This window comes from Poecilia mexicana, unplaced genomic scaffold (genome assembly GCF_051168715.1).
Source record: "Poecilia mexicana isolate PSO_F unplaced genomic scaffold, ASM5116871v1 scaffold_2, whole genome shotgun sequence".
In the NCBI taxonomy this organism is placed as follows: Eukaryota; Metazoa; Chordata; class Actinopteri; order Cyprinodontiformes; family Poeciliidae; genus Poecilia; species Poecilia mexicana.
The window spans coordinates 3875415-3947238 of record NW_028263371.1 but is presented as its reverse complement, the minus strand read 5'-3'; the positions used below and the strand labels follow the sequence as shown (position 1 = coordinate 3947238).

General features: G+C 37.2%; 4 protein-coding genes across 5 annotated transcripts; 3 read left to right on the top strand and 1 right to left on the bottom strand.

The window, feature by feature from the left end:
* The first annotated feature begins 21462 nt into the window (after positions 1-21462).
* Positions 21463-39183, top strand: LOC106922657 (arf-GAP with dual PH domain-containing protein 1). Its single transcript, XM_014995259.2, has 11 exons — positions 21463-21958; positions 26093-26223; positions 28819-28910; positions 29327-29409; positions 29494-29606; positions 31449-31595; positions 33354-33437; positions 33614-33676; positions 35743-35814; positions 37347-37578; positions 37673-39183. Exons 1-11 carry the CDS (start codon positions 21871-21873, stop codon positions 37699-37701), a joined length of 1134 nt encoding a protein of 377 aa, XP_014850745.1. The 5' UTR covers positions 21463-21870; the 3' UTR covers positions 37702-39183.
* Positions 39184-40822: 1639 nt separating this feature from the next.
* Positions 40823-41959, top strand: uts2r4 (urotensin-2 receptor 4). Its single transcript, XM_014995261.2, has one exon. It carries the CDS (start codon positions 40823-40825, stop codon positions 41888-41890), a length of 1068 nt encoding a protein of 355 aa, XP_014850747.1. The 3' UTR covers positions 41891-41959.
* A 1326-nt stretch (positions 41960-43285) lies between these two features.
* lgals2b (galectin 2b) lies at positions 43286-47272 on the bottom strand. Its single transcript, XM_014995262.2, has 4 exons — positions 47177-47272; positions 45377-45450; positions 45032-45203; positions 43286-43832 (listed from the first exon to the last, which is right to left on the bottom strand). Exons 1-4 carry the CDS (start codon positions 47234-47236, stop codon positions 43686-43688), a joined length of 453 nt encoding a protein of 150 aa, XP_014850748.2. The 5' UTR covers positions 47237-47272; the 3' UTR covers positions 43286-43685.
* A 1910-nt stretch (positions 47273-49182) lies between these two features.
* gtpbp1l (GTP binding protein 1, like) lies at positions 49183-63684 on the top strand. Of its 2 annotated transcripts, XM_088009121.1 has the most exons (15): positions 49183-49267; positions 49554-49726; positions 50005-50116; positions 51916-52096; positions 54457-54640; positions 54836-55000; positions 55125-55248; positions 56300-56414; positions 56831-56975; positions 58202-58384; positions 58571-58706; positions 58796-58974; positions 59095-59235; positions 59956-60006; positions 62033-63684. In XM_088009121.1, exons 2-15 carry the CDS (start codon positions 49556-49558, stop codon positions 62168-62170), a joined length of 2025 nt encoding a protein of 674 aa, XP_087865247.1. In that variant the 5' UTR covers positions 49183-49267; positions 49554-49555; the 3' UTR covers positions 62171-63684. The 2 variants fall into 2 exon arrangements, with proteins under 2 accessions (XP_087865247.1, XP_014850744.1); XM_014995258.2 differs by lacking the exon at positions 59956-60006 and having other exon boundaries at positions 62057-63684.
* The last annotated feature ends 8140 nt before the right edge of the window (positions 63685-71824 follow it).

The window sequence follows — 71824 nt, the reverse complement described above, 5'->3', positions numbered from 1 at the left end:
AGTTTTGCGCACATTTGTAATGGAAACGCAGGCAGCTGCAGCCAGACCACTTACTAATCGATCAAACTATATGAAATTTAAAGAGAACAGAAGAATCCCTTTGACATGGGAAGGACTTTGAACCCTGCAGCCTAACATGGCTGTGCAGGGTGAGCAGCAGCAGTGGCAGTGCTGAGTTGGCATTCTGAGCATGCAGCCTTGTCCTCATTAACTGGACAAATGTTATCAGTAAGAACATGAGGTGTTTGTTAGAACTGAGTCCCTGTCTCTCAATTTGTCTTTTAAAACTTTGGAAAAAACAGTTCAGCTTCGCATTTTATTTGTGGATTAAGGAAAACAAATTTTAGCACTTTCTCAAGCTGTCATATGTCAACGTAGCGGGAATAGCTTTGTGACTTTTGTTAAGGCACTAATTGGATGTAATAATTTGCCAAAACCTCGCCGTTTCTGGCAGCAAACTAAAAGGTGAATTTCCTTTGCTCTAACCCCTGAAGTCCAACACCTCAGAGATGATCTACTTCCACAAACCCGGAGACGGCAGAGAGTTTTGTGACATCCAAATTTCAACCTGTACATATGCTGTGTCAGCTTGTTAATTAACAGAGAGCATCTGCTGGTGCAGCAGAGAGAAGGCTGTGGAGCTGCTGAGCCAAAGAATGAGGAAACTGACCCAGACCTCTGCCCCTCCATTCTCTGACCACCCCCCACTACCAGCAGACAGATGGGTAGACCAAAAGTTTCTCACTGTGCACTGCTGCAACCAAATCTGGTGTAGAATCTCAACCCCGATGCTTTGCCACCCGCTTTGTGGAATCCAACATGTCCAAGCATCACATGTTTTTTTCTATAGTAACTTTGTCTAAGGAACGCTACCTGAAGACGGGTCCAAACAACAAAATACTCCCTTTTCTTTCATAACAGTAGCTGTGTGTCCATTACAAATGTGTGCAAATTTTAGTCTATATTCTACCAACGTCAGAAAAACACATTTTCGCAATTGCGGTGTTTCCATTAAATAAGGAACGCAATTATAATCACATGTGAATAAGTCATTAAAAATTATGGATGTAAACAGTTACATGAGATATATTTTAATTCAGCCATGGTGCTACACTAATCATCCATCAGCCAATCAGAGGAAATGTTGGCGTCTTATTCAGGCGCTGGAGCAACAAGCCCCGCCTACCTGGGAGGTTTTGGGGAAATTGTAGTGTGTGGTTTTACAGAACAGCTGTGGATTCAACACTTTTGAATGATAAACTCAAACGATGGTAGAAGCAGCTGCATCTCCCAAGGATGCTGACGACTGCAAATAAACGCATTGCTGCTGTATACTAACTTTTATCGAAAAACATCAGCTTTTTTGAAAATTGGCCTGTTTTTGTTAAGCAAATGCATTTTTTGTAATTCCAATTTGCGTCAATGGAGACGAAGCTAGATGAAAGAAAACTGTAGAACGTATAGTTTAGACTATGAAGGTTGTAATTCAGCTGAAAATGTGACCACGTTGAACACAAAGCACTGTGTTCATGAAGCAAAAGAACTTTTATTTCAAGTTTTCCCTGCATGAAATGGAATCTCACATTTCCAGCTTTGAATTATCAATAAATTATATCAAAATAAAGCAACCATGCTAATGTTAGCCTCCCACCTTGCCCTTCATTTTATTAAAGTCTGTGTCTGTTAGCACTGAGACAGATAATGTTCGAAACATAAGGATGAAGCAGAAACTCGAGTCGTCTGAGGATGTCATCTTCCACCTTCTTGAAATCTACCATGTTGTTTCTGTAGTCGACAGATTATCAAAATAACCTTAGGGGGTGGGGAAAAGTTTTTAAAACTAAGAGAAAAGCCTGGATATTTGTGCATGTTTTTCTTACATTGACCTTTTTACTTACTTGGAACTATTTTTTCTCTCTCTCCTATTTTTTTTATCTTGTTTTGCAGCCGTTATAAAAATGGTTTTCTTGTCTCTCAGTGTCACAATGAAAAAAACCCATCAGTTTCTACCAAGTCATACGAGTGGTGGTGACATCAATAGTGTTTCAGATGATGCTCTGATGCTGAATGAGCTTATCAGCCTGTCACTCTGACAGAGGCTGAACTTGTTTCTGTCACTGGCTGCCAACAGCCAATCAGATCTTGTCAGTTTTCTCCTTTCACAACTCTTGTCATTTCATAGACAAACTTGGCAAATAGGAAAAATATGAAATGTGGTTCACGGGGACTCTAAAAAAAGTTCCTCCTATTGAATGCAGAAACAATGTTGAATATGTTTTTCCCCATTTAATTCTGTCTGTGCATATTTAGAATACCACACCAATACCAACTTTATTCATAAAACAATACAAAAACATAATGGAAGACTGACAAAATATGAAACCAGTTAAAACAAATAAGGTCTGACTGACATTAAAGACAGAATAAAAGTGGCTTGGCTCAGTTTGGTTTCTTCATTTGGTTTGTTTTAAGGGACCTGTTATAAGTGTTTGAATCTGTTATTTTGAGGAAAATAGCCCATTTTCTTTAGAAAAACTACCATTGTGCTCTCATGCTTAACTGGATCAGTCCCTCATTATTACATACACTCTTTACATTGTGTCTCAAACCCAAACTGTTAATTTTGTTGTTAAACTGTTCCATAATTTCACACTAAACATAGCTACAAAACTGACAAGTATCTTTAGATTTAGTGTTTTCTGACTGCAATTCTTCCTTAAATCAAACACAATTAGTCTGTCTTAGAGTTCACCAAGACTGAAAAGAACTGCTGTTTTTTTTCTTACTTTTGTAAATCTTTGAATTATTTTGTTGATTCATCCAGAATCGATTCCCACCATCCCTGCTTAGTCTGTTTTAATCAAACTCAAGTTTGTTTGTCTAGAAAGTTTGGTTCATTTTGTGGAGGTGTGAATATGAAAGCTAACTCTGATGCGGACCAAAAAGGTGAACTCCGGTCCGCCAACAAACCTCTGTCTCGGTTTGGTTTGAAGTGAACTCTGGTGCAGTTTGAATGGAGATGCAAGCGGACTACAACGCAGGGCATTCTGGGTAAATACAACCAAAATAAACATTCAAGTCTAATGCTAGCAGGAGAAATTACTTGTGGGTTTTTTATTTTGTTTGTTTTTTTACCAAAGTCAAAAGAGAAATCCTAAAACCTCTAAAATCTGATGCTACTTCATTTTTGTTTACATTTTACGAAGAAGGAAGTTTTGCTCACAGTCTTCTTCTGAGGTTTTTGTGTTATTTCCTTCAGTGCTTGTTGTTGCAGCGCCACCACAGGTGAGGAGGGGGACAGGTTGGATCTCTTGACAAACCGCACCAGCTGAAAATGTAACAAATGTTGCAACTTTGGTTCCCAATCAAACTGCTGGACTATCAGGTGTGAAAACACCCTAAATCCATTGCCGTTCTAGCATTGATTTTGTATTTTTATTTTAAGTTTGCATATTTTACTTTTCTTAGCTGTGTCGTATTTCTTGTTGCGAATCTGAGGTGAAAACAGCTTGAAGAAAATATGTGAAAATACATCTAATGAATGTTAATGGATGCTTGCTGTCTTTGGCGCTGCTCCAATTAAAACGCCTGTCACCTTCGTCAACGGAGAGAGAAAAACCCTGATTAAAAACCCGATGGAGACGGAGTGGAAGACACGGCGGCATTAGCAGAGCACTCAAAGGGTGCACTCGGAGCAAGTCGCCTGCCCTCTCGGAGCTCAAACAAAGGTGATTTACATAAACGCGGCTCCCTTTTCTTTCTCTCTGCACCTTTTAATAAAATTTGAGCTGGTAATTTTTGTACAATTGTCACAATCAGTGCAGACAATTAGGAAATAACAGGCTTGGAACTACGCTTTTACACAAAACACTGGGAGGAAACGAAACAGTCTGCTTCACCTTCACCTACAGTCCAATGATTTCTGTTTCTGTTTTACTCCATAAGGTCTTTATTACTTTTTGTTTGGTTTGATGAAGAAACATATTGAAGATGTCCAAATATTATTTGTTCTTAAAATGTTTAGATTTTTTTTCAGGGGGGAACTTTAGTTCTTTAATGATTTCACAGTGAAAACCAAAAAAACACACTTTTTAAAACATGTGTCCAATCATCTGTGCATGTTATCTACTGATGCAAAATAATTAAACAGAGAGATTATATAAGAACTGTTTGTTTATGTTTCAGTCCTGCAGTGAGAGCATTAGCTGCACTGCTTAATAATAATAAAAATATAAATTCTTGCTTTAGCATTCATTTATGTCATTTACATGGACATAATTCTGTCTTTGAACTCCAGAACTATATATAAATAAAAAAGCTTTTCAGTTTGTTGAGTTGCCTTTTATTTAGACCAAAATACTCAGGAGGATGACTTTAAGAAGTTCTTCATTAGATCAGCCTCCACTCTTCACCTCTCTTGATATTTTGTTAAGCTGGTTCTCTATTTCCCAGTCTTTCTTTTCTTTCTTTTCTTTCTTGGGTTCCTTGTTTTCTTTTATTTCTGTATCCCTGATCCACCTTTCAGGTGATGTTGTGTGGGGATTACTTGGTCGCCCCGTCGTTTCTTTACGGTTGTCTTTTGAAGATTTTGTCTTCTTTGATTTCCTCCGCCCTCGTCAGGTACGAGGTTTTGGCTGATTGCTTTTTGCTTTAATACATTTTTCATTAGCGGGGCGCCACAAAGGCTTTTGTCACTTTTCCTTTTGTTCCTCCCGGATCTTGTTGATGTCTGACCGCTTGGTATCTGCTCACTGTGTCAGTAGCTTGCCTGTGATTTTTTTTTTTTTTTTTGCTTTTTGTATTATTTTGCTTTCCGTTGGTTCCTGCAGTTTTGGCCTGTTGTAATTCAAGCTATCAAATATCTTATGACTTTTTTTTTCTTCCCTTTTTACGTTTTTTTTTTTGTTTGTTTTGTTTTATTTTGTTTTTGCCAATTTGTCCAATATTTTAACTACTGTTTTGACATAAATTTTAATAACCGAAAAATTATAATTACTGTCAGAAGCCCATTTGATTAATGTAATGGAAAAGATATAGAAATTGAATTTATTTCATCAAGTTTATTTGATAGTTACAGACACACAACAACACAGACTGAACTAAACAGAAGTCCCCTGGTTGTATCATGTTGCTTATAGTTAATTTGTAGCACTTGTCACTAAATGGGCTTTTCTTTTTTAAACAGTATACCTAGCAACTATTAGGAAGTGAAATAATAATAATGTAAAATAGTAAAACATGACAACATATGCAAAATCATACATATAAAACAAATCAATTAAAAACATGATAAACAGAAAGATTAGGTGTGAACACAATGCTGTTTATGACATAGCCAGAGTTTTGTTTTTTGATGATATAAGCACTAAAAATAATCTTTAATGTTTTGCTTTTAATGTCGAAGACATTTCTGTCCTCTCTGCTTGCTACAGGAACCTTTCTACGCTTTGTGTTTCTGGACTGTGATCAGTGTAAGCTGACCTGGATCTTGTTTCTTTAGTGACTTTTGCTGTCACGTCTCTCCCTGCAGACTGATGTGACAGATGTGAAATCTGCCTTGTATGGCTGGAACTCCCCGACAAGGCTAAACTCTCCAAACTCTGGAAATATTCAAACCTGCACCAGCCGCTGCTGGATTCTTTCCTCCTCCCACTCAGCAGTAAAAGTCTTGCTACAGTTTTCGCTCTGACAGTTGACAGAAACATTCTGCATCTAAATCTGCCGCTGGAAAAACGAGCTAAGTTTCTGCTACATCTTCTTTTGGTTGCCCAGCAACTGGCACTGAACTCAAACACGTTCAATTTTTTTTTTTTTTCAGCCTTATTTCCTTTAAGCAATTTGAAACCATTTTAGGACCAACTGTAACTCGTTGCTCTGGCCACTTGTGGTTCCTTGCTTTCATTTTTTGCAATTTTTTTTTTCAAACAAAGGATTTTGTTTTTGCTAAGTTGTTGGCTCCGACTGACCCAGGACAACAGCTTTTGCTTTATGTTTTGTGCCATGTGTTAAAATAAATTGCACAATCTTTTAAACTGGGAGATTGCTTTTTTTCTTTGGCCTGTTTTGTCCTTAATCTGAGATCAAATACAATATGCTGGTGCAGATCCTCAGCCAATCAGGACATGAGAATCTGAAATACTCCAGCAGTGGGCAACAGGACTTATTTTCTTATTTTAAACATATCTCGTCTCATGTTTTGAATGTGCTTGTTTATATGTTCACTTATTTAAGGTTAAAAATTATCATTTTAATTTTTTCCATCTTCATTTTTGTTAGTTACAGAATTATTTAATCAATCGGCACTTTAAATTAATGCATTGATTTATGAAGCCTGCCATTTTTATATATTTGTTTAATTACCTTTTCACCTGCTTATTATAAACTTATTTTCGTACATATTATCTTTTGTGTGATTTAGCATAGAAAGTAACTCATCTAAATTATTTTTTGTACTTATCCATTTCTAATTGACCTATTATGAACTTGCCTACATATTTTCCCTTTTAATTGTCTTTTGACTTATTAATAAACTTGTTTTTACTTTTTTTAGACATTTACTTGCCTACTTATCTCTTTCTTAATGGAGTTATTTATTTTATTTATTTACTCTTTATTGACTGTCCTACTGACAAATTTACTCTTCATATTGTTTTATTATTTACTTTTCAGTTATTCACCTACTTGTGCTTTTTTTAAAGATTTTATGACGCATGTGGATTGACACTAATCAGACAGGAAGAGCCTTTCTCAATCATGTTTAATCATGTCTTAATTGCATTTTTACTGTTATTCATTTACTTATATCTTAAAATATGTTCTTAGCTATAAGTATACTTTTCTTTGTATGTGTTTTCTTCCTTTACTTATTAATTTATTTGATGCTTATTTTTTTGTAAATTAATTTGGTTCCCTTTTTCCTTACTCTTTACCTCTTTATTTAACTATTTAGCAATTTATTGGCTTGCTTTTTTTTTCTTAACGATATATTTACTTATATTTTAAAAAGCAATTTTCCAAGACTCATGCTTCCAAATTTCTAGTGTAGGATTATAATTGTAATGGCAGAAATTCAAGGACACCCACATGTACAGTATGCACACAGCTAACGTAGATCACACACACGGGCCAGTCGGCCGTATTTCTTTTTTTTTTTCCTTCTGCGTAATTCTCAGCGTGTCATGCAGAGAGCTTAAAGCTGAGCCAAACTTCACATTCAACTCTAGTCCTCATCTTAGAAATCCCACATTGGTGTAAACAACAGCTTCTGACTGGGGGGGAAAAAAAAGATGCTGGTAGTCTCTGTGTCTCATCCAGTCATGTTGACGGGCAATAATTTTCCCTCCACATTATATAAGTCAGATAAACCTTTTACAGTCACCAGGGTTCTCAATGTGAAAGCTGCTAATCTGCGGGTATGGAAGGCTAACCTTGTCGTCACTGACGGTAGATTTTTTTCTTACTATCCAGAATTGATATGGTTGTCTGTTTTCATCAATAGTAGAAAGTTGCTGAAACTGTATGAAAGGGTAAGATTGCACCACAAAGTTTTCTGCTTCAACATTTCATGTGACACACCAACAGAAAGCAGTGGCTTCACGTGAAGTAGTAAAGAAAGATAAATGGTCATGAAAACATTTTGAACAGATATGCTAAAGAGTAAGTATTATGTATTATCCAGGCACATAGTGCCATTTTATGACACAATCAAGTAACTGTTACCTTGAGATGTTCTAAAAATGCTACATATTTTTAACATGACTGAAAAGAAATTTAACTTCGCAATTTGACGCCTTGAAATTAGGCCTTTGTCTTCTTAAAGAGACAGCTGAAGGTAACTTGGTTACTTTATTGTGCTTTGAAATGGCACTATGTGCCTGAAAGATGTAAAATACCCTCTTTAAGCTATATTGTGTTGGAGAATGGGCAAATATTTCAGTCTCTAGACGTTCATGGCCAGTAGAGACAAATTCTGAAAGACTTCTGGGAAGCATTGATGCAGGGTAACCCCACCTTCCATGTTTTTTTGTTTTTTTTTGTTGTTGTTAAAAAAAAATCTAAATATCTTTTATGTTTAACCTACCAGTTCACAAACATGCCCAGCTTTGTATGTTCATAACATTTCCACATTTTCTCATATTAAACTCACAAACGTCATGGCAATTTTTTAAAAACTTAATATGATCGACAAAACGCAATAATGTTCACAGGATATGAAAACTATACACATATATTGGTGATGTGACCTTCATATTAATGAACAATAAATAAAAGTAAAAGCAAATCAGATTCTTTGAATGGCATTTCCAGTCCTTTCCGCTGTAAGTGAAAGGCTGACAACCAGCATTTCCTCTGTCAGTAATCACACTAGGTCAGTTTGGTCTGATCTTTTTAGCGGCAGCCTCAGGATGCACATTGTCCGCATGTCATTACACGCTTCCATACAAACAGATGAGTGCCTGATGATTTAACTTCCCATCGCTCGGCCGGTGATCTTTTCTGTCATTAATAATGAAAGCCATCGCAGCCGCAATGAAAGGCATGTCAATGAAGAGCGAGATGGGAGAAAGCGAGGTCCTAGCGATGATAAACGCACCAGGCAAGGGCGACGCAATCATTTAGCTGATGAGAAGCGATGCGATGTTACAGGCACCTCCCAGGACTCCAGTGGGACTGCATTATCAAAAAACAAGAAACGGCGAGAGGGCTGGGAGGATTCAAGCTCAGTTAAAAATCCTGACACTGAACCACGTGAACTGTTGAAAACACTGGAAGAAGAAATGTTGATTCAGTTTCAGCAACCTGATGGCACAAAATCTCTTGGTCGCTATTAGGGTAATGACCCGCAGCTCTGTAAACCCTCCCCTGAATGTGATGCTGAGCCCAATTATCAAATCCTTTTTAAATCTTCTTAATCATTTATGCTCTTGTAAGCTACACTGATGAGGTACCGCATTAAAACGGCTAATAGGTAAAGTAAATTATGTTGCTCCTCAGATAAATGCGTCGTCTGGCTGCCGAGCCTGGCTGTCAGCCTCCGTATGGATGATTTCCCAAGTCAACAAGCGTTCCTCCACGGCATTAGCTTACAGCGCTTCTGAACTCCTCAGAAATAACTCAAAGAAAATAGTCAGCTGTTGACTTACTTTTTAGTTTATCTGAGACCTGAAGCCCCAGTCTGAGACCCATGAACGTCTGCAGACAGTCTCCTACTTGCAAGGACACGACTCACGTCCTATACGATATTCTACAGCTGAATGTACTGCTACGGCTGATTATGTGTTTTAAACATTTGTCAGTTTCAGATGAAGCCTTCTGATGTATTTTAGTAACAATCTACAAAAAGAAACCCAAGCAAACCTGTACTGCATATGCGTTGGTGTGGTGTTCATTTGAGCTTTAGGGTGTTTTCACACCTGCTGGTCTCGGTTCCGTAAAGTTTGCAACATTTGTTACGTTTTCAGCTGGTGCGGTTCACTTTCACACTGACTCGTGTCAAACGATCTAAACTGTTTGAAAAACTTGTTAGATTTGCATTTTCGTTTTAGTTGTATTTACCCAGAATGCCCTGCTCTGCAGTCTACCTGAGAAAGCATTTGGCATTCAGCATTCAGACTGTGCCAGAGTTCACTAGAAACCTACAAAACTATTGTTGATAGAAAACTCTGACTCCCATTTAATCTTTTACTTATTTTGTATGGAATAGTGCCATCAAATTTCTCCAACTAAACATTGAACTTAGATAACATATATATCTGGTTTTCAATGTTTAAAATGTGCTGTAGCGCCGCTACATTAACCACTTCAACATTTTGTTCTTATCCAGAGAATCTTCTGAATGCAGCACTTGAACCCTTGGTATTAATAAAAAATCAGATCTCAGTCTGACAGTAAGTCTGCAGTGATTTATCTGGAAAATTCGTAGAATGTATCAACAACATGTAACAAAGACATCCATGATTACGGTACTCGTGCGCAGAGCAGTGTATAATAGCAGTGATATAAATAAGAGCCTTCTGCAGGAAAGGTCAGAAGAAATTGTTACAAATTGCCTAGCAACACCTCTCCTTTGGAAGGTATTGTATTCTTCTCTCCCGTTTTTGGCGAAAACGACATATTTATTTATTTTCCTGTAAATAGATTCATATCTGGATACAAATACATGCACACAGAGAGACACTGTTTGCTGACCTTAAGGCCTCTGGCTGTCCGGTAAAAGTGATATTTAATAGCCTGGAAAAACTCTATATAGAGCGAGGTAAATTACATTTCTCCCGTTTTACACAGCTGTAATTTGTTTTAGGTTGTTTTTTTTTTTATACACAACATGTAATCCATCCTACTGTCTCTATAGTTCTCACACGGCTGCAGGAAGGCGGGGCACCAGTGGTCAGCGTGATGGGAAGCGAGGAACAATCTGGACTACACACGTCACCAGCACACATAATACAGAAGACCATAAGATGAGACCATATGAGAGAATCCCATTTCAAAAGGTATAGAAGTGTTGTAAATATTTTCTTCTTTTATAGGTTTAATGAAACCCACTGTTAGAAAGATTTCCTCAAAATTCATCTGGAGGCAAAATGTGTGTTTTTTTTTATTATTATTTTCTTTGTGTGTATTACAAATAAAATATACACGTTATCTTCATCTAACAAATTTACTCTATTAAAATTTAAGAACCTGTCATTTCATATTCTTAGCAATTAATCCAAATCTGAACATTATTTTATTGATTGCCTGCATATCCAGTTGGACGATTTCCTTAAGCACATGTCTGACTGATAATTAAGTGTTCATTGAAATCATATCTATGCCTGTCACAATAATCAATAAGTCAATTAATTGTATGATAAATAGAAACAGTAATTTTCATTCACCTGATCTATCGCTTATCTCTTTTTTTCTCTTTTTCTACCAAAAACTAGATGATAAAAGTCTTCAGTGTGGTGGTTTAATCTCGACTATCCCCTTTTTTGAAGGGCAATGTTGTTTACAAAGACTTCAAAATTGATTTTATTTATTTATTTATTTATTTATTTATTTATTTATTTATTTATTTATTGGATATTTAAAATGTCTTCCAGAGTTAAATGTTCATTAGAATTTAGAGTTTACTGATCTTTGAAAATGTGTTCTTATTACTTTATCATTACCATTAAATTACTTACAAAATGGTCTCAAAACAACATTATTATCATTTATCGCGATAACTTCTGGAACAATTTATCACACAGCAACATTTGTTATTGTGGAGCAAATATTAGCTGGGAACTACCACAACTCATTCTGAACTATTTATGCAGCGTCCATGTTCATCTGGCTCTGAACTGAAACTGCGCTGCAGCCATAATGTAAAGACGCTCCATGCAGGGAGCGGTGAGCCGACAAGGTGTGTTTATATCGTTCAAACTCATTTTCTGTGTGTAAAAATAAAAATTTCCAAGTAAAACTTTGTGTGGTCGGTGATTTTCCTGGAAGTATCTTGCAGAGTAGCAAAAAGAATAATACATATATCATTCATACTCTGCCCCAAGACCTTTTGTTTTCACACTCTGTGTTTCCGGGAGTAGAACTAAACACAGAGACAGATTTTAGTTTCCATGCTCCTCGGATATGGAACAAATTCTGAATAATTGAGATCTGGACAAACTGCTGGTTCCTTTAAATCAGGACCGAAAACATTTTTGTTTACGGCTTTTGCTTTAGGAACTCTATGAAACATTTGTTTTATGTCTTTAATTTCTGTATTTTAACACTTAGCATGTTCTTTCTGGCTTGCCTTTGATTTCCCGTGAAAACTTTGGATAGTTTTGTGTATGAAGTTTATTTGTATAGCACATTCCAGCAACAGGGCAGTTCAAAGTACCAATTTATGAAACTAGCAGTGGCATTACATTTTGTCAAATGCTGTCATCAAATATATTAATCAAGGTTCCAGTTATTAATCAAAGACAACTCTAAACTGGTGGGGTTTTGGGCCTGATTTATAGGAAGTGAGTGTTTCGGCTGTTTTTCGGTTTTATGGACATTTGCTGAATGTCCATAAAACAAGGCAAGGCAAGTAAACTTGACTTGCCTTGCAGAGGATGTCAGTGATTATCTGATGATCATTTGTCAAGTCAGCAGTTTTCTCCATAACTGTGCAGATCATTATGTGAACATAGCTATTTCTGAATATTCACATTTTCTGAAAAAAAGAAGAAAACAAACAAAAAAATAGAAGTTTGGGTTTACATTAGCTGTAACCCATAATCACCAAAATTACCAGAAATAAGTGTTCAAAATGAATCACTCTGTGTGAAGAAAATGCTTAATTGGCAGAAAGAGCTACATATAGAAATTTTGCCACCTGATATCAACACACACACACACACACACACACACAAATGAATTATGAATGTAGTCACATCCACCATTCTCAAAATGCTGCTCAAGAAACATTGCAGCATCTTCAGTATTCTTGTTGCATCACTTCCTCTCTTCTGTCAGTTCCACCCAGGAACCTCTGAAGACTTTATTGTTGTGAGAACGCATCAAGGGCGGAGAATCTCTGACTGTGAGAGGAAAAAATAAAGGTTCTGACCAGTTCATGTGTTCCAGAAACAACCTTTATTCCTCATATATAACATATGAAAGAAACTTTGACATTCAGTGTTTGGTTGTAGAGAAATGAATCTGTTCATCCACTGTTTACCCCATGACTGACTGTTACAACATAACCTTGACTTTTGTGTTCTCTGCGGGAATATGTCCTGTGCATTTAATGGCATTACCTCACCACAGTGTGAAATTAATACGATTCATTAATCATTTCAAATTAAAAGTGTCAGGAAATGCTTGATGTGATCTAGACGCAACTGGGAAAAAAGATCTAAAGTATATATTTGTCAGTGCATCTGGAAATTCAGTTGAAATCAGATTTTACATACACTATATTATGTTTTACCCCTCATTCAAACTTTTCCACTTTTGGCATTTAGCAACTAGAAATAATCTGCTAACTGACCAACAATAGTCTGAATTTGTTGTCTTTCATACACACATCTGGTTTCAACTGTACAGCCATATAAATTAGAATATTATTGAAAAGTTCATTTATTGTGGAAACCCGGTTCACTAAGTGAAACACATTATATAGACTGATGTTTAAAAGACTATTTTAGTTAACTTTGGAAATGTGCTTACGGCTAATTAATGCAACGTGTCAGAATATTACATCAGACAAATTTTTGAAAAACATTTGTGATACAGAAATATAGCCTTATTGAATATGACTTTATGAGCTAGATTTTTTAAAAAATATATTTTTAGAGGATATAATCAGTCTAGTATATTCTTATCATTAATAACTTTGATCTCGGCTCATCAAGGAGAAGCTCGCTAGTTGACCGGCGTGCTCTTCATAGTGTATTGATATTGAGGAGATCGTGTGGATAGGATGGTACTAGAGCACTTTAAAACTTTTAAAGTGAGCAATAAAATGTTCAAATCAATGCAATGACAGGCAGGAAGCCAATAAAGAGATTTTAAGACTGGAGTTATGTGTTCACACATGAGGTGGAGCGTTCTGTACTATTTATAAAGGTACAGGAATGATTGATCGAGCCCGACGCATAAAGAATTACAACTGTCCAGCAGAGAGGTGATAAAGCATGAATAACCTTCTCAAAAAGAAAGATAAAGCTGCGGTTCAGTATTGAGCTTCAAGCTGGTAATTTAAGTTATCTCCTAAAAATAACTTTTTGTCTGCCATCAGGAAACATTGTTCTGTGAGTTCAGTAAATATTATCTGCCATCAGGAGGTCACTCTGTTATTTCGGTTGTGCTCTCTGGCCTGTACTGTCGTCCTCTTGTAGGTTTTCTCTTGTTTCTGTGTTTTTCTAGCTGTTAATGCAGATCTGGTTGCTGATTGGCTAGTTCTCCAGACCACACCCAACGCAGAACAGAGCACTAACACAACATGTCAGAAAAGACATGTCCCGGACAAACCCCCACTTCAGTTTGTTATAAGCTTATCGTTTTGTTTTGGAAATGACGAAATTAAAATTTAAGTTTTGAGAAAAATAAGTTGCAATTTATTTTCACTGTCAGAGAACAAAATAGAAAAAACAAACAAAAAAGGCAATACACACTTGTTCTCAAGAAGGGACTAAAATACTAAAATGAAAGCTTCCCTCCTTAACAGCAATCCAACACAAAGAAGATTCACCCAAATTATGATCAGGACCATCAATAGCAAAAAGATGTCATGAAATATTAACATTTTATACTATTAAATTAAAAAGGAAGTTTGAGCAATTTAACGTTATTTCCTCTCCATAATTTGTCAAAATACAAAATTAACTAAAGAAACTGATATGGTCTGGTTACAAAAAGGTTTGTTTATGGCTCTCTGAGCTCATGTTTGCTCATGTTTTGTGCTTATAATTTTGTTAACTTACTAGTGAAAAAGCTTTTAAAAAAGGACACATTGTTCTGTCACTATTATGAGAAATTGACCCAGTTTCTGCTCTTAAAAATAATGTGGCCCCAATATAAAAAATGGAAGAAAATAAATGCACTCACGTGTTTGCAAATATTCTTCCAGATATATCCACAAAGAAAATTAACATCATTCTCACAGCCTACACTTTATAAATAAAATAACAGAAAAATGTAAATGTAAAATAATAATTCAAATCCACTGAGGACTAGGTTAGCCACATATGAAAATATTAACACCAACATGCAGTTTTGTTTGTGAAATGACATGTTTATTTTTTTTTTTGTCACGGAAAACAAAATATTTTGCTTTCTTTGCATTTTGTTCTTTATTCTTAGGTTATTTATTCAATATATAAGAATAAAATTTCAGCTAAGTTGAAAAAGATAATATTTTAGATTACATTACATGGAATGCATATTTAACCAGAAAGTGAGGAGACAGGGACCAGGCTCTGGCTGACAAGTTGTCCTGCAGAAGAGAAAGAAGATGAGGCCCCTGGAGGGAGGCAGGGCGGGGAGTTAATGATCTTTCTGCATGCAAGGTTCATGGTTCAGGAGGCAGTGAGACGAAAGAAGGAGGCAAAACCCCATTAACTCCTCGACAGAGTCTGCCACAAGTAGTAAGCTTTATTTGCCCTTTTTCTTGTCTCTTTTTTTTTTGTTCTTTTTCCTGCTTTGGGTGTTTGTCCCTTAGCTGTCTCCAATCATCCCCCACTCCTCCTTCACATTCCAGTCTTTCTCTTGGGGTCTTTTCATTTGTCCATAGCTGTTTTCTTCTGAATGAACCTTTTTTTTAAGCCTTTATCTCCCCCATTTATGTTTCTCTTCTTTTTCTCTGGAGTCTACCGTACCTCTTAATATTTTCCATTCTGATTTCTGCTGGAGTTTTTTTATTAACTTATTCTGTCCTATGTCTGTAACTACAATGTATTTCTTACATTTTTATAGTGCACTTATATTATGATGTATGACAAACTAAATCTTAGTTGTTTTCATGACATTTGGGCAGATAGAAGTATAAATAATGTGAAGTATTATTTAACTGTGTGGAGAATATTAGATCTCAACACAAACAGAAAAATACTTTTAATTAGATTTTTCATATTGTATCTTTGGCTCCTACACACTGCTTCTCACAAGTATAACTATTTAATATGAACTCTGCAGAAATCAATACTTTGAACTAGGAGTGGGGATTCACCATTTATCATATATCGTGATAAATTTCTTATCATGATAAAGAATAATGATGTTTAAATTCTCCCAAAACTGTCTGTATTGTTGCAATTGTTAATATTACTATTTTCTCCACTGTTTGTTCAATAAAAGCATTAATACATAGAAATCATTTTTTTTAAATACAGTTACTATGTGCAGTTTAGTGATACAAATCACACTTCTTTATATGTTTTGTGGTAGTCTAATGACATTAAGGATTCTGCATTATTGAACCCAGAAAATCAAGCATCATCTAATATTTAAGAGTAAAAAATAAAAAGATAAACACAGAAAATACAAACCTACATTACACTTCCTGGTGATATTTTGTTGGGATTTACTGACCCAGTGAAACGACAGTCATAGTGTGAGACTCTCAGAAACCCTGGATTGTGCTTTTACTCTTAACGTCTGGCATCGCAATAAAGTCTGTCAGTGTCAGATTTCATCACTGTAAAGTCTTTTTAAGCCCATGAAATGCTTTAATGTGAAAATTTCGTATGCCTCCGGTGTCCAGCCTACAGGACTGATTTAAACTTTGCTGGAGAGCTGTTGTTGCTTCGTTTTACAGCTATATATCACAGAACGGACAAAGAGCCCAACCTCAGAGGCAGGACCAAATACAAGGAATGATATGTCAGAAGCACCCAGCAAGACACATAATAATGGTCTGCAGCAGCTGCCATTTAGTCCCTGTCATTCCTGCCGAGACTCAAAATGCCACCAACTGCGTGCGTATAAATCATCAGCTGAAGAGACAGAAAAGAAATACCATGTGTGGTTTGATCGTCCAACATCAGGATAATTGAACACATTTGCCCATAGTCGTCTTTCTTTGATTAAATATTAAGTGTGATGCAATGACTGTTGGAGATTTAGCTTAATCTAGCTTTCACTACAACAGTTGTGTTTCCATTTACCATAAAATGGCACAAATTGGGAATTCACTTAATGGAAACAAAAAGAAAAAATCTTGTTTTTTGATCAAATGTTTTTGAGCTAGGATGAGGTGGGAGGTTTTTATTGATTTTCACAAACCTGCAATGGAAACACTTATTTTGCATCACAGGAGTCACATGATCAACAACCGGATGTTACTACTGGCGGAAACGTCAAAGAACATGACAGGAAGTGGCAGGAGGATGATGGCGCAACATGTTTTTCAATGACTTATCCAGTGAACGAAGTTATTCACATGATTTTAATTGCATTTCTTAATTAATAGAATTACAAATTTGTGTTTTTTCAATGGTAGCGGAATACCAACAAAAGTTTTGTGCGCATTTGTAATGAAAACACAGCTAGCGTCAAGAAAACTGACAACTTGACTGATTTTTAAAAAATAAATACAGTCCACAAATGATTATGAAAATGACTATTTCAGGACTGACAGAAACCTAATTCAACAGGAGATAATAAACAGCAATGTTAAATGTTTAAATCTAATATTAATGACACTGGGATTTTTGTAACAGTTATTAACTGAGATGGAGAAAACAAACTAACTAACCAGAAAAGAACAACTACGACCCAAAAGGGAAAATTTAAGCCTTGGGCTCTGAAGATTTGAAATATTATTAAACTAATTAAGGACTTAACATTAAGCATTTTCTGAGTCTCCCATTAACCTCAGAAAGGGATTTTGGGGCCCATATTTTATTCTAATCTGCAGATCAAACTAACAGGAAATAAAAAGGGAGGATAAACTGAATGTCTTTAGACTGATGGAGGTAGATTAGAGTGTTGAACTTAACAGAAAAGCAGATATATTGCAACACTTAATGGAAACAATGAATAGCATCCAATAAAAAATGGATGTTATTTAAACCACATAATTTAGACGAAGGGAAACCACCACAACGATGTAAACAAGTTACCTCCTCAGCCATAACTTATCCCTGAGAAACCTTCCTTATCACTATTGTCCTATAACATGTGGGGCTAGAACGATTAATCGGATTAATCATGATGAATCAATCATTAAAATATTCGTCAACTAATTTAGTAATTGATTAATTGTTAATTGGAGTATACAGACTTAAACAAAAGGCCATAAGAACAACACACTCAGACCAGAAAATAAGCAAAACCGTACAAAAAGTATGTAGAAAACATTTAGCATTTAACATTACAGAAAAAAGTGTACAAACACCACGAGCTTCCAGCTGCAAAACTCCCATAAAAACCTGAAGATTTAGGGACTGCTATGAAAGCAAATGGATCGCAGTCTGCCATGTTGGTTCTGACAAATGAGCTCAGTGACAGGGCATCAGCCTTTCACATGGGAAAAAAAAATAAAAAATGGTATTGCATAATGACATCAAACCCTCGCTGACAGCCGAATTGCCCTATCTGTCTCACTTAAGTAACCCAGCTGGAGTAGTGCATGATCAGCTGAGGAATCTTTCCTCAAAGGCGAAATAATTTTGCTTCTTGAGAACATATCAGTCTCTTTCTTGTGAGAACACCACTGGACTGCTGATCAGTGTTACGGTCAATGATACAGTAAAACGTCCTTCACACTCGACTGAACGTTTCTTTGGGGTTTCACGTTGCTCCATGGAGAGCTGAAAGAGCAAAGCTGGTGCAGCCGCCTTTGAATCACTTGGACAAAATCCTAGAGTACATGTAGGAACAGGAAGAGTGTTGAACTGCTGCCACCTACTGGCCAAATACGGCATAAACGTAGTCTGAGGTTTTGCTAGAAGGCATGGATGAACTGCTAAAGAATCAATGCTTTAATTTGTTTACATGCAGATATTTTATGCACTTCTTTTTAACTTTCAATACTTTTTATGCTTGTTTGCATTTCTTATACCTTTTTTCTGTTCCTTTTAAGTTCTATCTATCATGTCCATATTTTATTTTAAGCAACCCTAATGCAACTAAAGAAACGGAACAGAGCACCAAAGCAGGGGTTCTGTTTTTGTGGAAAAACAACAAGGATATTACTATTTTATGAAAATTGTTTAAATGAATATACCTCCTGTGTATCATCAGGAATCTGCTGTTTGAGTGCATAACACATGATTTCTAAACATTTTGCATAATTTCTATGGAAACAGTTACAAATACTGAAGTGAAGATCTGTTTTTTTTTCATGCCTTTCCACTTTTAAGTTGTGATTTATTGGTACTTTAACTGAAGTACTTTCCTTTTTATTATGTATTTTTGGAAATTAATATACACACCCATTAGAGAAATTTAAATAATATTGAAAAGGCATTTCTTTCAGTAATTCTATCACCGTTGTGTAGATTAATTACACAGACTGATGTGTTAATACCTTTATTTCTCGTAGTAATGATAATTTTTCCAACAGTTAATGGAAACATGACATTTAAAATTAAAATACTTAATCAGACCAATTTAAGTTTGCTTAACATCTGCTGAAAGGTTGTTATTTTCAAAAGCTACTTTTAATATGACAAACTAGACTCACCAGACTCATTCTAATTTATGGAATATGTCCGTTTCCACTAGACATAACATTATGTCCACTGACAGCTGCAGATAGAGACGTTGTTGTTGGGCAGGGGATATATGGCTGCATAGCTGATATGTCAGAAGGTGGAATAGCATTAGCATTTGAGCAAGACTGACACGTGTCAAGTGTTTGAATAGCACAAGTACAAGGTGTTTCTGTCCAGGTTTCAATTCGACTGAGCATTTCTGGAAGGTGAAGAACAAGTCCAAATGACAGAGGGCCAACCTCGTAACTTCCAAGACTTCCAGCATCTGCTGCTAACATCTTGTTCCCAGATACCACAGCACAACTTCAGAGGTCTATCTGCGACCAGACCTCATCCATTCAGGCCTCATCCATTCAGGGTTGGCATCAAAAGGTTGAGATAGTTGGTCATATAGGAATATGAACATGTTCTACATCTCTCAAGGCCTTTATGAATATAATAGGGGTGCCCAATATAATCAAAGTATTCTGAACTTAAGATTTTACATGCCAGTGTAATTTTAGCCTGTTGTGAGACGACAATGCCATTTGTCGTCTCACAACAACAAATGGCATAGCCCAAAATGCTAAAGGCTACAGAGGGGTGGAAGCACATATGAGAAGCACAGTTAAATGTCCAGTGATGGGTCATGCTAAAAAACAGACTCCCATGGGGTGAGAGCTGGCTCCTCTTTTGCTGCTCAGCTCTCACTCTCAGTAGCTCCGCCCTGCTCAAAACGTTTTGATTGGGAGCACGATGGCTTGTCTTTAAAAAAACATTCTTTGGTTCTGTTTTTATGTTTCTGTTTAGTAGATTTGTTAGCAGTATTTTGTTCATTTGTTTTTTGTTCTTGTTTTCTTTTTATGAAAATTAAAAGTTTGATTAGAATACCTCACAAAATAAAAAAAAGCCTGCTGTCGTAACAGAATAAATACATCAAATTAGGAAAGTATAAGGCTTCTCATAAAAAAAGCAAATGCAAAAGTATTTTATTAACGTAGAAAAGATTCATGAGTTTAAATATGAGGCTATCGATGATGGCAAAGTAACAGGCATTTGGGAGATGAGCCAAAAGAGCTGGCTCTCTGAAAAGACTCGAACTTCCCATCATTAATGACGTTATCAGAATTTATTTTAAACCGACATCATGCTGCTCTACAGCTGTTAAAGTTTAAAGTTTGCTTGATGCTTATGGCATCTATTTATAATACAATATTATGTGTGCAGCATTATGGATGCTCAAAAGACTGAGTGTTTATACAGATGCACACACTACAGCTGGAGGTTTGAATTTCAAATGGTATAAAACACGTGTGTCAAACTCGAGGCCCGGGGGCCAAATCTGGCCCGTTGCAGCTTTTTATGCGGCCCTCTAGACTCCAAATCACATCAATTAGTCCCTCCAGTTTTTCACAAATCTGCAAAAATCGTACAAAATCAACGTGATCCCCAGATTTTGTTCCTGATTTTTACTGCAATTTTTGTCTAAAAATTGGCCAAAAACTTTGGGTTTGAGTGGCTGCTGCCTCAGCCTTATGTCAAGTTACAGTCCATGATCCTATGGTGAATAATAAAAAGTTACATATGTCATGGTACATTAGTGCAAATATCATAAAAATTCCTTACTAATATTTTTAAATTAGCACCACAAAATCTGTAATTTTGATTGGAAAAAAAAAACATAAACAACTGGCCCAAAAATATTTACAAACTCCTGGGTGGACTGAAAAGATATCCAATATTATCTAATTTAAAGAAAAGCTTTTTGAATGGTGAAAAGCTATATGTTGATATTTTTACAGTTTAGTGGGTTTTATCAATACATGCTACCGGCCCTTTAAGAACATTCAGATTTCTTATATATATTTGATGTATTTTGATAAAATCAGTTCGACACCCCTCGAAACATAACCCAGTTTTTATGTCTCTTGTTTAAAGAACATGGAACACAAATGTACTTATTTTATTAACCCACAAACATCTCAGCATTCAAGCATTTCTAAACATAGAAGTGAAAAATGAATTGATGGCAAAAATGTGGTGACTGTATGGTCTAGTTCACCCACATCCTGAATTTTTTTTTTCCACATTCAGCAACTGAAATTACTTGTTTAATGACTGCGTTTATTTATAAATGCGTATTTATTCTGTGAAAATTACAAACAATTGTCTCTCTTTTTTGCATCAACATGAAAGCTCACGTGTTGAGAGCAGCAGAGCATTTGCATAGATTTGCACAGCTGCGGGAGTGATATGCGATCTAACCGCATAATATGCGGAACAACAGCGTGTTGGAACAACCTCGGCGCTTCACTTCCTAGTGTGGCGTCTGACTCTCTCCGTTCAACACATGCAGTCCGGCTGGAGGTAGAGCGCAATCTGTCCGCCGCTCTCACTAGGGATTACAGGAGAGGTGTACGATTTGGGGAATTGAAAAGTTTGGATTATGTTTCGTTTTTCACCGTGTGACTGGACGGAGAAGCTTTGATTTGCTTTTCCTTCACCTGGAGGCATAAAGTCTGTGCTGCGGCCGCACATCGGGCCTACCTGTGCGGACTTGTCCGCACCTCAAGGAGGGAGGCGCGAGTCGGCACACCTTTTGCCTTAAAAGTTTCTCTCTCTCTCTCCCTGTCTTTTTGCTCTGCTGCACCCTTTCTCTCTCTCTCCCTCCTCTCTCTTTTCAAACCGGCGGATAAGGGATCTAAACGCCGAAATGTCGACAAACGAAAGAGCAATCCGAGCTCTTAAAGAGATTCTGCAAAAGCCGGGAAATGATGTCTGCGCAGACTGCGGCGCGCTGGGTAGGTTGAAGAAAATCAGTGTTACCTGTTCCAGTTAAGTGTTTGGTGAATGCCAAGGTATTTAGGCTGCACAGGTCGGTCACAGCCGCCACTGGTTTAGCTTGAAATCTTGCAGATTGGTGTCTGATTTGAAAATATGTGACAAAGAATGCTGGGAATTCAACTTCAACTAGACCTCAGGTGAAGTTGTACGGGCCTCGTTCTGCTTGGTTTGTGCAACGTGGAGTATCCAGAAGAAAAAAAAAAGAAAAAGCCATGAGATTTGAACAAGACTCCACATGCTTGAGTGTAGGGCAGTGTAGGACTTGCACAGAACACACCCTTTCTTTTCAGTCAAGCCCAAAAAAAAGTACGATCTGCCTTTTATTTTCTTATTTTTCCTCCTATACAGCAAAGACTATCTGAACATTTTAATGCTAAAATCCACTGGAGAAATATAAGTTCACTGGTCAACAGACAAAATATTGTCTGTGGTTTTTCAACCGTTTCAGTGTCATTTTGATGAGCTGAATCCAAAAATCACTCTGGTTTTGCTCAATCAGGTCAACTTTCTGATCTATGGAGCAACATGAGCACCAAAATGCAGGACTTGTTCTGACACTGGATCGGTTTGCTGGGAATCTGGATCAACGAGTGAAGAGCAGAGGGAGAGATTCCATCAGGACAGAAAAGAGACGGAGAGTTAATGTTCAATTCACATGTCCTTACTCTGTAAGAATTGCTATTCTTACAGAGTAACAATTCTGTAAATTGTTATTCAGTTTACAGAAATCCAAGTTTGTAACATTTAGGGAATACACTCTGAATTACTCTGTATTAAAATAAAATAAAAATTCTCCTAGAACCTTTTTTTGGATGAGAAACATTAATGGAAATGAACTGATGATGTCACAAAAAAGTCAATCAAATTTTTCTGAATCAAATTAGAAAAAAAAACAAAAAAAAAACATACCTGACTGAGAACACTGGATGTCATTTTTGGATTCAGCTTTCAAAAATAATCCTAATTCAGTTGAAAACACATAGACAACTTCCAAAAAATATTTTCATGTAACTCAGTGTTGGAACACCAACACTCATTTGAAGTAAGTTATAGATCCATTAAATACAGAGAAATCTGATGGAATATGATCACCAAAAATATTCCTAATTCAGCAAAAAAAAAAAAGAAAAGTACCTTAATGTAATAAATGCACTCGGTACTTGGTTGGGGCTCCTTTTGCATGAATTGGTGCATTGTGGCATTGAAACATCCTCATCCTGCTAATGTGCTAAGAAGATTATCTGAATACCATCCTTCTGCAGTTATTCGATGTTATTCTACAATGCATTTTCCTTCCACTTAACTTTCCATAAATTTGTTTGGATGCTATGTCGGGTGACCAGCCAGCTTCTTTTGCATAGCAGTAACCGTCCACTCGATGACGGTAAAATGTGACGTTTCTGTATTTAAAAATTCTTTATTTTCTCCCATTTTTCTTGAGAACCTGGACTTTTGAGCCGTCGTTGGGTGTAATTAATAGTCATCAGATTCTTCAAGATTCTGTTTATTTGTCATGACTCAGGCGTACGCCGACATTTTTAGCACGCTATCTTAAAAACAGCTCTAAGAAGGAGATCTAAAATAACCAATATCACACGTACAAACATACTGTTCTGTCAAACACAGCCAATATTTTAAGGTGCCAACATAAAGATGACTGTAAACATAAAACATAAAAACATCTCACTCTCAGCGTGTAGTGCCAGCGTGTTGTAAACAAAGATAAACATAAACTGGATAAACATCCCTTTTGAATCACTGTTGGATCAAAATGTGGAGAAATGAGTTTTACTTTTTGAATTGGAATGAAGAAATAAATAGTTGATGTTTTATATTGATCCATATGGTGTTGACCTTAAAGGTGTACACTTCTCTTCCAGCTACAAAGCCAAAATTAAAACGAGCTCAACAGTCATGTTCTGTTTTTTTTAGTTCTATACTAGCTTCTGAACAATAAGCACGCTAATTTGCAAAACAAAACGTGTGTGAAGCCGTGCCGTGGTGAGGATTTATGTCACTGCCAGATCGTCATTTCATCTCAGAGTCTGCGTCTTAAGGAAGTGTAAAGGTGTTGGCTGGTCTGATGTACCTTAACGACCTTCTGGTTAAGCTTCAGCTCACCTCCTTCCTTCTTGTTTGTCGTTGGGTAACTAAAGATGGTCCCTCTGTGTGCTTTTTGGGAGCCTTCAGAGACTTTGGTTTAGGAGGCAGTCAGGGATCGGCATTGACCAACCGGCCACATCCGAACTCCAGTCTGCTTCCGACTCATTTGGAAAACTGAAAGAATGTTCTTCCTGCTCAGACATCAATAATTTCTCCTGATAAGGTCAAGGCGGTCTTTCACACACAAGCTGTGTTTACTGTCAAGATTGGGTGTTTTTGGGGGGGAAGACAAAGCAATGAAAGGATAACTCTCTAAATCTTTTAGCTTAGAGGAACAGGATAAACAAATGAACCTGGAAGATTTCCTGTTTTGTGTGGCATTGTTCCAGGGGAGCCTTACGATTAGAGTTAAAGGGTTTACTGAGTTTAAGTATTTTATCCTCACCTAGCAACTACTTTGATTTGCTGTCTGGCTGCAAACGTCAGTCCAAAATGCTTTTAAAGCGATAACACATGTGATCAGGATTTATGTTCTACTAAGATCACTTTTAGAAAATGTGGAGTACTTATTTTATTCTTGTTGTCCAGCAAACCAGAACAGGAACATCTACACTTCACTCAACGCAGAACAGGAAATAAAACCTATAAGTTAGAACAAAAAGACCCAGAGAAACTCCTATCAGGTTATAAATTGTGGAATATTTATTCTTATTCCTAAAAGAAACTCTTGTTAGGTTATAATTGTGAATTACTTTTGTTGTTTTTCTTTTGTTTTTCTTCTGGTTTGTTCTTGTTGTTGTTTTGATTGTATTTCCTCTAATTCATGTAAAGCCCTTGAAATGCCTTGTTGCTGAAAGTGTGCTATCTAATTAAAATTACCTTACCGAAATAGATTTCTTTTTCCTTTTCCTAGTAAATGAATTCGTATTGAGTTCATGTGATCCTTCATGTTTTAACATTACATTTTTTGCATTGCTCTCACTACATCCCGATTTTCTTTCATTGAATTAAAACATCTAAAACATCAAACAGCACTGATTTTCTGCAAAAATACACATAAACAATAGGACTGGAAGTACAGTGCATCCAGAAAGTTTTCAAATCACCTCAGTTTTCCCACATTTTATGTTCCAACCTCATTCCAAATAGAGTTAGTCTAATTCTACACACAAATACTCCAAAATGACAATGTGGGGGGAAAAAAAAGTTTTTGAGTGTTTTGCAATTTCATTAAGAAGAGGGTAGTGAGTAGCGTGTACGTAAATATAATTGGCAGCGCTGAGACCCTCCTCCTGGCTCTGATTGGTTGTTTCTAGTCAGCAGTGGGAGAAGGCAGAGCAGCTCAGTTTTGTTCAGATTATCTCTTTCATACCAAACTGTCACAGCATAGTGACAGTTTTAATATGTATGTTTAAAAATTTATAAAAGTTACATAACACAGCTTTAAGTCCCATTGAACGTCTGACAGGCGTCTGCTGTCCAACCTGATGGAGGCTGAAACTCCATCAGGTTAGTAAAGAAGAATGAGCCAAACTGTCTAAATAAAGCTGTGACATCATTTTCAAAAAGGCTGTAATTATTGCCAAAGGTGGCTCAACAAAGTGTTAAGCAAAGGCTGTAAATATTTACCCAAACAGGATTTTTTTTTCTCTCTTTTTAACCAGTTTGGAAAATGCTCTTTTTTTCTTACATTGTCATGGAGTGTTAGTGTGTAGAAGTTTGAGGAAGTAAATTAATTTAACAGAGTTTGAAGTCAGGTTATAACATTACACAAATGTGAAAAAAACATGACGAACATTGCGTACTTTTCAGACGTACTGTGTCTCTTTACCGTCACATTTAGCGATGATAACACTTACATCTTACCCTCGAGCTTTAAATTTGAATATCTAGAATCTCCTTTTATACGTACAGCACCAGAACTCTATTCTGGTCTTTCAATTTCTTTCTTTCTTTCTTTTTTTTTTTGACTTTCTAACCTGCTGCAGATCCGGGTTGGGGCTCCTGCTCCCTTGGTGTGTTCATCTGTCTGGACTGCTCTGGAATCCATCGCAACATCCCTGAAATCTGCAAAGTCAAGTCCCTGAGACTGTCCCACTGGGAGGACCAGGAGGTTCAGGTCAGAGGTCAAAACCAGCAACTCTCAGGATCTCATCTGTTACAATGTAGTTTTTATTTACTTATTTATTTTAGAGGAGAGAAAGTATGTGAGAAAGTTGAGTAAATAAGGAGGCAAATTCATAGAGGTAAGAATAGATCATTTGGAAGAATAAAACATCTATATTATGCTAAAAAAAACTGTAGTTTTTCAATTTCTTAATGTGCCGTTTATTTTGACTGGCCCAACAAAGTATTAGCTCTGCTGCTAAATTTCTAGTAAATACTACAAGGTTCTGTTCATGACTGCTTCCAGGATAAATATTTTCACTGCACTTAGGGCCTAATTTGTAAATTCTCCAAATTTCCCAGCTGAGTCAGGATTTTCTTGTTTTTTTGTGAAAGCTTGTGGTTTTCTGTGTGGGGAGCCATTTTATAGATTTACAAAAAAAAAGTGGTTATCATCAGTAGTTGTACTTTTAACAGTGAGTTTTCATAAAGGCGAGAAAGCTACTCAGCTGAGTTGGAAGGCTAAAGGCTAGCTTGACAGTCATGTTAGCTAATTTGAACAGCTTAAAGCTCAAAGGGAAAAACAGTATAACTATATATAGATTATATATATATATTATATAGAGATTAAGTTGATCAATGTTGCCTTAACTGAACGATGTACATGTTGCTGTACCAAAGTTACAATGCCTTTTGATAAGCTATCATTATATTCAATGGATGCTAGCATTTTAAATGGCCAAAATTAGCTAAAACTTGGGTCTGTCTGGCTAGTTGTTAGCTTTGCTCCTCCCTTACGATTTTTCACTATTGTTTGTTGGTTTTATTGTTTATTTAGCAGGGACAATGTGTAAGCACATTAATCTTCACAAAAGTTAGTCAATTGGAGAATTACACCAAATTAAGCTTAAAGCTGCTTTTCATATACATGGAAGCTCAAAACAACAATAAAATACATTCAACATGTGTTTATTCCATCTATAGCTATTCACACCAAACATTTGTTTTATCAATTTATAATCATTTACGCAATTCTTCAATCTACCATTTAAATTAATTTGATCAATTTACATTGCAAATAGCCAAGGTTTAATGTTGATTATGCTAATTTCCCAGTAGCTGCGTTCTGACCTTTTGGGAGAAATCAGGCCGATCGAGGAATAATTTTAGAATTTCTAAATCAGTGTGATGTGAACTTAACTTCTCTCACACAAATCCAACAGATAATTTTAATCACTTCAGCTTCCTTGAAAGGATGCAGATGGTGGTGAGAGGCAAAGAAAGTTGCTTTACTTCTTGTGTGCTTTTGCTTTTTAGTTCTTTTCAATCTGGTTGTTTCAAGTTCACACTCGGGTAGCTTTGTGTAGTCAATGTACAGGCATATTTTTCTTAAATTTTGTATGCTTTCAGGATCCCACTTGTCGTGTCATAGATTTTCTATTAAAACTGCCCAGCAGGAAGTGAGAAGGTGTTTTGGAACTAGTTTTACATGAAAAAACAAAAGCATGTAGCAGTAAAGCTTTTGGCAAAGGGAGAGCATTCCAAGCAACTTAGATATTAAAGCTTTGTGTTGACTAACAAATCAAAACATACAGCTTCTGAATGTCCACACCAAAGTAAATGAATTGAAAACAATGAATAAAATCCCACTTTTATGCACTTTTATGGTAATTTGTTATGGCAAGCAAAGAACCATAACCTTTTGGTATGGTAAATAACAAAAAAAACTTTAAGGGACTAACAAAACCCACAGGACAATTATTAGTTTCAGATTAAACCAGGACTTCAGAAATGTGTTAACTGTTGTACTTAAAGTGGCAGTATTATTTTAAATTTATTTATTTATTTATTTATTTTTAGCTTTACATCATGTAATGATGTTATTCCCTCATCAAAAACATACCTGGAGTTTTGCCTTAATTTTTCCATGCGTGTTTGATAATCTCTTTAATCTCCCATGGCAACCATTCATCCGCCCTCAAGATGAAGCTCCTCCTTCTGAGCGTCAGCATTACAGAGCAGTCCTGACCTATGACTTTTCCACTCAGCTCCTCCAGACTAGCTAGCAGCAATTAGCAAACAGCTTTTGGAACTGCACATCTGCTGAGCTCATTATAGGAGCTACTTCTCAGAGCAATGCTAGTAAACATGTTGTTAAACGGTTAATAGAGGAGCCATGTTATGATGACTTCCTGGAGGCGGAGTTTCAGAAAGAGCAGCAGCTTCTTAAAGAGACAGAGGTCCAATTTAAAGATGTTAAATATCAAAGTAAAGTTTCTTTTAAGTCATATTTGATACATATAGCATTTTTTAAACAACTGAAGGTAACTGATTGTGATATAAAATGGCAGCATGTGGTCAGAAAACCACATGCTCACCACATACCGCCCTTTTAACATCAGTTTCTAAGAAAATATATGTGGAAATTTTAGAAGATGAATTATGTGATTGTAGAAATGAACTTTTAAGATGGAATATATTCCAAAATGTCCAAATTTATTTTGCCTAATGCGTCCTCCTGTTATTGTTCTGTTCATTCATGTGCTGGGGCGTCATTCGTACTTTAATACTGTCTTTTTTATATGTGTTGTGTGTGTGTGTGAGATAGTTCATGGCTGAAAATGGAAATGAGCTAATGAAGGCAAAGTATGAGGCGGATGTTCCAGTCTACTACTACAAACCAACCCACAAGGACTGTCAGTGAGTAACCACAGCTTCACATGCAACTATCAGAGCTTAAGTAACGTTATGCAAAATGGATGTGATCTTTGAATGTGTGGCTTATCACATGGATGGTCCTGTTTCTCTACAGTGGCTTACAAAAGTTTTGGTTTAAAAGAATGCAAAAAAAATCACCTTTTACATATCTTCATTCCTCTTTTAATCGGCAACGCTAACTAAAATGCAGAGGAAATGTTATCAGTAAACATGTCTTTGCTTTGGTGTATGACTGTGCGCATATCTGTGAGTTTTATTGAGAGGTCAACTTGACCTCTCAAAGACCTTTGAGGTTAATATGACAAGGAAAGCATTACATAGCCTCAGTCCATTTACCGTTTGATCAATTCATGTGTTTCTTAAGTGTGTGTCTTTCCATTTTGTTCGTGTTTGCTCAGAGTGCTGAGAGAGCAGTGGATCAGAGCGAAGTACGAGAGGAAAGAGTTCTCGAAACCTGGGAAAAGCTTGACGTATGAATCAGGTGAGCGCGCTCATGTACATGTACTGTAAAAAAAAAAAAAAAAGCCCTTACCCTTGAATAATAAGGTTTGCTTGCATCCTGCAGAAGCGAGAGAGGGCACGTTGATGAAAAGGGGGCGGGACAACGGGCAGTTTCTGAGCAGGCGATTCGTCCTTTCTGAAAGAGAGGGCAATCTGAAGTACTACACCAAATATGACGTAAGCAGCAGTTCGTGAGAATCCAGTTCGGTAAAATGACCTTAAAGTACATTGTGCTCTAGTCTACACCCACTATACAAATACCCCTAAATATAAAAGAGTTTAAAGATAAGAAGTATATTCGCAAATTATTTCTGTATGATTTAGGGTTTGGTCTCTCCTATTCACAAGTTCAGTTCAACTGTATTCCATTCAGTTCAGTCCAGTTTATATGTTTTGAACTGACAAAATGAGACTGCAAAATGAGGATTTGCCTTCTCCACTGAGTTTGTGCAAGTTCAGACACGTTTACTGAAGAGTCTGTCTGAACTGTTCACCATCCAAAATGATTATTCTCAGAAGCTGGAAACAAATGCTGCGTATAAAAGGACACAAAAAAATAAAAACACCCAGCTAATGTTTCCATAACAATAAGGACTTTGTGTGTTCCAGCATATCATGTATTATCTGATGTCTGTTATTACAAACAGCCTTTTATGATCTGAATATTTGACAAAGTGATATCACTGCAGTGGTGTCTATAATCAACTGTCAGATTAAAAAACCTTGATGCTCTGCACACATAAAATTTTTATTATTAAGCACATCCATGTATCCAGTTTCTGAGTTTGCAAAGTCAGTTTATAAAAACACAAAAATTATAAAAGCTTAAAAAGTAGAACAACTGTGGCCTCTGATTGTCTAAACCAGTGGTTGCAAAACTTTTGAAGTAACTCGGTGAATTATGAGTTTTCCAAATGTGTCACCATACTGACGAAAATCTGGAAACAGTTTTCAATTTGTTGACAAAGGTAAAAAGGAAAAAAAATGGGTTATTGGTTGAAGGATACAATTTAATTGTTTTCCTTCTTACTTAGAATAACTCGAATGGACAAATGGCAGAGATGCATTGTGTTTAATTTGCCTTTCTAATAGTATTGAATTCTGTTACTGAGTGGACCAGTAAGGAAATCTCACTGGTTTTCAAACTAGTATTTGAAACAGAGCAGTATAAATAATCACCAGCAGTTGTTTCTGTTTCATTAGTTGCATCTCCACTGACTGTATAATCACACAAATTTAGAATTACACAAAAACATTTGTGTAATGGAAAAACGGCAAGTTTTTCAATAAATTGTCTTTGCGCTAGGATGAAGTGGCTTTTCAGCTGAATTGAAATCAGCGGATTTCGCAAAACTGAAATGAAAACAATTTTTTCACATCACACGAGTCACGTGATCAACAACCGGATGTTACTACTGCTGGAAAAGACAAAGAGGTCAACAGGAAGTGGCAGGAGGAGGATGACTCTGCATGAATTTTAAAAATGACTTATCACATGAACAAGCTTATTTATGTTTGATTTTAATTGAGTTTCTTTTTTAAAGGAAGCACCACAATTGCAAAATTGTTTTTTTTTGTTGTTTTTTTTCATTAGCGTAATATCTAAAAGGATTTTGCACACAGTTGTTAAGGAAACGCAGGTAACCGACATCCAAGTTTGTTTGGGAAGTTCTCAAAATTTTGTCTGAAAAAGCAACAATGCTTTAAAACTTTTCTTTTTTTTTTTTTTACTTGTTACTAAATAGTTGAGCTCCATAGTTGACTGATCTATATTTAGCTTGAGCTGGGTCCGGTCATGATGCCACAGTTGGGCGCCATGGCAGCAGACAACAGGGATTTGAGTAATTATATGATGGTCAGTCTGTAGTGACATCAGTCTGCCATTAGCAACCAGTTAAGAACGCTTCGACTTAACCTCCACTTTCACTGCCTTTTGCCTCTCACTTAGTCACGTTTAAATAAAGCAACATTCAGCAAACTATACTTAGAGTTTGAATAACCCTCTCCTGATTTGCTTAGGCTAAGGAGCCCAAAGCAGTGATTAAGGTGGACACTATCAATGCGACATTCCAGCCAGAAAAGATCGGAAATCCCAACGGCCTGCAGATCACCTACCTCAAAGACTACAGCACCCGCAATATCTTTGTGTATCATGACAATGGCAAGGTGAGAATCGCACACACTTGGTGTTTTTCTGCTTAGTAATGACTGTAAAGCAGAAGCCTGACTTAAACCAATCATTCAGTGTCTAGCAGTTCAATTCTGGCTTTTAGGGTCGCAGTTCAATTTAGGAACAATTTTTGATTCAGAAACCAGTTTTTTCTATTCAGATGGTCAAGAGATTCTGTTCAAATCATGTGACTGACAAGAGAAAAAGACAATGTAAAAGAAAAAAATTATATATATATATATATATATATATATATATATATATATATATATATATATATATATATATGAAACATTTATTTTTTTAAAGGAATTTTTCACGGTTCCATACTGTTTCAAAATCTTATTTTTCTTTATATTTAGGGAAAAATAGGTTTGTGTGTAAAATTCTGTAGCTTAAATTACCAGCATTAAGTTAGCTTTGCTGCCCAGCTTTTTCTTAAACAAAAAAATTAAAATAAAAAAGATTTATACAAAATGTAATTTTACAAAAAACAACTTTTGAGCATTTTGAATTAATTCAGAAATGCCACGACTAGGAATTATGATTCTCTGTGGAATCAAATTTTTTTTCTCCACCTCTATTAAACAATGTAAAGCATCATTTAAATTACTTATCTGTCTAGATAGATGTGATGAATATGCTTTCTAACTATCTCGCCGGAGTCGTGGAAGAGCCGATCATTTGTGCCAGTCTCTGCTTCCCGGTGGAATCCATTATCAGATGACATTCAAGCATCACATCCATCATTCTCTGTCATCCAGAAACACAGTGGGATATATTGAGCCGTCCCGTGTTTGTATGTGATTTATTTGCTGCCGTCTGTCACCCGGGACTCAGGAAATCAGATCAGTGTCATTGCATTAGCAGCGATCTGCAGAGTTGCTTAGCTGACTTTCCACTTCAGGGAGAGTTACAGTGGAATGAAGTGGCGCACCAAGCTTTCCTTTAACACTTTTATTCCCTTTTTTAAATTTATGAGGTAGTGAGTTTGTGACAGCTTCAATTGTAATTGCAGTTTCAAATATCAAAACTAGCAACAAAATGTTGAGGGTGAGTTAAAATTAAAGATTCATCATTAAATCTGCCAGTGAATAAATCGGCCCAATTTCCTTAGTTGCATGAAAACCCGATCTTCTGTACCTCCACAAAGGCACGACGCCACAAAATTTCCACAAAAATGCTCATATTTTGCTACAATTACAATAATAAAATGTATTTTATTGGAATTTGTGTCATACACCAATATGAAGTAGTGCATAACTGTAAAGTGAATGTGGGGGAAATGATTTTAGTTTTTAATTTGACACCTTTTAGTTTAAAACCTGGTGTGGTTGTGTTAAAGGTAACCTAATTATTTAACAGAGTCTGTATGTGTGCAACTTTGCCTAGGAGTCAATGTTAATAAATCAGATGTCTGGTAAAGAAAATTATTGAACAATCGGCATCATGAGAACCAAGAAACACAGAAAAACAGTAATGGAGAAACTTAGCCGTGTCGAGTTGTTGAACAAAATTCTTGACTTTAAACATTTCAAAATGTTCAATCCATTACCTGAAAATCACAAGAGTGTGGCCCAACTGCAAATGTACAAAGATATATACGAGAGATGTTCACTTAAACTGACCGGAAAAACCAAGACGAACTTTAATCATATATCTGGTTTTTGGCCCAAATGTGAAATATAAATGATTGCCTTAAAATGTTGATTCTTGGCTTACTGTTTATGTTTTCTCTTCTCTGTTTGCTTCAGGAAATTGTTGACTGGTTTAATTCAATCCGTGCCGTTCAGCTTCAGTATCTCAGAGTGGCCTTTCCCGGTGCAACCGATGCCGAGGTAGATGCATTAACCTTTTCTAAATATGCATTCTCGCATTTACCTCTTTTTAATATGCATTCCTTTAACAATACAGACATTATCACTCTTTTTTCCCTCTTATTCACATTCTGGGAATTAAAAATTACTGCTTATTTATTGACCGTACTGAGAAACTTGGCGATTTTTTTTTTCAGCTCGTACCCAAACTTACTCGAAACTTTATCAAAGAAGGATACATGGAAAAAACCGGCCCCAGGGTAAGTAAATCTACTGCTGCTTGCCTGTACATGTGCACGGCTGTAACTCCACCATGACTTATTTATTTTACTTTACTGATTTACCCCAGCACAACAAAAGCCTCTTACAATTTCCCCCCAAAAAACTAAAAATCGATTTTCCTCATTTTATTTTCTCAATTTAGAGTTTTCTTTAAATTTTTAATTATAGAAAAGCAACTTGTACGATAATCCGCATGCAATCAGCATTCGTTTTTATTCTGATTTGTGGTCTATTTCTTATCTCTGTTACTGCAATTAAACTGGACACTTCAGTTAAATTGTGTCCAATTTGTTATGTAGTCTGAGTGTGTCAGACTGATCCTGTCTTCCTTTAGAATCAGTATTTAACAAGATAAACACATGTCTACTTCCCACCTCTATTCCAGCTTGTGATCTCCTGTCCCTAATTGGAACAAAAAAAGAAAAAAGATGGCTAAAAGGTTAACTCAGCTGTCAATGTGACCGATTTTTACCTGTCTGACTGGATGGTAGACAGCTGAGCAAACCTACCGTATCACCTTTCCTGTATCTGAGGAAATGAAACGCTTCCTTGTGAGAACTCGTTTAGATCTCATCTCTCAACTACAAACACGGATAGCAGATATGCACCATGCAAATGAACAAAGAGTCATTTGTAAGGATTTGAGTAAACATGCAGGTCTGTACCAGTACTGGCACATGTCTATGTTGGTTAATCAGCCCAAACCTCTCGTCTTTTAATTTAGTCAGTAATATGTCAGGGATTTATTTTTTAATGTCTGCAAAGTCAGAAGTTGACATTCCTTGGTATTTGGCAAGATTGACTTGGGTCAAGCCTTTAGGGTCAGTCAGGTTTGTAGGCTCTCTCAAATATACCCACAAATTCTCTGTAGGATTTTGAACATTGACTTTGTTGTCCTTATGCTGCTTTGTAATCACTTTGGTTGTAAGCTTGGGGTCATTGTCCGTTTGGAAGACCAATCTGTGTCCAAGCTTCTACTTCCTGATGTCTTCAGATGTTGCATCTATGGCATCTGTTTTATGAAGTGCACCAGTCCCTCCTCCAGCAAAACAACCCTAAAACCTGACACTCCCAATCTCCGTACTTCACAGTTAGGATGATACAAGCATCCCGGTTCTTTGTCCTAATGATTGTCATTATGGTCAAATATGCCTCCAAAGATGAAGATATTTGTCACTGTGTTCATCTGCAAATGGATGTTTGCACTTGTGTATAATAGTTCAAACAAAAGAACTCAGCAACTTCTAGAAATCGTTCCAAAGGATGAATCAGACTTTTGCACCTCTACAATTCTCTTCCTGATGTCTTGGCTTTCCTGTCATGTCAAAAAGAAAAAACAGATGCAGTGTGTTTTAAGGTGTGGCCTTAAAATACAACCACTGGTGTGACTCCAATTAGCTCAAATGACTCAGTTAACCTATCAGAAGTTTCCAAAGTCATGACATCATCGTCTGGCCTTTCCCTCATTGTTTAAATACATAGAAATCATCATTGTATATATGAGCTTTTGTACTTTCAAACATTAATACATGAACCTATGAAATAATTTCTCTCATTTTTATAGCAAATAAAATCATTTTGGTAACTAACTGTAGAAAACAGGAGAAGTTTGGTCTGCTTTAACTCCAGACAATCAGGAAAAAGAAGTATGTCTTTTTGTTCTGTGTATGTAGGCAGATGAAATGACTCACTAACCTGCTGCTTTTTGAGTTGATTCACTTTCATTTGAATTAATGCATGAGTTAGATGTGTTTCGGCACGAGCCCACAGGCAAAATGTGAGGAAAACAATCTCTCAATATTTAGAGGAGTTCTCTGGAAGAACTCCAGTGGAAAGCCTTTACCGATATCATTGATTGATGGTTTGGCAGAAAGAATTTAGAGTTCTGGGACTTTTCTTTCCTCGTTTCTAGACCAGCCAGCACATTCTGGAAACAAACCAGAGCACGGCATGCTTCGGTTTAAAATACACACAGTGCTATCGATGTGAGCACAATGCCTTACTGACTCTGTTTCTGGCTTTGTTTCCCCGCTCGTCTACGTAGCAAACAGAAGGCTTCAAGAAGCGCTGGTTCACACTGGATCAGAGACGGCTGATGTACTTCAAAGATCCACTGGTATGAGAGTCTGTTCACACATGCCGGTTCAGCTGCAGCCATACAAAGTCGTAAAAAGTGAATGGTTGCAATTTTTGAATTTCATGAATCTCGCCAATTACTTTCGGACGATAACAGAACTTTAAGAACAATATTAAACATTTTGAATATACTGAGTAGAGGTGAAGTCATGTTTGTGGTTAACCAGTGGCTAGAAAAATTTGATGATACTTTTCCATGATTTGAACCTGTTCAGTAATCAGGTTTCTGTAGTTCTCACAAGACTGAGTCGAAATGGATTTAAAAATAATAATTTTAGTTCAGTTTGTGTAAAAAAAATTTCATGAACCTATAGTCAAAACGAGGAGTGGGCGATAGACTAAGGTTTTATCACAATATTTTTCTGAGCTATTGTGATAAAGATAAAAGTGAAATAAGAACCGTTTCGTACGTCTTTTTAAGGTAACTGTGACTTTATGTCACAGCAAGCACAGACCCACAAACACAGTAATGCTCTTGAAAAAGGTTCCCATTTGTAACATGCTTCTTTAGGTCATGTAAAAAAGTGGGACAAGGTAACTTTATTTAAGAACATTTTGGGATGGTTGAAAACATTTATCTTGACAATGATGAAATTTATCACGATAAGTGATAAATGATTCAATAAATGCCCACAGCTAGTCAGAACAAATTCAACATGGTTACAAGGTTGGTTTGAAATGGTGCCATTTTACAGTGTAGTGTAAATGTGATTCCTTCCTCATTTCCCTTTTTTTTAATGTCACATTTCAGTGTCTCATAGCATCAAACCATTTTTAAAGACAATACAAGTAAATACAAAATGCAGATTTTAAATGAAGAGGTTTATTACTAAAGAGGAAAAACTACAACCACCAGGGTTTATTGCTGGTATGATGCTCCAGACTGGTTTTAATTACTTTCTTTCTCATTTGTTCCTAATTTTCTTTGATGTCAGCACAGTGTCTGGCTTTTGACAATGAATACTTTCATTTAGAAACAGCATTTTGTGTTTACCTTGTGTTGTCTTTGACTATTATTTAAACTGTTTGGCGTTCTGAATCACTTTGGTGTGACAAACATGCAAAAAAAACCAGGAACTCAGGAAGTGGGCAAACACTTTTTCACCCCACTGTAAGATACTAATATATTAAACCAGTTCTGTAAATATTCAAGAATTATTGACTTAAAAGAAGCTCCTGCATCTTTCTGAAAAGTTATTCACCAGTTAATCTTATTTAAAGTGCACTAAGATATTTACACTAGAAACTAGACAAAAATACTTGGTAAGGTTAGACGTTTTGCAGCATATTTTTGCTATAATCTTAATGAAGGTATGGTTATAAAATAAAACTGAAAATATATTCACTCTCATTGTGTGAATATCCAATCAGGTATATAAAAATAAAATTGATTCATTAACAAAATAAGGAAAATGGACAGTATTATGCTAAAAATAGTTTACTGGAGATGATTAAAACCAAATGTTTCCTATAACGTTTGCCTTTTTTTTTTTATTTTGACTGTGTTTGAAGGACGCCTTCGCTAAAGGTGAGGTATTCCTGGGGAACAATGACAACCATTACAGTGCTTCTGCCGGCTTACCGCCTGGGACCCACTGCAACGGCGCTTGGCAATATGGCATCACTATAGAAACACCTGACCGCTCCTTCCTGTTTACGTGCGAGACGGAGAGTGACCAACAGGAATGGCTGAAGCACTTCAAGAATGTCATGAACACTCAGATGTCTCCTCAGGATTACACAAGTAAGGATTCAGACTTATCTAATGCTTTTTAAAAAGGATTTTATTAGCTGGAAGGAGGTTTACATTAACTTTGGATTTCTGTTTGTGTTCAAAGTGGAGGCCTTGTTAAGACACCGACACTGACAGACCAGAGGCCTTTTCTCCCCTCAACACCCACCATCAGTCTGATGGTCACAACACCAACTCTGCTACTCACAAGCTGGAGCGCGTCACATTATCCCAAAAATGTGGACTTCTGGATTAAAAGTGAGAACAAATTTGCCAAAGCATTGTCTGATTAAGGGTTAGGGCTAGGTTAACTATTCTTTAATTTTGATACCAATTTTTTTTTTTTTATTGACCCTTGTATCATGAAAGCTTTTCAGCGTAGAACAAAGTTAGTTACGTGTCCCGAGTCAGTCACAAGGACACATTTTCTATCTTTATTAAATGGCTTACAGCTAATGGTGAAAAATATAATAATAATAACATGCAACAATAAACTGTTGTGTGAAATTTTGACACTAGTAATTAATTTAATCCATATAAGTATATTCTATCCAGCTATCTCTCTCTCTATCTATCTGTCTGTCTACAAAGCAAGCTGGTTATTTTTGTAGCTAACTGGCTACAAAACTAGCAATTTTTTTAGCTAGCTAGCTGACTATTTTTCTAGCTAACTAGCTATTTTTCTGGCTCAATAGATATTTTTCTAACTACCTAGCTTAAATTATGTGATGGTAAAAGATGCTTTTTTTCCTATTGTGTCAGCTATTTCTGCCCAAGTATTTAAGTTTTGAATTTGTAATTTCTTTTTTACTGCTTGTAAAGTTTTAGTATATGCACTGTTATGGGAAACACTATGGTCAAAGCTTTATGGATACCCAAATGTTGGAGCTTTTTTAGCTGTTGTAGTTACAAGGCTTGGTATTCTGTGCAGTAAATTACAGAAAAAGAAGATTTCTGCTTTGCAATGCTTTTCTCTGGGTCAAAATGTTGTCATTCATCAAAGAAAAACTGTATATTATTGACTTACTAGCAGAATTTTAATTTTCTAGTTGTAACATAAACCTATATTTTTTGATTACAACTCCCAAAAGATCAGATTTTCTGTTACTTTTTTATTCAAAAAGACTTATGCATACTTTTTATAGTATTCTTACAAAAAAAGTACATATAGAAGCCAATTTAAAAATGTATTTTGAGCAAGGTGCTGGAAACAATTCCAGCAGTTGTATGGCTTAGCAGCACCTTCATGTGGTACAACTCTTTATTAAAACTAAAACATGTTTACAAATATATTTATGTAACACCTGAGGTTGTACTGAACTGAAACCCTGTCCTCTATTAATTTTAGGATTTTATTTTATGATCAATCTGTTGCCTAAAGTTCAAAAGCATTTAAAGCCTAATCTCAAGTTTACAAAATACATACAACTCTAGAAATTGATGAGGATGTACTGTCTTTTTACTGTTACTGTTGCCTTTTCATTTTGTGATTTCTCTGTATTTTCAAAATGTGTTCTCAGTTTAATTTCCATTAGAAGTATTTTCTTCTCTCACCATTGCTGACTTGTGAAAAATTTTGATTAATAAAAATCTGATTTCTCAAAAAAAAAACATAAATCTGTGTACAATCTGTGCTTTTAAATTAACAAAAAAAAAAACAGTTCAAGATTTAAAGAGTAACTGAACCCCAAATTAACTTTTCTGCAGATAAACTGGATAAATTGGGCAGTACATAACTTTTCTACAGAATGTTTTTTACGTATTTGTCTGGCCTTGATGGTTCTTGGATTGTTCTTGAACTTTCTAACTAATTTCCTTTCAACTGTGGATGAGGATTTGGGTTTGCTGACTGAAACTTTAACACAAATGTGTCCTAACATGACAAAGATGCCAAACAACCCTGACTTTAAACCTACTGAAATTGTTTGAGCTATATTAATCCACACAAGTTGAGCCCATGCAAAGAAATCAGCCAGTTTAAATAACCTCTTCTATATCTGTCAAGAATATTGGTCAAATGTATATCTGAAATTATACTCGAAGTTTGTCAATGGCTTCAGAAATGTCATGCTTTTCTCTGCAACTCGCTAAAATACCTAAAATTTAACCAAACTTTAATAAGTGCAGATGTGCATGTCTGAGCTTGTGTGGATTAGAGAGAAGTGAATATTGAATTCAAACTTCAGCTCTTCATTAAAATCCCCCAAAATGACACCTTTTCAGTTTTACAGACACTTTGATGGGAGTATATAAACTCTGGCATTATAAAGTAGTTGCTGACAGTTTCCCCTACCAGCAGTTGGTGTCTAAAACCACACCTCGGTGTTTTTGAGACATTAGACTGAGGCCAGGGAGGAATGCCACATAAATCAATCGGCCCGTGCCAGTTTTTCACCCTGGTGAGAAAGAGGGAGGACGGGTCTGGAAAGGGAGACGAGAGAACTGCAACCAAGAACTTCAAAGGTGAAGCTGGATTTTCGGAGCCGAGGAGAAACGGATGGTTCGTCTTCCACCACGGGAAACCAAGTAGATAAACAAGACCAGCAGGAAATCATCATGGGTTATATGGAAATGAAGGATTTTTACCTCGATGTCTTGAATGGCAACATCGGCAAAGAAGCCTAGAGGGACATGAGACAAGTTTTGACTCTGAATGGATGCAAGACGATTGCTCGTATAACCTAACTTGGTGCCTTCAAGAAAAGTTAAACGAGTGGGAGTTATTAGAATTACAAATTATGTAAAAGTGGAGAAGGGCTCTTTTTTCTCCTCTGTTGTAGAAACTGCTCCTGAGATATTAGCAACTGGAGTCCTCTCAAAATCAGCTCAGTACTCGCCATCAAAGGCTTGAAGCACAGTTTGTCCATTTGACGGGCTGAGACTTCCCTACTGCTCACAAAAATCTCATGTTGGATCTACTTTAACCCAGACCCAGCGGGAGGGATCCCTGCTGTCTGCAAGTGAGAACGTTGCTTATTATTTGTCTTTGAAATCCCACGATTGCAAGCATAAATAAATTGGAAGAAACTGGGCAACAAACACTGGAAGGAGCCAGCAATTTTCAGACTCAGGTTATGTGAGTATTGAATTTAAATCTGCTCTGTACAGTACTGTCTTTTCTGTAACACTTATTGTCATTATTTTCTGTTTCCTCTTTGGTCAGGTTTAACTAGTCTCAAACACCCTAAGCTGTCAAGAGTGCTTGATTTGCACTTGGATTGATTAGAACATGTTCTCATAAAGTCAGAAATCTGCAATGAACCGCACCCTCAATGCCACCATCGCTTCTGAGACGGGACCTGGTCTGACCCCGGGGTCTGGAGATGGAACCTCTCTGTTTGGTGCTGCTGGAGCCAGTGGAGGTCTGTGGGTGACGTCCCTGCTCGGTGCCACGCTTTTGGTCATGTGCGCCGTAGGACTGGCGGGCAACATTTACACGCTCGCCGTAACGCGCTCAGCCGCTTTGTGCCGGACGGGTTCCATGTACGTCTACATCGTCAACTTGGCCCTGGCCGACCTGCTCTACCTCTCCACCATCCCCTTTGTTGTCTGCACTTACTTTGCCCACGACTGGCTGTTCGGCGAGGCGGGCTGCCGCATCCTCCTGAGTCTCGATCTCCTCACCATGCATGCCAGTGTCTTCATTTTGGTTGCGATGAGCTTAGAACGTTACCGTGCCGTTGCCAAGCCCTTCAGTGCCCACAGATCCTCGTCTCAGAACCGACGACTCGCCGCAGGAGTTATCTGGGGGTTGGCGTTCACTCTAACGCTTCCCATGATGGTGATGATACAGCTCAGGGAGGCCAAGCCTACTGCGTATGGCTTCGGGAAGAGAATCTGCTACCCCACCTGGACGCCTGAAGCTTTCAAGGCTTACCTTACAGTACTGTTTTTTACAAGTGTCTTAGTCCCTGGACTGATAATAGTTGGACTGTATGCTGGGCTAGCATGGCGCTACTGGACAGTGCAGGCTAGCTTAGGGGGTAGCAGCCGCTCAGCCCAGAGGACAGGACTCAAACAAAAAGTGCTAGCAATGATATTAAGTATCATAATAGCCTATTGGGCGTGTTTCCTACCGTTTTGGGGATGGCAGCTAGCTAAACTTTTCTCCCCTGATTCCCTCAAAGCTTTGTCTGCAGCTGCTCACAATTACATCAATTTCTTTGTCACATGTCTTACCTATGGGAACAGCTGCATCAATCCTTTTCTTTACACTCTCTTGACCCGAAACTACAAAGATTATTTGGCTCAGAAAGGTCCGTCTGGGGGATCAAGCAAGGCTGATCTTGGGACGGCTGTGACAACACCTCTTCAGGAACTCTAATGGATCACCGTGCATTCAAGCAATGGAAAGTTCTCAATTCATCGGCCATGATTGACAATATGAAGCTGGACAAAGAGGCATTGTTCGATTGCACATGGACACTTTGAAGGCATGTTTACTCTCCATTGTTCCAGTTGGAGTTACCCAAGTAGTTTCGGTCACCAACTCAGTTTTTATAATTGTTCAAGACAAAAAAAACTGGTGTGAAGTATGTAAAGAGGTCTGACTCTTACAGAGCCCCTGTAAAGATATGGGGGATTTTTTGGGCTTCCCATCCCTTCTAAGACATAAACAGAAACTTTCAGTACGAAGGAAAGAAGGCGGGGAGGGGAGAATATATCCAAACTTGGACTATTTTTGAGTTATTTTCACAGGGTAATAAAGTCATCTGAGAGTCTTAATTGTTTTTTTATTGTTGGTAGGCTGAATGGCCAATAAAGGGTCATTTTCATGTGCAGACCTATCTCAACCCTACACAAGCAAAAACTGAACATGGAGTAATAGATCAATTTTCAAATAGTTTTTTGCACCAAAGAGTTAAGAATATATAAACACCTTTTCACTGAGGCTCCTTAAATGTGCAGGTGCAATTTTAAATTGACTGTATATAAACTTGACCAGGGTGTATTTGCTAATTTATTGTGAGAAAACACAATATTTATTGCAAGGTAATGCAATTCTTTTGTGTGGTAATTTCCCATGTCCCTTAGGAGGCTCCGTAGACTTTCAAAAAGAAGGTTGCAGTACTTTTTTTTCTTCTTTTTCTTTGAACAAAATGTTCTGTGTGTATCTGGAGAAAATCTGCCATCAAGTTAAGCCACATTTGTAAATAAATTTGTCCTAAGATGCCTGTGATGGAAAATGCTGGTACATTTTTGGATAGCCCAGCAGATGTGGATGTTTGGTGGCATAATGTCAAACTGTTGTTCCTCTGAAGGAAAACACCATTACAAATCCTAATATTGAATTTGTTTGATGAAAATATTTTAGTCTTGTTTTGATTCTAATCAGAGGGTTACAACTTTTTCCTTTTCATGTCTCTAAATTGGTGAAAACTGTGTTAAGCAAAGTTCTTAGCTTGTACATGAGGTTTCCTGTCCTTGCAGGGAATGTGGTTAAATCGTGTCACATTCCTCAGCTTCTCTACAGAGCTTTTTTTGAGTCCTGCTGCAAATTGTTTCTGACAGAGTGCTTCATCTAACACTTGTCCCTTCTTTCACATTACCAGGTGTCACACTTCACTGTGTATCTTTTCCCAAATTATGATTTTTTTCTAAAGATGACACAAAATGAAATGAAACTCAATTCTCAATTTTCTGCTATTTTTACTTTTTTTTTTTTTATGTCGACAGCTAACGTTGGCAGCTGTCTAATCAATATCAGTAGAGATTATGCTATTGAGCAGGGTTTTTATTACGCATTTCTTTCAGGGTTGCCAGCAAATTTATCTGCCTTTACATTGTAAATATGTCAGATATCCTGTGAACTTTGTGTACAATTGTGATTACATAACCTGTAATAATTTGTTTTAATTATGAGTGTACATTAAAATTTTAAGTGAAGCAAACTTGTCCTTTAGCTTTTATTGAAGAAACCAGGCTATTTACTGACGAGCCGTACGGGGGAAAGCGGTGAAATAAGATATGATCTGGCGCCATCTGCAGACCTTTTCTCGTCATTGCAACACAGTTGTTTCTCAGCAAGCAATCGGAAGTACACCGGCCGAACTCAGCGACTCTGAAACGGATCATTTCTCCAACCGGCAGATCAGAAGATGTTGAGAGGAGTTCATCCTCTACTGGATCTTGATCCCCACGATCCTTGCGTCGCCAGTGACGTCGAAGAACTTGTACTTGACGTCTCCCAGACGGTTGGGGAAGTTCATCATGCTGCCGTCGGGAAGTTTGATGTAAAACTGCTCCATGTTGAAGTTGATGTAAAACTGCCAAACGTAAGAAAAGAAAAGAAGGGAAGCACATGCATTAGTTCTCGGTTAAAAATCAGCAGAAACACTAAAGAACATGTGTTAAAGAATTATTATTGTCCAATAACAATACAGATTGTTAGTTTTATGGCCCCATATTCTCCTTTATGATTACCTACAGATCAGTGCTCCAAACTAGACCGTACACCCACCTGTAGAAATGTGCAATAATAATCATAATGACTGAAATAAATTTTTCCAATTATTTAATAATTGAGTAAAGTGAGATGCAGGAATAATTTTGGGTCATTATACCAATAAAAAAAAGAAATGATGAAAAAAAAAAGAATCAAAGTTCAGCTTCATTGTGTGGAAATACTGAATGTTTCTGTAATCGTGTTTAAAGACTATGTCTCATTTGTCTTATTCAATCATCTGTTATTCTATAAGTTATTATATTAAGGTCTATTGAAGCTGATGAAGCTGAGACTTTATAAATTTTGTTCCATATACACGCAACAACTAGGAATCTGTTTTTGGATATGCACTGGAATTACAATTTTCACAAATCAGTTCACTAAATATTCAATAAAGTAGAATAAACAATTAATGACCTATATGTTCTGTTTAAATGTAAACGTTTGTTTTCTTAATTTAGCTTCATAGTCTCTGAATTAACGTGATCTTTGTGTTCTGTTGATGACTAGAAATTTTACCTCCTACACTAAGGATTTTTTAATATCTTTACACTGCAAAAATACTAAATCTTATTTTTGGCCTCGTTTCTAGTGCAAATAATTGGTTATACTTGAAACAGGACAAAAATAACTTACAAGTAATTCGGCAAGATATAGGATCTTGTTTCAAGTCAATAATTATTTGAAATTGATGAAGAAACACCAGCTCCACTGGCAAATTATTTCACTCACAACATGGGAAATTGTCACGTTATAAGTGAAATAATCTGCCAGTGGAACTGATACTTTTTCATAAATATCAAGGAATTATTCACTTAGAACAAACTCCTACATCTTGCTAAAAAGTTACATGCAAGTTAGTTTTTTTCTTGTTTCAAGTGTACTGATCTAGAAACTAGATCAAAAATACTTGGTAAGATTTTGTTTTTGAAGTTTGTGTGTGTCTAAGTTTAATGTTTCACTTTGGAAAGGAAAACTTGCATTGCTGTATCTTTTGCAAAACTGATTCCACGAACACACCTTGCACTCCTCTCCACGCACAAAGGGGAAGTTCATGTCTCGTTCCTCTTCACCCCAGCTCCCCCCGGACTTGGAATTGCAGACGATGGTGTTCTGGTCTCCCGCGGCGTCGAAGCGGGGGTTGAAGTGCATCGCGATGTTCTCGGAATCATGGCCGATGTTGAGTGCAAAGCTGTGGCGGAAGCAGGACAAGGTAAGAAGAGGGCAAAGAAATGGGAAGAAGCATGACGCCATGAACTTGTATTCCATCGCGCTACTTCCTCTTGATGAAAATTTAACTGAAATCTACATTTCAAAGCAGTTAGACATTGTTGTGCTTTAGAAAAAAAAGAAGCATATGCATACCTTGCGCAGTCATCGTTGGGTTTGACTCGGACTTTAAACTCCTGCCCTACCTTGAATGACATGTCCTGGACTTTCTGTTAAAAGATTTACGGTTGTGTGAATGTAGTTTACCAGGGCAAACACTGAATTCATACTTAACACAGATTAAAAAAAGAAAAACTAATTTAAAAAATTTAATATTTAATATTTAGGGGAAAGTGTAATTCTTCACACAAAAAAGTTGCTTTGTAAGAGAAGTAGATGCATTCATAAGCAGTTTTATGTCACCACCAGGTAAATGATGGTTGTGTGACATATCATTTCATGATGATAGTGATGATAGTTTGTATAGCATTTTGTGTGTGTGTGTGTGTGTGTGTGTGTGTGTGTGTGTGTGTGTGTGTGTGTGTGTGTGTGTATGTGTGTGTGCGTGTGTGTGTGTGTGAGAGAGTCTCGTTAAATTCAGATCAGTAATGAGAAGCTTTTCTTATCTCGGGAGTTGATGATCAACCAGGCTTAAAACAATGCACAGTTGTAAAAGAGAGTCAAAAGAGGAAGGTACTCTATTTATTCAAAGATGTGTGGACATCATGTTGATGTAGCAAAATCATAAAAGGACCCCCCTATACACACACACACACACCTAACAACTCACCAAATCCTATAATCTGCAGTCGATGTTGCAGATATATCTATAAATTCATATATACTGCCGTGTGCAAGGACAGAAAATTTAAATTTTATTTATTTATTTAAAAGCAAATGAGCCGTTTCTTATTCCAGGCTTGTGCTTTGAGAAAGTCTCCCTGACTTTCCAGAGATTTTCCTTCAGTTCTGCGAAGTTGTTTATCTTGTTAATTAAGCTATAAATCCCATTCACATTTGTGCTTCCTATCTATGTGCTGAACGCATAGTTTAAACGTGAACTTCAACATTCTGGCCCCCACTTATATCGCCACACCTACAGTCGTCTCTCTTTATACAACCCCCAAACTCCCAGCCAGATAAGTTTGGTTTATCATTGACTTGACACAGAAGGTGCTGGAAAAATAGTCAGTGGACTGGATTTTATTGATCCCTGTGTGGCGGTTAATTATTTAGATCTACAAGATTACACATCTTTCCCTCTCTGGACACATTTGAAGTTATAACGTGTAAAAATGCAATGTGGTGCACTTTACTGACGATATAACCAAGTGGCCATATTATCGCCACTCGGTCCTCATTAAATTGAATATATGATAAAAAATGAAAATTGAGTCTTCCTGTGCATTTTAGACAGGTCAAACATCTGAAAATAACTTAATGTTCCTCTTTCAAGAATTTCACCTGCATATTAAAAAAATTAAAGACTAAATTAATGTAAATCAACTTTTTATAAAAACAATGTTTGAGTATACATAGTCAATTGAATAAATCTGTCATCTGGGAAAATGCTGTGGTCAGTGGTTGCGTTTACCGAATATTTTGCAGTTTTTTTTAAACGGTGCATGAATAAATTTGTCCTCCGTCATTTTGCCAAATTACACACACCTGACCACAAAGAGAACATCGCAGAAGTAATTCAATCAATTTTTTTTGTGCCGACCTCTGATCAATTCAATTGGTGAAATTTGACCTGATTTCAAAACTTTACAGAGAAAAAGTTACATTTACTCGGCTTGACGATAAACAAAATGAAACGCAGTTAAATATAATAAAAAATTGGTGGGTAAAAATAGATTATGACAGAATGTTTTCGACCAGGTTAGTCAAAAGGACGGACAATGAAAAGGTCTTGATTTAGCTCTGGCCATGAATGAAGCTGTTCACACTACTCACCATCTTGGCGGTCTTCAGAGGCTTGTCCCTCGAGTGAGAAAGTTCTGCTTGCTGGTTCATGCTTTATGTCGTCCTCGTGACGTTGCGGGGGAAGGAAGGAGCCAATCGGATGTGGAGTAGTAGTTACATTTGCTATTACTGTGCAAGTTCAAAGAGTATGAATGTTTTAGGCACGGCACGTGTAAGTAAGTTTTATGAGATGCATTGATTCGCCTTTTGGGATACATTCTCCCAGGGTTGCCAACTCTCAGCATTCTGAAGTTAAACTTTTCTTTACATCTCACTCTCTCTGCCAAGATAAACTTCACTAAAAAATAATCAAAGTCCCTGGACTTAAACGAGAACACCCCCTCACCCCCGACCCCCCGACCCCTTCTCTGCGACAGACTGCCGACTTGTCCAGGGTGAGTCCAGGGTGACCCCGCCTCTCGCCCGGAACGTTAGCTGGAGATAGGCACCAGTAACCCTCCCGACCCCATTAAGGGACAAGGGTGTGTAGAAAATGGATGGATGGATGGACTCCCCCCGCCCCCTCACTTAAAACAAAAAAACAATAAAACATTTTATTTTGTTGAAAGAAAGCTGTAGATGTACTGTTTGTAAGTGCCAAAATGCAATGTTTGCCTGTGTTTGCTGAAATCACTTTATAACAACAATTTTGCCATGGCATTGTTTTAAATGAGTCTGAAATTACTCTTAGCAAATGATCATCAAAGAAGCAAGATGGCTTCAACGTTTGCTCACTGGAGATTATTATTTCCCATAAACAAACCAGGAGCTAAGAGCGCCAATATTATGTATAATTGTTACTGTGTTTGCGAATATTTTCTATTTTCATAATTTATTATTCTCATCTGATAAATTATGAAAATAATAAAATTATAAATTAATAAAAGTTAATTAATACAATATTTGTGAAAGTTAATTATACCATGATGTGTATATCTATGAAGCTAAAAAAAAATAATAAAAAATAAATAAAACAATACCTATAAGGTGAACTATAACTTGATAAGTAAGCTATAGAATAAAATAAAATGTGATTAGCCCATCATTTAGCTAACTTGTCAAGCTGTCAACTTAAAATCAATTTCTTATCATGTTGATTTCGTTCATATTTAATAAAAAATATATGTCAGTGCAATAACCCTGATGACAATGCTTTTTATGACTTGCACCATCTGGACCCCGGTCTCACTCCAAGCTTCACTCGGAAGTTGACATCCCTGATTGGCCTTAGAACAACTTCAGTAGCAGTAAAAGACAATAAAACGTAATATTTTATTGTCAGCGCTATGCTTTTGAATTGCACTGAAACGGATTCGTCCTTTAAAACTGGGCAATGACCATAATAATTTACATGATTTAATTTATTTACTTATTGTGTATTGTCAATATGGTACATCATTGTAACATATTGTACCATGTAGTACTGTCTACGTGTCATGGACTTGAGTTTTAGGGATATATAATTTTAGTTTCGAGGTGACGCCCACTCAAGTGGGCGCGGTTTGTGCCTCTTGTTGCATTTATTGCATTCATTTGCTTCTAAATTTGCTAGATACTGAATGATTAATGTCCCCAAAACGAAACATTTTTTTCCAGATATTTCCTGGTTTAGTTCTTTGTTTTTCTAAAGGAGTTGTTGTGACATTTTTAACGTAAAGCATGCTAACTTTATTTGAAGAATCTTCAATTTTGAATGAATTTGGAAGTTGCGTTTTTTGATAGTAATTTCAATATCAAGACCATATATTTAGTCTTTAATTAATTTCAAAATAATTAATGTAATATCTTCAAGTGACAATTAAAATGGGATTCATGTTACAAGGCGTTTATTCGAAGATATAAGCACGTGTTCATATGTTTAACTTTTAATAAAGAAGTTTAAGAGTAAAGTGTAAGTGTAAAAGTTTCTTCTTTCCGTGTTCCTCGAATGCAACATAGGCTACTTGTTTTATGACGTAATGTGATATAGCCAATCCCTTACGTTTGCTTTCGTTGTGGGCGGGACAAGCGTTGTGAGCCCAGAAATCGAAGCCAAACAGAGTAAACAACAAAGTTAGCCGATCTGTTAGCTTTTATTTACTGGTATGTTTTGATCTCATTGCCACATTAACGGCCTACTTTTGTAAATGCAAAATTAAAAATATAAGAGCACTGACATGTGAAGGTTTATGTTCGTTTGTTTGGATCAAGTATAAAGTTGTTTTCTCACTTCCAAGTTCGGCTTTTGGATAGCGTTAGCTAGGTCTATATGATACTCAGCCTAACTTTTGTGTTTACATTTTGCTAACTTTTACTATTCATATCCAATCAGGCATAGCTAAGGGTAAGATTATCTAATTCTGATTATCTTAACGCTGTTTGCTTTTAGATATGGCATCAGCGGCGACATGTCCAGGCTCAACACCACCAGAGTCCATAGTACCAGCTTGTATGTTCGCACCGGACCGGGGATGTGCTGATGATCCATCGTGTGAAGAAGACTTTGAGGACGGCGAAGGAACAAATGGGCAGTCTGTGGATTACCTAGACTTGAGCAAAAAGGTGGGCCCCGTTATAATCTTCGGGGGGGAAAAATTAAAGAAGCTTATATCTTACAAATAAATTGCAGAGCAGTGATATTAAATCTTCACAATGCAGATGTTCCAAAAAAACATGAGTCGAAAGTGCGGACTTTCAAGACATCCCTTCATCTATTCAAACATTAACTGTTGATATTGAATGAAGTCATTAGGGAACTAGGGAACTTTTGAACCTAAAGAATCAAATGTTTTATGTGGTTTGCTGATTAGATGTTTCTGTCGCTGTCTCTCATTTTTCAGCTGATTCTTGTGAGCCCAACAGGAGAACAGTACGATTCATTACTGCGGCAGCTAAGAGAGCGGATAGAAGAGGGATGTGGAGAGACCATCTATGTGGTCGGGATGGGCTCAGGTAGTACGGATGAATTTATGAAGTTTCTATTTAAGCAAATAAGAGCCACAGTTTCCTAACAGATATTACTATCTGTTAGAGCAAACACACAGCTGGTATCAGTCAATAAAAACGAAAACATTAGGCAGATTTTTCTGTTGGTTATTGTAATTTTTTTTGTTCCTTTTCTTTCAACATTTTCTCTGTGGACTTTGGCTACATTTTAACCTATTTAATATCCAGCGCATAGTTGGCTGACTAGGTGGCGTATTTAAACATTTGACCAAATCCTTTTTTGAAAAGAGTTTAAAGTGAGCTTTGAACAACTCCCCATTAAGAAATTATAAGAAAAGGTGAACACATGCAGTGATTCGAGACCCGGAATCGAACCGAGGACAACCCCGTTGCCTACACACATGGTGTGTGTTCTCTACAGCGCCCCATTTTTATCAAAATTTTAAAAGTGAACTGTAGTTAAAACTGTAGGTTTAATAATTTATAGACTAAAAGTGGTTTTCGATGTGTAGGTTGAAAAAAAAAAAATCAGATTTTTTGGTATCTGACCTCCCAGTCACCAATCAGAGTCCATGAATGTAAAATTCTCTAATATCTAGTGATTGTAATTGGGGCGTCTCTACTACTTTTCTCAAATGTGAGCGTACAATGCAGCACGTGTTGTCGGGATTTACATAAATCAGCAAGTAAAAGTTATCTATATGCAAACATAGCAAAAGCCCCAATTTGACAGTAACATGGTTCATCCGATCTGTTTGGTGTTTGGCTTTCACTCTAAAACTCCCTCTGTTCCACACACACACACACACACACACACACACACACACACACACGCACACACGCACACACACACACACGAGAGCCTTTTGTTGGCAGCCAGACTTCTTTTTGCCCGTTACAGCAGCATGCCTGACCTATGTGGCATTCTGGGGCGGGGCCTGTAGCGCGTATGTAAAAGGGTTTCGTTTGTCAGTGCTTTGCAGAGTGACTGCCGCTTGTTCAGGAAAACACATGTGGTTGTTCACGGCTCCTATTCTGCCCAGATTACCAGCTGACCTGAGTAAATGTCTTCATCTCTCAGGGTATTGGACAGCAGTACGTCACAGCTGCATAAAGCAAGATGGACGTTGATCCGACTCTTTCTTGGAAAAATGTTCTATTGAAGTGAACGCACCTCTTTAGTATCTACACTTTCAAAAACACACAATTTCACCAAGTGTTTTTAGTCGAGTTTATTGTGCAAATAAAGTAGTACACTTGAAGTAAGACAAAACTAATTTACAAGTAGCTTTAGCGTTAGATTTAGGAGTTTGGCTTAAGCAAACAATTTCTTGATATTGATAAAATTGTACTAGTTGCTCTGAAAGATTATTTCACTTATAACAAGACTTTTTTCCCCTTGTACTTTTCCATAAATATTAAGGAATTATTGACTTACAAGAAGCTCCTGTCATTCTGAAGAGTTACTTCTAAGTTATTTTTGACTTGTTTAAAGTGTACTGAGATATTTGCACAAGAAAGTAGAACAAAAATACTTGGTCAAATTTTGTTTTTGCAGCGTTAAACAAAATGGTTGGTTTTCTTTCTTTGTTTGAAGGTAATACGCTATAATTAAGTCGTTTCAGGGGGTGGTTTAGGGTCACGGTAATTGAAGTTTTCAAATTTCTATGCTGACATCCCCATAAATCTTTTGTTCCACCATTTTATACGTTTTACGTCTTTCAGTTGAGCTCTGCCCTCTCACAGGACTGTCACTGCTTCAGTCCCGCTGTCCAGTAAGCGCCGTCTCGTCGTTTTCTGTGCAGATGGAGGCGATTACGGTCTGGATGAGAAGGACATGGAGGCGTCGGTGGCCACGGTGCGGTCGCTGTGCGAGCAGATCGAGGCTGACCTGATCCTGCTGAGGGAGAGGACGGAAAGCGGCGGGAAGATTCGGGACTACCTCATCCGCCGGCGAGTCGGGGAGCAGGATTTCCTGGAAGTGAGGTGTGAATTATTCTGGATTCCAGGAACAGGCCTAGTAATATAAATTGGTGATGAGGTCGAGGAAGATTCGTCCAGACGTTGTAAAGTTTGTTCTGAATGTGTTACTTTTTTCCATCTGCTACTGCAGACGAAAAGCTTTTGTGAAATATTCATGACTTTGACACAGTTTCCTCCTGGGCCGGAGCCTTTTTGTGTTCAGTTCGGATGTTCTCTTTGTGCTTTTGAGAGTTTTTGATGGGTTTCAGTGTGTCTGTGGCATTTAAACCATGTGAAGGAGAGTGCTGGGGCATCTGTGGCAGTCTCTCAGTGAACGTTAACCTCTTACCTCCATGATGGTTGGGATGGGTGGAGTGGAGTCATTTCATCTCAAAAGCAAAATGTTGTTCAACTCAAACTAATGAGCTGCTATGACGACCTTCATTCAACCAGATACGAGGCAGTTAGGTTGTTACTGCTTTATTTTTTTGAGCCACATAAAAGAAAGTGATACATATTAAAAAAAGGAACAAAGAAAACATACACCCACTTATACACAAATAAATACAGTAATATATTTTATTAAGGCGTAAAGAAGAATGTATTTAACTTGAAAAGGAGTGGAAAGAAGACAAACTTATTCACTCCCACATTGATATTTGGGTTGAAAAACTCACCACAACATAAAGGTTTCACATCAGTCTTTACCAATCGTTACTGATTAGTTATTTTTGTTTTTAAATATCTGAAATGTCACCAAACTGGTTACGTCACCTATCCTGTTTTACCCACAGCTTCCTCTCAACCTGTTCTCCATTTCCTTCCTTTGTTCTACACCGTTGTTTTTTTGTTTTGTTTTTTTTAAGCAGCAAAACCTGAAACCGCCTCTGCACGAGTTACCTGATGGGTTGTTGCTAGGCAACCAACCTGTCAGGTTGCCACCAGCCTTGCTTAGCTCAAGGTTGAGCAGCTAAAGTCTTTCCTCTGCCTACATCCCCCAGAATTCTGTGCGGTTCTGAATCAGAATTCAGTGAATTGGTTGAACATTTGATCACATGTACTATTTATTGATATTGATCTTGTCTTTATTGTGATATATATTGTTATTGATTTATTGTCCAGCCTTAATTCACATTGTTGTGATTGTAATGACAGGAATACTATGTCATTTTGCACTGACTACTGACCTGATGGAGTACTCTACTACATTTATTTTCAGATCTGTTTTGTCTCTTTCCTAAATGCCCACTAATAACTCTTCCCTTAGATTGGCTGATATTTGAACATTGAGAAATATAATAACTTTATATATTTTTTTACTTTTTATCTGATTATAGTGTGAGCACATTTCCACTGCAGTTATACCAGCACATAAAACCCCTAATGCTAAATACGGTGGCACTAACAGATGAGGTTATTACAGCACAAAGCCTGTTAGTAATGTATGTCAGCCTGGTGTACCTGGCTGCCAGCTGCTAGCTCTTGTTTCATTTTGATTTTTATTTCTTTCTTCTCTTGTTTTCATTCTTGTGCCCAAAAGAGAAAATATATTGTTATTCAAGAAATTCATTCAATTTAGCCTTTAGATGCTGTGTTAAAGGGGATGGTGATGTGTGTTCATTCACATCCACTCACTGTTACAATGTCTTTGAAAAAAAAAATAGAATAAAGTCAGTTCAAGTTTATTTGTATAGCACATTTCAGCAACAACACAGTTCAAAGTGCTTTTCACCAATTATGAAATCAGCAGTAAACGTTACACTCTGTTATATGCCGTCATCAAAATCTTTAAGCTAATGTACATCAAATATGTTGATCAAATTTCCTGACATTTGATGACACTGTTGCAGTAATCAATTCGACTAAAGATGTATGAGTTTCTCTAGATTTTGCTGAGACACTAGTCCTCTAATCCTCAGATGATTGAAGGCCGACTTTGTAACCATCTTTGTGTGTCTCCTAAGGTTCAGGTCTAAGTCCATCACTCCCCTCAGATTTCGGGTCTGGTCACTAGTTTCTAGCTGTTCAGAGTCACCTGGTGACATTGTAATGTAGAGCTGTATATCATCTGTGAGTTATGGTAACTAATCTTATTTCTTATTATAAACTGAGCTAATGGGAGCTTGTAGATATTAAATTAGGAGGGGCCCAAGGATTGAACCTTGTGGTACCCCACATGTGATTAAATGCCTGTTCCTGTGAAAAGTTACCTGTTCTTTAGATAAGCTGGGAACCAATTGAGTACTGGACCAATAAATAAGTGAAGACTTCACATTTAGAGAGTTTTTAAATGATCAAATATGTATACAATATCCCAGTAGACATTATCCAGAGCAGAAATTTTAATTACCTACCCTTGACTTTCTGTCATCTTGTCTCTATAGAGTTGCAGTTGTTGGCAATGTGGATGCTGGGAAGAGCACCCTGCTCGGTGTGCTGACCCATGGCGAGCTGGACAACGGCCGAGGCTTTGCCCGCCAGAAGCTCTTCAGACACAAGCACGAAATGGAGAGCGGCAGGACCAGCAGCGTGGGCAACGACATCCTGGGCTTCGACCAGGAGGGTCAGGTGAGCCGTGGGAGGACAGGCCTGATGTTTGGGTCATTGGCATACTTTGGTTTTCATTATTTAGCAAAAAAAGAAGAAAAAAAATATACATATATTAAGAGCACCTTTGTTCCAACATATCCAATGTAAAGAAATTGATTTAAAAAAAACTAAAAAGTTAATGTTTGTATCTTCTGTGTCCCTCTGTTACTTTAGGTGGTCAACAAGCCAGACAGCCACGGCGGAGGCTTGGACTGGACCAAGATCTGTGAGAAATCCTCAAAGGTCATCACCTTTATTGACCTGGCCGGCCATGAGAAGTACCTGAAAACCACCGTGTTTGGGATGACAGGCCACCTGCCAGACTTCTGCATGCTTATGGTGACTCTTGTGTTTCTGTTTTTTAATCATTTTTTTAGCTTTTGCTATTGTTTGAAAGAAAGTGACAGTGTATCTTACCTCATTTTTTTTATTGTTGTTGTTGTGGTTTCACATTTTTTCACAGGTGGGCAGCAACGCCGGCATAGTTGGCATGACGAAGGAGCATCTCGGCCTGGCGTTGGCCCTGAATGTGCCGGTGTTTGTAGTTGTTACAAAGATAGATATGTGTCCAGCTAACATCTTGCAAGGTAAGGAGACGCTGCAGGATGCATTCATGATAAAGCCAGAGATGCAAGTTCCATTTTATGCACTTTTTGGTTAGATTCAGTGTTAACAAAATGTCATTGTTATTGGTAAACGTCCATCAGGTTATCCATCGCCTTGCTTCCATTCATACTTATGATTTAAAAGCTTTGTGTTCTTTGGAATCACTGACATCACTGCTCAAGTCTAATGTAATTTGAAAAAAGAAATAACCTGTAATTCCACAATATTCATCGTTTTTGCCTTCAGTCCAGCTAAGAGGCTCATTTAGAGTCACAACTGTTACATAGCCTTTGATAGAAGGCAGCTTTTAATTTTTGATGAAATATCTACTAAAATAAATGTGTTATTATTAAAGAACTAACATTTTTATTTCTTTTTTGAGGTTTTCAAATAAACAAAAACACAAAACCTTGTGAAAAAGAGGATAAATACATTTTCTGCTGTAGGATGTTGATATTTGTGGAAAATTATATTTAAAAAAAAAAGCACATTTTCAAGCTAATGACAAAAAAATAGATAAAATATATGTCAACGCTATTTTTGGAGTCAATGTTGTGGAATTTCAATGACGTTATTCCATTAACAATGGATAAAAATATAAATTTGTTAAAATTAAAGCTGTATTTAGATATATCAGCTTGAGCCTTTGTGGAAGTTGCAAAGAGCCACTTGTGGTCCCGGAGCCACAGGTTGCAGATCCCTGATCTATATCTACGTTTTAAATTCTTCTCGGCTTTTAAATGATTTCATAGTTTCATAATTAATTGTAATCAGCAGGTACAAAACTTACTCTAGAAGTAAACCAGTTAAACCAGCAGAACCAGGGGAGGTTTCAACGTAACACAAAAGAGGTTTGTGTGAGAAAAATTATGGAATAGAAGAGTCAGAAATCTGACCTGTCACAGTGGATAACATGTTGGCATCATTAAACCGCTTCCTGCTTCCTGGTCCTGAAGTCTGTTATTTTTGGTCTGTGATGTTTGCACACTTTGTAAAAACACTTGTTTTTAATTTTCTTTTTTGTTGCGACAGAAACACTAAAATTACTACAAAGATTATTAAAGTCCCCAGGCTGCAGGAAAATACCGGTTCTGGTCCAGAACAAGGATGACGTCGTCGTCACCGCCTCCAACTTTAGTTCAGAGAGGTAAGCTTCCAGAGGAGTAATGATGATTACCCATCATTATTTGTTGTTTTTGTTTATGTATTTTGGATTTTTAAAATGTCTCCCAGTTCAAAAGTCAAATGTTTGTTAGAAATTAAACTTTAGTGAACGTTGAGAAGGAGCACTTGCGTTATTATTGTATTATCATTATATTACTTAAAAACGGTCTCAAACCAACAATTTCATCGTTTATTGTAATAATAACTTCTGGGATGATTTATCATCCAGAAAAACTTATGGTGACTGATCTACATGCGTGGTTGACGATCCTCACCCCACCGTTGCTAACTGAGCGACTTTGTCATTAAACTGGGTGACTTTTCAGACAAAACAAATTGGAATCGTTAGGTCAGACTTTTTAAATATACTCACCACTGAGCTTCTCTCGTCTTTTTAAGGATGTGTCCCATTTTCCAAATCTCCAACGTGACGGGGGAGAACATGGACCTGCTGAAGATGTTCCTGAACCTGCTCTCCCCGAGGACCACTTTCAACAACGACGAGCCCGCAGAGTTCCAAATTGACGACACGTACTCTGTACCGGTAAGGCATTCGCTGACCGCTCGGCTGCACACTCGGCTGCCCGCTGTGAGAGGTCTTTAAAAGTTCGAAAAGTGATTTACAGCGAGGGGCCAGAGAGAGGTCCAAACATTAAAGCTGAACCAATTTAGAAACTCTGTTTGGACACTTTGTTGCCACAGGTGACTGCTGATGTCAGTTCTGATGTATGCCACCCACAGTGTCATGTAGAAAACAAATAAAACTCTGAATTGCATGAATGCACTCTGTGTGTGTGTGTTTGTGCACAGGGTATTTTGTCTCTCTCTCTTTTTTTAACCATCTAAGCAGAATTTAAAAGCAGTAACATTCTGCTTGGGTGGGCACTCATAGCTAAAATAAAAATTATAGTGTTACATGCTTTTAGAGAAAAAAATCTATGAAGAAAGTGAAGCGTCCTCATGAACCTTATATTAATGTCCTTGTTAATAATAAAGGCTGATGGGTTTTTTTGTAGAATCAATGCTTTCCAATAAGTATGAAACAATGTTTTAGTTTTAGTGAAAGTAAGACTCCACCTTTTTTTTTTCCAGAAATGGATTAAGGCATCGACGAATCCACAAGGATCCAAGTTTTGCTCGTATACATACTGTGCTTATTAAGTTTGTGTATTTTTAAGTTGTTGCCAATGGCAACCGTGACTTGAATACGCTACTTTTTTGTCGTGTTTTCACCTACAGATAGGCAAGAAGTTTATATTCACTAAATAAAAGACTCACCTTTTCTCTTGCTGTCTGAAGTGAAATCAGATGAAATCTTGCTTTAGGTTAGTTAGAATTACCAAAATTATTTATATTTGCCTAATATCTAAATAATGAGAAAATATGTCAGATTTATTAATTAATGTCTTGAAAATTAGAAACTTCCATACATCTCCTCAGTATTTGGTAGCATTGCCTTTGGTTTGGACGTTAAAAAGTATCATGTCTTAATTGTTGTATGTAAACTTCTATTTTCAACCGTATAAAATAAAAGTTTCATAAATCTTTAGCTATTTGAGCAAATCTCTCTTCAGTCCTACTCAGGTTTGATGGCCCTAGATTTTGAGGTTTATGAATGAAAAATTGCTGAGACTTTATTTTAAAAAGTGCTAAATACTCCCTTTAGTTTAGCACCGACGAAGCTATGAAGCACTTGGCCAATCAGAGTGTTCTGGGAGTGACGAGGCCTAGTTCGGCTCCTGATCTCATGTCGATCTTCTTCTTTGGCAGGGTGTGGGTACGGTGGTTTCTGGTACGACGCTGCGCGGATTGATACGACTCAATGACACGTTACTCTTAGGCCCAGACCCGCTCGGTACCTTCATCCCCATCGCAGTGAAGTCCATCCACCGCAAAAGGATGCCCGTCAGGGAGGTCCACGGTGGACAGACTGCATCCTTTGCTCTGAAGAAGGTCAGCAGGGAAACATTTAGACCTTTATCGAGGGGAGTGTATGAAATGTCACCTCTGAAAAAGTCATTTTGTAACGACTTAAGCTAGGTTTTAGATTTTTTGTAGTTGTTCTGCATCAAAAATCACCTTTTCGTTTTATCTTTAGTGATATTTGGTTTTGTTTCCACCCTCCATTCATGTCTTCAGATTAAGAGGTCGTCAATCAGGAAAGGAATGGTGATGGTCTCTCCAAAGCTAATGCCTCAGGCTACCTGGGAGTTTGAGGCTGAGATCTTGGTGCTTCACCATCCAACCACAATATCTCCAAGGTACCAGGCCATGGGTGAGTTGAAGCAGTATGGACACAAGCCTTTTCTCTTGCATAAAACCTGCTTGTCCAAGTAAACGTGTTATTGACTTTGCATCTCGTAGTCCACTGTGGCAGCATCAGACAGACCGCCACGATCCTGACCATGAATAAAGACTGCCTAAGGACAGGGGACAAGGCTTCAGTCCATTTTCGCTTCATTAAGACACCCGAGTATCTGCACTGTGATCAGAAGCTCGTGTTCAGGGAAGGTCGCACCAAAGCCGTTGGCACCATCACCAAGGTAATGGGCCTCGTGGCTGTCCATTTGTTTCAGTTTACACCAGTAAACAAAGTAGTCCCTGCTCGTTAATAATAGCTACGCGTTTAGCAAATAGAACTAACTAACCAGCCGTGTTCCCAGCTCCTCCAGTCGGTGAGCACACAAGCTGCCAAAGCCCAGCAGGCCAAGTGTCAGGTCAGTAGGAAGTCTTCCAGAGAGGGAACGTCAGGGAGTGAAGACGCGGGGTCAACAGCCCGACCGCTAAGTCCAACTCTGGCATCGGTGAGTCATCAGTGCCCGGCTTCATCTGGGTGTTTTATAGAAGGACACGAGCCAGACGGTCTCACACTACTTCACTTGCAACAAACATTTCTCAATAAGAAAGTTGGTGAGGCATGTTTTTTTTTTTTTTTTGTCATTCCGGTGTTAAAGAAAATTCTTCAAATTAAAAGTACACTGATTTTCAACAAGTGATTTGGAGTTATGTTCCACAGAAAAATGACCGAATGTGAGAATCTGTGATTACTGAACCGCCAAAAGACGGGGGTCCACTGAATCCTGAAAACAGTCGTCCTTTTTTGTCAGTGACCTCTTCCACTCAGAAGAGTATTGCTGCTGTTGTCACAGTTTATTTGCCTTGAACTTTGTGTTTCAAGAAACATAAATTGACTGTTGATGGCTTTTCAAAATTGCATTTGAAGCTTTTTTTTGTGTGTATTTTGACCTTTTCAAATCTTTCCTGCTAATTTGTTGTGCTTTTCTGTTTCTTCTACACTTCCTTCCCTCCCATCCTTCTTGGTTGGCATACATGTTTTGTTTTGACCTCCATTGGCCATCATTGTACTCTACATCTGTCTTTACTTACACATACCCTCCCTTATCATTAACTGTGATTTCATTTCAATTTTTTTCCTCCCTTCATTTCTGCCACTCATTTTCTGTGCTTTAACTGCATCGTTGTCCTGCTCTTCTCACTCTCGCTGTCTTAACATGCTGCGTTAGACAGTGGCAGAGGAAGATGCTCTATGTAGAGACGACAACAAAGAAAACAAGGTAAAGACGGGGGCGGGCTCTGAAAGCAATGACTTAAAGTGGTACACAGAAAAAGTGAACAAATCAACAAAAATTGAAAGACAATGCAGCATCAAGCAGTTCTCAAAAACATTGAGAGACCACAAAGATGAAGGCAGAATAACATTATTATATACCCCCTCTCCCCCCAATAAACTAACTGTTCAATAAAAATGTTGAAGAATAGTGACTGTTTTTAAATCATTTTTGTTTCAATAAAAAACCATGAAAACAAGTCATTTGTGATAAGCACACCTTTTTGAAATGATAAATTAGACTTGCACAGAAGTCTCCAATTAAACTTTAACCTCCATTTGGGAGCCGAAAGAGGCAGAGCACACATTTCTACATTACGACACTAAGGTTTAAATTTCTTCTACTAAAGCTGCAGTATGTAGCATTATAATGTTGCATACAAATATGTAAAAAAAAAAAGTTTTTTACATATTTGTCAAAACTATAACATGAGAGATAATCTGTGGAAAAAAATCAAGCTCCTCTGCCTTCTCACTATGCAAGTCTAATTTATCAATGATTTATATATATATATATATATATATATATATATATATATATATATATATATATATATATATATATACTTATACACACACACACACACACACACACACTGCATCTTTCAGCAGTTTGTTTGTGGGTTGCTACTACCTGACCTGAATATCTGGACTCTGCAAAATTAATAACAGTAGCAAAATTTAATTGGTTCTTACACTATTTGTGCATAACTATAAAATGTTTCTAATATTGGAGTTTTGTCTATGTTACCTTTCCTTTTGAAAAGTAAAATCAGATATTTAAGCTGAGCTTTAATTAAGATGATATTTGCCTTTTTTTTTTTTTAATAGCTACCATTAGCCACCTGAGCATGCCTAGTGGATTCCCCATAGGAGCACATCTGTGAGCAACAAGGCATCTGTGTCTATGTTAATGGTAAAAGTGTGACACGACTAGACAGTACACCTTTTGTGTCAATCAAATTGCCAACAGAACCCAGAGGACTGCCATCCTGTCTCTGCGTAGCTGGATTATTAGTGAGTCTTCAGACAGCAGTAGCTTAGTGAGTAATAAGTTTTGACTGACAACGGGTCCCCCGAGCGAGACGCTTCGTCTTTATCCGTACCGAGGAATCTTCCTCTTTAAAACACTGTGCCAGTTTCTTATATATTATACATATCAGCTAGCATATAGCAACTGGCTGCTACACCTCACACACAGCATCTGAGGCTAACAAATTCTTTTTCATAGGCAGATTCCTCTCTTGAGAAGTGGAGAAATGCCACAGACTGCACACACTCGTGCTGTCTTTTTCATGTTGCGTTCACAACCCACGCACACTAACAGTTGCAGAGAAACTTGACGTCAGAAAGCTTGGTCACTCTTGACTCCAGCTGATGTAGAGGAAGCATGTCTTTCAGGAACAAGGTTAATAACTTTGCGTAGTCATAAAACAGAGAACTTAAAACATAATTTTAAACATAAATAATTCTTCCTAAAGTAATGTATTGATTATTACACTTACAATTATGCAATGACATTTATTTATTGCTATTTTGACATTTACATCTAGATAGACTAAACACCATTGCAGCTTATTAAACAGAACATCCTATTTTTTTATCATAATTTTATGTAGCTGTCTAAAAAAATTGTGTTTTTGATTTTAAGTAGATTCTAATTTAAGCTGACATCTCTACTTTAAAAATATGCAGCACTCAATACTTATTTTTGGTATGAAAATGAATCCCAACTCCAACTGCAAACGTTGGCACGAGCAGAACGGACATCAACCGACGTCAGCAGGTTTAACGTAGAAACTTCCTGGACTTCAAACACCCTGAATCAATCTAATCCCATACGTTTTTCTTGCCGTCATAATTTTCTCTTAACCTTTGTTTTCTTTTTTTTTTTGAGCTGTGGTCACAACTTCCCAGAATTGCATTCTCCCATTAACACCAACCAGATTCACCTGATTTCTCCTAACATCCAGCGTGGTGTTGATGTCTGTCTGCAGCTGAAATCGGGAGGCGGAGGCCGTCGGCGAGGGGGTCAGAGACATCGAGGGAAAGGTCAAAATACCTCAGCCATGTCTTCAGCGATGCCCACAGGAGCAGCAGGCTTATCCTGAAAGGCTGAAGCTTTCCTGCCTCATCATCCGGTTCTCTTAAAAACATTGGCTCCCCATCTGTTATTTCTACAATAGAAGGTGTAATTCTCGACAGGCTGTGAAAGGTGGTGTCAAGTTAAAAACATGTTTGCATTTGTGCATTGCAACATTCACCATATTTGTAATTTGTCAAAACTTCCACCAGAGGCATCTTTTTTTTTTTTTTTTTTTTTTTTTTGCCCAGCCTCCAGTCTGCAAAACTTTTCTTTTCTATTACTGTAAGCTGCCCTCATCGTTCCTTTTGGATGGAACAAAGGTAGCATCGAACAAGTAAATTTGGGCAGGCACTACATTTTCGGTTGTTTGGAAGTCATTTTTGGTTTTGCCGTTGCCTTAACGGCGTGTGGATGGTTGGCCGTAGATCTCTGACTCAATAAATGGAGTTGCTTTATTAGTTCACCCTATCAATGATGTTAGCTGGTTTTAAAAAATCCCTGCTTAAGATGTTCTTGGTGTGAGAAAATAGTGTTGATTTTTGGCAGTGTTTTGGGAATTGAAAAGAAGATGCCTGAAAATTATAGCTTTTGTTGCATTTTTAATCACATGACACGTTTGTAAATGAAGAAATTTCTCTCCATTAAAAAAAATCAATCTTGCTGAGGTTTGATCCTCTAATAGAAAAACCAATTTATCTCATTTCCTCAGTTTCTTTTGCAGTCTAATACGTTTAGTCTTTACAATTTAATTTTGTTTCAGTTAACATTAAAGAAATGTTAACTAGATTCAAACTGTTAGTTTTTGTTTTCCTGTAGTCTTTTATTTGATTATATTCCTTAAGATGTTTTTGGCACTAGTGGCCTCTATTGAACAGTAAATAGACAGGAAGCTGGGTGGTTAGAGAAGGGGAAGACCAGAAATCGAACCCATGATAACCATGTTGAGAACTGCAGCCATCCAGCTGTTATTGATCTATGATGATAACTCATAGGTCCAGAAGTCTCACTGTAACGACTCAACAACGCACATCAGATGCCAAGGAAGAACATATTTAAGTCACCAAATCGTAGCTGCTCTTTTTTTATTTTGGAGTCCACACAAATGAGCAAGAAGCAGCCATTTTCTGACTTCAGAAAGAGGATTTGTTAAATGGTGACATACAAGATTAAATATTTCTCTTCAGTAATAAGATTTTGGTTTTATTGTTCATATTTTCCTTTGCAGATTTTAAATCATAGACAAACCCTATTTTTTTTGCTTAGAAACCATAAAGACTCTCTAGTTAAGTTAATTTTAGTGTCTTTGTGTCTACACATTTTGCCATTTTCTCCACATTGTTTCAAAAACAGTAAATGTTGTGCAACCAGAAGATTTTACATACTACCCATATTTGATGGTGGACTGCATGAAATGAGTTTTCAAATCTTTTTGTCTATTTATATACAAATATGGTGGTTGTGTAAAAGGAAAAAAAAGCAGTTTAATTTAAGTGGTGCCATTTTTATGTAAACCCTTTTAAATAAATTTGCTATAGAAAACTGACTGTTTCATACTCTTAAATCAGTTATGTGATTTAATCTTTGAACAGTAAATCTAAACTATTCATATTCCTAGTGGTTAAAAAAATAATTTCTATATTTTCATCAAGAAAATGAAGAACTAAAAAGCCTATTACACTGATGTACTTTTTAAAAATATATTTGCTGAGTTTTTATTGTTAATATTCTTACTTATGATCTTTAACAATATAACTGATTGCTTTTAAAACACCTGAGCAAAGTTGAACCTGTGTAATACTGATCATCTTTTGACCCATATTTGGTTGTTCTCAATCCTCTTTTTCAAGGATACCGCCATATTAAAAATTACGGTTTCAAAACCACTGAAATTTTCCGTCATACCGTTCCTATGGTATGACGGGACAAGCGTTTTTTATTTATTTACTTCCGGTCTCTGCAGTACCATCAGTCCTGCCCTCGCGCTTCTTTGCTAGCTACTAGCTTTGCAAATCCCGCCGAATCCTCCCGCGCGCACCCTGTCTCAAAGAACAAAGTCTGCTATATGAAATCGCCGTTAATTAGACAAATGGCAACTTGAAGGGAGAAGGTTGCCCTACGTGTAAAACTGCTTACAGATAGTGGCAACCAGAGGAGGGGACACATCTCACTGCGGCGTCTTGCTAAATTCAACAAGGTAAGCTAAAGTTTATCTCGAAATTAACGAAATGCCATTAGCTTCTAGCATCAATTAAAGAAATATCACCATGTTACACTCACTTATCTGAATGACTGTTTTGGAGTTGTTACGTTGAGCATTTGATTAATTTTAAGAACCGAGTTTTTCGGTAGCTTTACCTGAAGACTTCTCTAACTAAACGCGCATTTCCTGTACACGCACTCATAGTTGTGATTTCTGTCCTTTGTGTACCGTAAAACCGTGATATTTTTATACCTGCTACGGTTATCATACCATCCCATGCCCAGCGGTGAAGGAAATGTATCCCGCAACAGTTTAGTTTGTAGTTGCTTCTTGTCCAAAGAAGTGATCTCGTTGATCTAGATTAACGCAGTAATAAATAATGGAAGAAAAGAAGCAACTTCTTCAAACAATCCCGACATCATGTAAGTTTTAGCTTGGCAGCACACTATCACAGGGCAAAATAAAAAAGTAGGCTTCTAAAGAGTGACATTTTGCATCAGTGGCCTGGAAACTCCCCAGATCTTAATGATGTCGAGATGTTCTCAAAGCAGTTGGATAAGCTGAAGCATGAAGCCCTGTTGAGATTAAAAATGAGTAATCATATCTGAGGATCTGGGTCCAAAGTAATATCCAGAGTTTACTCTGTTGTAGTTAAGCTGTAGATATGAAATTCTAAAATATATTTGGTGTAATTGGAGATATAGTGTCTTGAAACTTATCTTATTATTCGTTGATATAGAAATCGCAAAACAAAGAAAAAAAATGACCCACCATCAAAATCTATGGCCATCACTTTTATTTAAGTAATCAAATGCCCTCTAAATTATTAATTGTGCATGACTGAATAACTTTTCATTTTATTTTTGACATGAATGCACTCTAGGTAAATTGAAATCCTAAGTGTACACTGTAAGTAATAAACCTTTAAAATCCCAAACAAGTAAAACCAAGACATATTAAATACGTGCTGGCAAATGTTTTGTGTTCTCTGCCAAACAAAGGAGGATAGAGTAATATTTATGAACCAGAACGCCGTGACTGTGATTCATATTCGACTCCTAATGAATATCCTTCCTCTTTGTTTTCCCCAAATGACACGGCAGTCCCACAGGAAGCCGGGGGCATGCCAATCAAGGCTATCAGGCATCCAAATCTACCTCTCTGCAAGATCGGGCGTCTGCACAGTTATGGAATAATTTTCCAAAGCAGCGCACTGATCAAAGAGAGTAAAATTAGCTACTGATATCTGTTTTCACTCAGATTACTTGCCACAGAGTGAATTTGCAGTCTGAATTCTTCTCTGCAATGCTCCTTAGGTTAATTTGTATTGTGAACATGATCTACAGTACCTTTCATTTTTGTCTTGTTACAACCACAGACTGCAATGAAGCACACAATTTTGAAGGAAAATGAAAGCAGTATACATATTTTGTCAAAACTATTTACAAATAAAGTGTGGACACATTGAATTCACCCTGTGCCTCCCTTAAGATCAGCACCTTGCAGGATCTTTAACTGCAGTTAGCAAAGATGTATTTTTGCTAACTGCAGATTTCACCCTCCAGGAAATCTAACCTTCTAGTTAGATTTCCTCTTTTTTGCAGGTTTGTTACACACAAGTGTCTCAGTACATCAAGCCAATTTAAATAGTTGTCAAAGACAACAAAAGCGAGTACAACTTGCAATTTTTGAAATGGTGTTTGTTATAAAGAGCATAAAAATGGCTCAAAAACTTCTCAAGAGACTTTTAAATCATTATTCCAGATCAACAACTTTTGAAGTTCCCTGTTAAAAGTTGGCAGATGAGTTTTTTTAAATTTGATCTCTCTCTCTCTCTCTCTCTCTCTCTCCCTCTCTGTGTATATATATATATATATATATATATATCAGTTACCAGGCAAAGGCATTCTGGGTATTTTTTCCCTCTGTGAAAAATCCATGAAGCTGCCTAATCCCTAAGCATCTTTGTGTATCTAATATTCATGCACAGTCATTCTCAGCAGACTGCAACACTCTGGGAGAACCCTGCATACATCAACATACACTGCTCAAAAAAATAAAGGGAACACTCAAATAACACATCCTAGATCTGAATGAATGAAATATTCTCATTGACTACTTTGTTCTGTACAAAGTTGAATGTGCTGACAACAAAATCACACAAAAATCATCAATGGAAATCAAATTTATTAACCAATGGAGGCCTGGATTTGGAGCCACACAAAATTAAAGTGAAATGTTCCCTTTATTTTTTTGAGCACTATATTTTGTTTTGCTCCAGCTCCAACTCTGCTAACATGGTTATCGCTTGCAGTATCGGACTCCACTCTATGGGACTGTCTTGTACTTTCAGTTTTAACTTATCTGTTGTTTTACACCCATACTTTTTATTTAGCGCAGCAAACGCAACATTTTACATCTACTCTTACTTAAACTTTTAAATAACAAGCACCACATCAGAAAATACTAGATTCCAAGTACCGTATCGATGGGCATTTCAAAACAAACGTTGCATTTTTGTAGAGAATTATTTCAACCTGAAAACCCAGAATAGTTCACCAGAAAGCTCCAGAGAGCACATCTCCACTGCTTCAATGTCCAGTGATATGATCTATACTTCTGTCACGATAAATTTTGGAAATACTGAAATACTTGAGACCAATTCTAGATGGCACAGGAATCCAAATACAACCATTTGGACCATTTGGATTCCGTCTTCAGTATTCCAATGTGCTGACCTATATTGCCTAAATTTTCCATCATGTCCTCTTTGTCCTGGGTCCCTCTTTCCTGTCCTATTGTTACTACTTTCCCTCCTCATCGCCATCTTTCCACCTCCCATTTTTCTGTCCCTGCGTCCTTCAATTTTTCAATCTTTGCTTGCATCACGTCTCTCAGATGAGGTTTTACTACCTTTTGTTCTTTTTAATGCTTCCTATCGTTTCCTTTTTTTATGTGACCTCAATAGTTAGTTCTACCCTCTGTGGAACCATATGCCGTAAATGCGGTGAACTTTAGTTCACTGAGCGTAAAGAACAGAGAGGTCTCTAAACTCGCGTATTGAAGTTTTTCTGGGTAAGAAAGATTCACTGTGCATCCATGTCCGTATCCGGTAGCTGTGTGTTTTCTGTGTGCTCCCCTAAACTTGGAGCTGTTTCTGTTTTGCTGTTTTATATATTGATAGTCAGGGTGAAAGAATCTCGAAGTGGTCTGTAACTAGAGAGTCGGCAGAAAGTGGGAGAACTTTTTCTGTTTTATACATTAGTCTATGTGCTCTCTGATCGTTAGTGCCCTACCTTTTAAAGAGTTGATATTGTTCCCAATTGCTTCCCAAATGTACATGGAAGTGATGGAAACACTTTAGTTTATTGACTTGGAAGAGCGTGTCAATTATGGTTTTGGCAACATAACGTGTTAAATCATAGTTAGTTAGTTAAAAATCTAAAGTTATATTGGCTTATGCTAGCATATTGCTAAAAGCTAACACCGAATTTTCTTCAGAGCATGACTAAAAGAAACATACGTACCACAATTTGAGATCCGTGGATTAAGTATTTTGTGTGGAAAAACACTTTATTTTTCTATCACAGATTATGTGATCATATTAGCTATCAGGAGAGTATTTTACCATGCCTTTATTCTGAACATCCAGGTGTGTAAACTATCACTCACTCTGGCGGTCTCAAAGCTATTTATTGATCTGAGTTGTGTGCTTTGGGCCATCAACGTTGTCTGTAAGTGGCTTTACCAAAAAGCCTTGCAATAGATTTTTCTCCAAAGAACTTTTTCTTTCCTTTTTTTTTTCTTTTCTTTTAGGTTTTTGTCATTTTGACAAAAAAAGCAATTAATTTGCCTTTAAGATTTACAACAGATCACAGCCCAAGCCTCTTTCTAGGCTTTGTTCTTTTTAGAAGGCGTCTTCCCATTATCATTAATGGGCTCTTGATTTAATGTATTCTGCTATGACTTTTGGCTCTCATTTAAGAAAAAAACAAAAAGCAGCTTTCAGTGACTGTTTGTATGACAAACACAACAATCTGCCGGGGATGAGCAACAGGGATGGAGTGCGGGTAAACCAACTGTTGTTTATGTTGAGCAGAGAGGAAGCACAAACAGGCTGAGGGGCAGATGGAGGGGAAAGCAGGCTGGCAACGAAATGGGCAGAACCCAGAGTGTATTGACTCGAAAACTGCGTGGGAGTGGAGAAAGACAATGAGGCAATGAATGAGCTAGAAAAGAGAACAATGGAGTGCAATATGGTTGCAGATTTGAGGTCGGACAAGATATCGAAGGGAGTGGAAAAAGAAAGATGACTTGGATTCAAAATTTTGACTTTATGTACAACTACAGATTTTGCTCGGTGGCAACACAAAACTACGTAACAAATCCGTTTACAGTGGGACTGTTGAAGAAATGATCAAATTCATAGCTGATTAGTGGTTTCAGTTTGTCCTTTCATAAGTGATAAAATGTGTAAATCCAGTCTCCCTCTGAAGAGCTTTTATCAGGACTTGCCTGCTTTATATTATTGTGGAAGATTTTTATTATGAAGAGATGTTTGAAAGAAACAGCATGTGTTTTCTGATAGTTTCTGTTTCACCCGTACTAACAAACTAGGCTTAATGCATAGAAACAACCTAAAAATAATAAAAGCAAACAAAGTGGGTGAGATTGGATTAAAAAAAAAAAACATTCACAATAAATCTAGGTTTTGCAGAAATTGATCTTTTGAGTTTCTCTGCCACTGCTTCGAGCTTTGATTTCAAATTATTAAGGCAGCTCTTCTTTTCCAATATGAATCCCTGATGTGACAATTGCAGCACAAAGCATGAAATATTTTTAAAAAACGGTGTTTATTCTTGATCGATTCCCCACCAAACTTGGGCCGCAGACACAAATCGTCTGTGTTTAGAGCTGTTTGCTCATGTCGGGCTTATGGAAAATTTCTAAGCAATTAGAAAGGTGAAAAGGTCACCGACAGACTTAGTTAGATCAGCTCTATCAGGAGGAATGGGTCACAATTTTGTTAAACTGCCATTTTGAGCTTGTTGCAAAATGTCCAACACATTTGACCCAAGCCTTACAGCTTGAGAAGCAATTCTATCAAATATTAGGCAAGCTCCTGTAACTAAAGAAAAGAGTACAAAATCTCTATAAGAAGTAACTGAGGTTAAAAAAGAACCAACATTAAAGGAGTATTACAAACTCCTGAGATAATTTCTAAAATGGAATCAAACAGATTTTTACAGAAAAGGATTAGGGCCACTGGGGGAAAAAAAACTGACTTTCTCCCCTCCCCCCCCCAAGAATTTTGAAGTTTAATTTCAGAAGATTAAAGCCAGAATTCAGATTTTAAAAAAGAAAAAGTCAATTATGTGGCCCTCATTCTCTTCCGTGGATTTTTAAGTGAAACTGTCCATCTTAAAGTCTGTAAACCAGGCCTCACCTCAACACATTTCGCCTTGCCTTGTTGAGCTGTGTTATTCAGCAGACTTTGAAAGATGAAAGATGCCTTCCTGCATTTTGAAAGGAGAATTCTGTCCAGGGTAAATGTCAGTTTGATGTTGCCGTGAATGAATACGACTTAAGCCGGTGAGAGAGTCGGCATGTAATCCAGTGAAATCATTTGAAGTCTCATTTTGTACGCTGGGCTTTCTTCATATACAAATTCATTTTGTATCTTGTATTCTGTTTTTCAGGGGCGGCGGTGGTGTAAAAGAACGTCTTGTAACTGTGGGATTGTGGTTTTAAACATGTGGAAGATGTTTCCTTTAATGTCAAGCAGGTGTATCATTTCAGCCGATGTAGCTAAACCTGCTGATTTGGGAGGAATAGCCAAATGAAAGGAGATAAAAGCTTGTGAAATGAACCACTCAGCACAAAACCAGAGGGAGTCACATTCACACAGTCAAGGACACAGACTCGATTCTCATACGAGGAAGGATTTTATAACCTCTCATTGAGCTCTTCTATTTTCGCGTTAAGAGGATTTGTCAGAAATTCTATTCGTGCAGACTTGAAGAGTTTGTACCCTCTTGTGAATTTCATTATTTAGAGTTCTTAGTCAACTACGATTAAAATCATTTTTTGTAAGCGTTTTTTACACACAGAACTGGTAAAAGTTAGCAGGGTTACAAAAAACCCACAGACATTTACACATTTACCTCAGAGCTTCTACAAAATCAAACCCTAAAAATCACATTTATTTGAGAACTGTTTACATATCAAACATTTGATTAGAAGGTTAAAAGACCTGGCTTGGCTTGAATAATTGATGCTATCAGAGCTCCTGGCTTGACAGTTACCACAGGTTTGAAGTAGGCTGCCGATTAGATAATCAGTGTTGCTGAAATAAACGCTCCCCAACTGCAGCTACAATTCCCTATTTCAGAATGAAGCACAAACATTTCCCATCAGGTAATTAGTCCGGTCCAGCAGTATTCAGCATTAGGAAATGAAATCCTAACAACGAATGAGTTGAGTTGCTGACATTAAAGCCTCAGTTACAGGTCTTTAACGAGAAATAACTCCCAACATACTTTTTGGGGGGTAAATTACTGCCATCTCCAGTGTTAAGGAAAGTGCATTCTATGATGGTGCATGATCCAGTTTCACCAGCAGGTGTCATTGTTGTGTAAGTATTTATTAAAATTCAGCTCCATCAGAAATCCACCCAGTCACGTATTGTGAGTGTTTGGGGATTTGTTGGACTGTGAAGCCACCAGTCTGGCATCTCCCCATGGATTACGACAGATACTGAACATAGAGTTTTGTAACTGTACGTGCAGTAAGCAAAGAAAAAAGGCCCACAGATACAGAACAGAGAAAAGGAGTGTTTTAGATTTCTCCTTCATTTCTTCAATTTAATCATGTTGTTACCCATTTCTGACTGTAGATCAAACAGAACTATACCAATCAGACATGAGATTATGATCAGTCTGCCTAACTGTGTTGGTTCCCCACCTGCCAGCAACCCCCCATTGCAAGTGAACAGTACCAGACCCCTGAAGATGAGTTGTAGTATCTGGACACATAATGTTGACAACAGATCATGTTAGTCATGCAAATTGCGAACAAGACTGGTTTATTTGACGTCAGTGGAATTTGAAAGCGACGTGAACAACTAAAAGTCATTGTTGTGCCCAAAGAATCACATTATCTCTATTACCTTGTTGTTTTCCCTCAGAGCATCCTGGTGCCTCTTGTTCCCCTAATGACGTATTCTCACTATGAAACAGAGAATGTGATTCATTTATTCCAGCCTTGACAGTTCTGTCAAGACTTCACAAGAATGTGGGCATTAAAGACTAGAGCAGATCTACAGAATCGTTCCTGTGTGCCTTACAAACCTCAATCGTCACCTCATCTCAGACCATTACATCATCGGTCCCTTTTTCTAATTCCACCTTATAATAATATAACTGCACTTCAGAACTATGGAGAAGCAAAATTGAACTAAGGACGTTTTTCCTGTCCTAT

Excerpts from the sequence above, each read along its gene's own strand:
- LOC106922657 (XM_014995259.2), top strand. The coding sequence starts at position 21,871 with ATGTCGACAAACGAAAGAGCAATCCGAGCTCTTAAAGAGATTCTGCAA. Across the intron at positions 29,410-29,493 it reads AAGCTTGACGTATGAATCAG|AAGCGAGAGAGGGCACGTTG; the intron begins GTGAGCGCGCTC and ends TGCATCCTGCAG. Across the intron at positions 35,815-37,346 it reads TGTACTTCAAAGATCCACTG|GACGCCTTCGCTAAAGGTGA; the intron begins GTATGAGAGTCT and ends CTGTGTTTGAAG.
- uts2r4 (XM_014995261.2), top strand. The coding sequence starts at position 40,823 with ATGAACCGCACCCTCAATGCCACCATCGCTTCTGAGACGGGACCTGGT.
- gtpbp1l (XM_088009121.1), top strand. The coding sequence starts at position 49,556 with ATGGCATCAGCGGCGACATGTCCAGGCTCAACACCACCAGAGTCCATA. Across the intron at positions 55,249-56,299 it reads TCCAGCTAACATCTTGCAAG|AAACACTAAAATTACTACAA; the intron begins GTAAGGAGACGC and ends TTGTTGCGACAG. Across the intron at positions 59,236-59,955 it reads TAAGTCCAACTCTGGCATCG|ACAGTGGCAGAGGAAGATGC; the intron begins GTGAGTCATCAG and ends ATGCTGCGTTAG.
- lgals2b (XM_014995262.2), bottom strand. The coding sequence starts at position 47,236 with ATGAACCAGCAAGCAGAACTTTCTCACTCGAGGGACAAGCCTCTGAAG. Across the intron at positions 45,204-45,376 it reads CCCAACGATGACTGCGCAAG|CTTTGCACTCAACATCGGCC; the intron begins GTATGCATATGC and ends CTTCCGCCACAG. Across the intron at positions 43,833-45,031 it reads TGCGTGGAGAGGAGTGCAAG|TTTTACATCAACTTCAACAT; the intron begins GTGTGTTCGTGG and ends TACGTTTGGCAG.